Source organism: Scyliorhinus canicula, chromosome 7 (assembly GCF_902713615.1).
Source record: "Scyliorhinus canicula chromosome 7, sScyCan1.1, whole genome shotgun sequence".
NCBI lineage: Eukaryota > Metazoa > Chordata > Chondrichthyes > Carcharhiniformes > Scyliorhinidae > Scyliorhinus > Scyliorhinus canicula.
In genome coordinates, this window is record NC_052152.1 from 168421727 (window position 1) to 168484348 (window position 62622).

The 62622-nt window shown below is 44.9% G+C and overlaps 1 protein-coding gene and 1 long non-coding RNA gene across 6 annotated transcripts; one reads left to right on the forward strand and one right to left on the reverse strand.

Annotated features, from left to right (window-relative positions):
- Positions 1 to 18257: 18257 nt before the first annotated feature.
- Positions 18258 to 36402, reverse strand: LOC119969524. The gene is made up of 2 exons (XR_005461391.1): positions 36320 to 36402; positions 18258 to 18539 (listed from the first exon to the last, which is right to left on the reverse strand). It is a non-coding gene; the product is annotated as an uncharacterized LOC119969524 (long non-coding RNA).
- On the forward strand, positions 20802 to 51796 carry LOC119969523 (protein FAM110B-like). 5 transcript variants are annotated; one of them, XM_038803230.1, is made up of 3 exons: positions 35784 to 36069; positions 44511 to 44630; positions 49726 to 51796. In XM_038803230.1, exon 3 carries the CDS (start codon positions 49953 to 49955, stop codon positions 50961 to 50963), a length of 1011 nt encoding a protein of 336 aa, XP_038659158.1. In that variant the 5' UTR covers positions 35784 to 36069; positions 44511 to 44630; positions 49726 to 49952; the 3' UTR covers positions 50964 to 51796. The 5 variants fall into 5 exon arrangements, with proteins under 5 accessions (XP_038659161.1, XP_038659158.1, XP_038659160.1 ...); XM_038803232.1 differs by having other exon boundaries at positions 44511 to 44613; positions 49729 to 51796; XM_038803233.1 differs by lacking the exons at positions 35784 to 36069; positions 44511 to 44630 and adding an exon at positions 20802 to 20863.
- The last annotated feature ends 10826 nt before the right edge of the window (positions 51797 to 62622 follow it).

Sequence of the window (62622 nt, forward strand, 5' to 3'; positions counted from 1 at the left end):
GTGACTGTGTGGAGTTTGCACTTATTCCGTGTGTCTGCGTGGGTTTCTTTTGGGTGCTCCGGTTTCCTCCCACAGTCCAAAGATGTGCAGATTCAGTGGATTGGTCATGCTAAATTGCCCCTTTGTGTTCAAACGTTTAGGTGGGGTTACGGGGATGGCGGGGGGGGGGGGGGGGGGGGGGGGGGGGGATGGGCCTCTGTAGGGTGCTCTTCCCAAGGGCCGGTGCAGACTCGATGGGCCAAATGGCCTCCTTCTCCACTGTAAGGATTCTATGATTCTAATTATATGGCAAGTTCAGTTCTGTTTCTGGTCAATGGTTACAGCCAGAATTTTGGTACTGAGGTATCTAGTGATTGTAATGTCATTGAAAGTCAAGGGAAGGCGATTAGATTCTCTGTTGTTGGAGATAGTCATTATTTGGCATTTGTATAGTGTGAATTTTACTTGCCACTTATTAGCACAAGCCATTAGCATTAGCACAAGACCTGATGTCCAGGTCTTGTTGCATAAGGGCATGGGCTGCTTCAGTATCTGATAAGCTGCAAAAGTTGCTGAACAATGTGCAATCATCAGTGAGCATCATCACTTCTGACCCTGTGATGGAGAGAAGGTCATTGATGATGCAGCTGAATTTGGTTGCCTCAAGGGCACTATCTCGAGGAACTCCTGCAGTGATGTCCTGATACTGAGATAAGTGATCTCCAACACCTACAACTATCTTCCTTTGTGCTAGGTATGGAGAGTTGTCCCCTCGATTCTCATTTGTTTCAGTTTTGCTAAGGCCACTTAATGTCATGATCAGTTAAATGCTGCCTTGATGCCAAGGGCAGTTACTCCCACCTCACCCCTAGTTCAACTTTTTTGTTCATGTTTGGACCTGAGTGATCTGGGCCTGAGTGAAACTCGAATTGACACTAATGTACAGGTCACTGCTGTATACACGCCATTTGATAGCATTGTCGACAACACCTTCTATCACTTTACTGATGAGTGAGAGTAGTCTCATGGTACAGTATTTTTTTATGGACAGGATATATTTGACCAATTTTCCACATTACTGGTTTGATGCCATTGTTGTCACTGTACTGGAACAGTTTGGCTAGGAGCATTCTGTCAGTGCCAAAATGTTTATTTTAATAAAGGTCCTGGTGCCATTTACCTCAATATACCTGTTTTTCTGAATCAACAAAGATAAAGAAAAGCATTGAATACACCTATGTGTGAAGGTGATATGCAGGTGTTGTTCTCTTGAAGCAAAGAATTTCCTGGTTTTGTGCAGCCATGTAATCAAACTGGTTTCCCCATTCTGTTCAAGAAAACATTCAATTAGACTTTATCCAGTTTTATATGTGCAGAGCAACCAATAAAATAGGTGGAATTTTAGTTGCTGGTGAATAAATATACCAATAACAGTCTAATCAGTATCTTAGAATAGAACCCAAAAGGAGACCATTCAGCCTGTCCTGCCCATGCCAGCCCCTGCAAGAGCAACTCAGCTAGTCTCACTCCCCCACCCTTTCTCCATATCTCTGCAATTTGTTTTCTCGTCAGATCATGACCAAGTTATTTTGATAAGCCCTGATTGACAGTACCTAACCACAATCAGGCAGCGTATTTTAACCATGCATCATATGAAAATGTCTTTCCTCATGTTGAATTTGGTTCTTTTGCCATTCACCTGCAACTGGTGTTTCTTAGTTCCTGGCCTTGCTGCCAATGGGAACCGTGTCACCCTATCTGCTCTGTCCAGGCCCCTCAAGTTTTTGAACACTTATCTTAATCTCCTTCAAACCTTTGCCTTTCTAAGGAGAACATGCCCAGCTTCTCCAATCTAACCACGAACCCTTATCCCTGGAACCATTCTCCTAAATCTGTCCTGCACCCGTTCTAACGCCTTCACATCCTTCCTCAAATGTAATGCTTACAGTTGAACACAATACTCCAGTTAAGACCGAACCAAGGTTTTATAAAGGTTCGTCATGCCTTCCTGGCTTTGTACTCTGTGCCTCTATTTCTAATGCCCAGGATCCAATATATTTTATTAACCACATTTTTAACTATTAGTTGGTTAGCTGCCAGTGACTTCACGTGCTCTCTCTCTTTGGGTGATTTACCCACCCAGCTGCACACAGCATCAATCCCGTTCGGTGAATAGCAGAAAAGGCCAAAAACGAGATTGGCGCCATGTGCAAACCATTTTTCTATTCACCTGGCCTTCTCCTGTTGTCAAGATCTCACCCTAAAATGGCGAGAAGCTCATCAAAGGTTATTTGTATTCATTTCAATCTCATTAGCAATATTGAAGTTGAATGGAGCAGCTTTCCGGGAGTCACCCAACTCCCCAGTGAAAAGTCATACGAGCGTCGTTTAGTACTCATAGAACAGTACAGCACAGAACAGGCCCTTCAGCCCTCGATGTTGTGCCGAGCAATGATCACCCTACTTAAACCCACGTAATCCGTATACCCGTAACCCAACAATCCCCCCATTAACCTTACACTACGGGCAATTTAGCATGGCCAATCCACCTAACCCGCACATCTTTGGACTGTGGGAGGAAACCGGAGCACCCGGAGGAAACCCACGCACACACGGGGAGGACGTGCAGACTCCACACAGACAGTGACCCAGCCGGGAATCGAACCTGGGACCCTGGAGCTGTGAAGCATTGATGCTAACCACCATGCTACCGTGAGGCCCCAAAACTCCTCTACAAAAATGGGGACCTGAGTGCAATGGCTACTGAGGGGAAGTGAGGAGGTGATTAGCCCTCTCCATTTACTGGCATGCAACTCAAGGACACCAGAGCTTCTGCTCCAGTGCTCGGGAGGAGTGGGGGCTTCAGGCGGGTTGGGGGTGTTCAACGGTTTGGAGGGGTCCAGACCTGGGCTGGGTGAGGGTGGTAGGAGGGGTTTTGCATCAGTGTGGCCTTCAAACCTGACAGACAGCCTATGCCGCGATGACTATGTCTCAGCAGAGAGACAGTGCGGCACCTGGGCCATGCCCTCGTGGGACCTTGGGGAGGAGGAAAACATCCACGTCCGGTGGCATTGAATGTATCGCAGCTCTCAACTTCTATGCCACTGGGTTATTCCAGGACTTGAGCGGGGACCTGTGCGGTATATCCCAATCATCCACCATAGATGCATCTGGGAGGTGATGTATGCCCGGGTATCAGACTAAATCAACTTTGACCTGGACCAGTCCACCAAGTTCCTGGTGCTACAGGCTTTGCAACCATTGCCGGGATACCCCCAGGCCCAGGAGGCGGACAATGGCACACATGCCACCCTGCAAGGACCAGGGCATCAGGGGGTTGCCTCTATTAATAGGAAGTGGTTCCACTCCCTGAATGTTCAGATTGTATGCAACCACCGCCTTCAAATAATGCATGTGTATGCCCGCTACCCTTGGATCATGCATGACTGCTACATCCTGGGGCATGCTGAGATCCATGTTGTTTTTGATGACCACCCCAGGATAACAGGTTGGCTCATGATCGACAAGGGGTACGCGCTGAGGACATGGCTGATGACGCTGAGGTCTGAGACTGAGGCGGAGACCGGATAACAATGAGGCCCATGTTGCAACCCATGCTGTCATTGAATGGTGCACGGGTTGCTGAAAATGTGGTTCCGATGCCTTCCCCCGGAGGGTCTCCCACTTTGTTGTGATCTGCTGTGCCCTCCACAATTTGGCACAGCAGTGGGACGACATTCTGGAGGAGGAGAGGGAGATGTGCCCTCATCTGAGGAGGAGGAGACAGATCAGGAGGGGATAGAAGATGAGCCCAGGGTGGAGCTGGAGGATGGAGGTCAGACTGTGACAAGGTTCTGACACGCGAAGAGGACCAGGGAGGCCTTCATCATCTCTGGATTCTCCTAGTACAAGGCTGTGTCTGTCAGCTCAACAACCCCCCCCCAACCCCATTTTCTTCTCCCCCCCCATCTCCCTCCCTCCTCCACCCCCTCAATCTCCCTCCCACCGCCTCCCCTCATTTCCCCCCCCCAACTCCTCCCATTCACCCTCTTTAACATCACATCCTCCCGAATCACCCTGTTCCCTGCTCCAAAGGTCTGGGTAACATCACTCCAGGATGATGGCACTGTCAGCGGATCTCGATGCAAGGCAGGAGAGTGATGATCATTCGCTGTGAGGAAAGCACTGGTTCTCTTCAGTTTCTGCTAAAGTTTGACTCCTGTCTTTCTGCTGTCATTCTCACACCCATCTTCTGAACAGGTTCTGCATGGGGCTTTTGATCTTGGACCACTGTGCTCAGAGGACAGAGGGAGCAGAGGGAAACAAGGGGTAGGTGTGCGGATAGGCCGGCTGTAAAGATTAACGTGACAGAGACTTCACATGTATGAGGTGTGACATGTTTTAATAGTGAACATTTTATTCTGACAGATTTCCTTCCCCCCGCTACAGATTGTGATCCCATCAGTGCCCATTCAGTGCTCCTCACACTTCTTGATCTTTTGCGGTCTAGTGCTACATCTAGATGTGAGACGTTCAGGGTGTGTGTCGTTAGTCGCAGTGTATAGGAGCGACCGAATGGAGTGCCCAGGAAGCGCATCAGAGGAGGGGCCAGCCTGCTGCTTTCCATGCCCTGTGGCCTTTGAAACCCTTGTCAAACCTCCTCTGGAGGGCCTGGAGCCGGGGCCCCCCAGCCAACTTACCAGAGTCACCGGCACCCCGGTGTCACCCTGTTCTGCCTGCTGACCTTGAGATGCCCTGGTGTCAGGAGGACGGGTTTCAGAAGAACTGGAGGCTGCCATGGTCTCCTCAATGGGAAAACTCGATTAGCCTCCGCCAATTCCTCCTCCCTCAGCGGTGCCCACAGGGCCCTGGGGTCTCCATGGGACAGTGGGGCAACAGGAATGTGCTCCAGAGGCATCTGTGATGTCTGACGTTGCTAGTCCTGGAGGTCCCCCATTTTCTGCACCATTCTGTTGACGCCCTCAGCGATGGTCCTCAGTGACTGGGCCATGCTCTACAGTGCCTCGGCAATGTGCATCTGTGTCTGGGGCACGTCCCTCAGTGACTGGGGCATGATGTCAAGACCTTCAGCCATGGTTGTTACAGACTGAGTCATGCCTTGGACACCTCAATCAAGCCACGGGGGTTGTGCTCCAGGTTGCCATTGCAGTCGCTACCATTGCAGAGTTGGCCTCAGTGCCACGCATTGTCGGCACCACCACATGCGCCTGAAGGCTTTGTGACTCCTCCAGTCAACCATGCAGTCACTGGAATGTTGCTGACATCCCCTCCAAAATCTCACAGCTGTGTCCTAGCGTCTGCATCAGTTCTGGGAGAACCTTGTCCTGAGGCTCGGCATCTGGCTGGGACCTAGCTGTGTCCTGCATCTCACAATGCCCTCTCGCTGTCCCCACAAAGATGCCTTGTGGCAGTTGACGCATGATCAATTGCACAAAGACGACAATTGAACACAACTGAGGCTTTATTACACTAAGATGTGTGGCCTCCTCCAGCAGCTGGCGAATTGGCTGCTGTATGGGGAGCACACATATTTATACTCTGCCTAATGGGTGGAGCCAGCAGGCATGGACTACCCCCGTACCTGTAGTACAGGGCCTTACCATACATGCCCTAATATATACAGAAGTGGTTACTACCACATTCACCCCCTGTTAAAATTGAGTCCGGTGGGGGTGGTGGAGAACTATGTACAGCACAAGTTTAATATACAGAGAAATAAAATTTGAGTCCAGAACCAATTACAGGTTTAGCCAGTCCGGAGCCTTGATCTGACGTTGGGAGCGACGCAGTGATGGCGGCGATTCTTGCATCGGTCGAGTCCTTGGTGACTCCGGGAGTGTGCCGAGATCCTCTTCATCCTCGGGCATGGGCAGGGGGAGGGCGGATGGTCCTGGGGGGGATTGCTGCTGGGTGCGCCAGGGGAGGGGAGGGTTGGGCTGGGGGTGTGTGTGTGGAACCTGCTGGTGCCAGGTCCCTGAGAGAAACAGTATCTTGGCGGCCGTCGGGGTACGCTACGTAGGCATACTGGGGGCTGGCATGGAGAAACTGCACCATTTCCACCAATGGGTCTGCCTTGTGGAGTTGTATGTGCTTACAGAGGAGTACGGGTCCTGGAGCTGCGAGCCAAGTCGGGAGCGACACCCCGGAGGTGGACTTCCTGGGGAAGGCAAAGAGACGTTCATGCGTTAGTCGCAGTCTATAGGAGTGACCGAATGGAGTGCAGTGCATTGGAGAGGACCTCCTGCCAGCGGAAGGCTGGGAGATTTCTGGACCGTAGGGCCAGCTGGACGGCCCTCCAGACTGTCCCGTTCACCCTCTCCACCTGTCCGTTTCCCCGGGGGTTATAGCTGGTCGCCCTGCTCAAGGCGATACCCTTGTGGAGCAGGAACTGACGCAGCTCATCGCTCATGAATGAGGATCCCCTGTCATTGTGGACGTAGGCGGGGAAGCCGAACAGAGCGAAGATGGTGTTGCGGGCTTTGATGACCGTGGCAGATGTCATGTCGGGGCGTGGGATGACGAAGGGGAGTCTGGAGTACTCATCAACCACACAGAGGAAATACGTGTTCTGGTCGGTGGAGGGGAGGGGCCCTTTGAAGTCCACACTGAGGCGTTCAAAGGGGCGGGAGGCCTTCACCAGGCGCGCACGGTCCGGCTGGTAGAAGTGCGGTTTGCACTCCGCACAGACCTGGCAATCTCTGGTGATGGCCCTGACTTCCTCGACGGAGTAGGGCAGATAGCGGGCCTTAATGAAGTGGTACAACCGTGTGACCTCTGGGTGACAATGATTGTCGTGCAGAGTCCGGAGTCGGTCCACCTGTGCGCTGGCACATGTACCTCAGGATAGGTCATCGGGGGGCTCATTGAGCTTACCGGGGCGATACAAAATCTCGTAGTTGTAGGTGGAGAGCTCGATCCTCCACCTGAAGATTTTATCATTTTTGATCTTGCCCCGCTGTGTGTTGTTAAACATGAAAGCTACCGACCGTTGGTCAGTGAGGAGAGTGAATCTCCTGTCGGCCAGGTAATGCCTCCAATGCCGCACTGCTTCAACGATGGCCTGGGCCTCTTTTTCGACGGAGAAGTGCCGAATTTCAGAGGCATGAAGGGTTTGTGAAAAGAATGCCACGGGCCTGCCTGCCTGATTGAGGGTGGCGGCTAGAGCAACGTCTGACGCGTCGCTCTCCACTTGAAAGGGTAACGTCTCGTCGACTGCATGCATCACGGCCTTGGCGATATCGGCCCTAATACGGATGAAGGCCTGTTGAGCCTCGGCCGTCAGTGGGAAAACGGTGGACTGGATGAGTGGGTGGGCCTTGTCCGCATAATTTGGAACCCACTGGACGTAGTAAGAAAAGAACCCCAGGCAGCGTTTGAGGGCCTTGGGACAGTGGGGAAAGGGGAGTACCATGAGCGGGAGCATGCAGTTGGGGTCGGGCCCCAGAACTCCGTTCTGGACCACATAGCCAAGGATGGCTAAGCGGTTCGTGCTGAATACGCACTTCTCCTTGTTATAAGTGAGGTTTAGGAGAGTGGCGGTGCAGAGAAATTTAACAAGGTTGGCGTCGTGGTTCTGCTAGTCGTGGCCGCAGATGGTGACATTGTCGAGGTACGGGAAAATGGCCCGCAGCCCGTACCGGTCGACCATTCGGTCCATCCCGCTTTGGAAGACCGAGACCCCGTTGGTGATGCTGAAGGGATCCCTAAGAAAGTGATAGAGGCAGCCATCTGCCTCAACGTCAGTGTATGGGGGGTCCGCCTTATGGATGGGAGCTGGTGGTAGGCAGATTTTAGGTCTACAGTTTAGAAGACCCGGTACTGTGCAATCTGATTGACCATATCAGATATGCGTGGGAGGGGGTACGCGTCGAACTGCGTGTACCGATTGATGGTCTGGCTGTAGTCCACGACCATTCTGTGTTTCTCCCCCGTTTTCACGACTACCACTTGGGCTCTCCAGGGGCTGTTGCTGGCCTCGATGATGCCTTCCTGAAGCAGCCGCTGGACCCCGGACCTGATGAAGGTCCTGTCCTGGGTGCTGTTAAGTCTGCTCCTGGTGGCGACAGGTTTGCAATCCGGGGTTAGGTTTGTGAATAGGGAGGGTGGGTCGAGCTTTAGGGTCGCGAGGCCGCACACAGTAAGGGGTGGTAGGGGCCCGCTGAATTTCAATGTTAGGCTCTGGAGGTTACACTGAAAGTCCAGGTCAAGTAGCAGGGCAGCACAGAGATTGGGGAGGACGTAGAGGCGGAAGCCACTGAACTCTACGCCTTGGATAGTGAGCGTGGCTATGCAGCACCCCCGGATTGCCACAGAGTGGGACCCGGAGGCTAGGGAAATTCTCTGATTGGCGGGGTGTACCGCGAGGGAGCAGTGCCTTAGCGTATCAGAATGTATGAAGCTCTCGGTGCTCCCGGAGTCCAACAGACAGGACATCTCGTGCCCATCGATCTTCACGCTTGTGGAGGCACTTGCTAGATTGTGCGGGCGAGACTGGTCGAGGCGAGCCGCGGCTGGTCGTCGCTGGTGTCAGACAATGGAGTGCCCGGGGGGCATGAGTCCTGGAACGATGGTGGCACCCACGTGCTGTGGGGGAGACAAGATGGCGGCGCCTGATGATCCTGAGGAGGACAAGATGGCAACGCCCACGGGCCCCACGTGGCCCGCAGGGGGGAAGATGTCGGCGCCTCCTGTCCGTACGCGGCGGGGGTCGGAGCGATAGCGGCGACTGAGCGAGCCTGGCACACCACAGTGAAGTGCCCCTTTTTGCCACAGGCCTTGCAAAGGGCCAGGCAGCATTGGTGGTGGTGTTTTGGCTGCCCACAGAAGTAACATCTGGGGTCCCCGGGGTTGGCTGGTTGGCGCTTGGCACAGGCGTAGGGTTGGCTGAGTGGGTTCCCCAATGGGGCGGGCATCTGCGGGATCCACAATGCGTAGGAAGGGTGGGCCACGCGGCCGGGGGTGTAGGCCTCGATATTGCGCGAGGTGACCGTCATCAATAGCTCCAACTTTTTGGTTGCCGCGAGGTCGAGCGTGGCCCCCTCTAAAAGTCGCTGGCGGATGTGATCTCACGCAATGCCCATAACGAAAGCATCCCGCATGAGTAAATTCGAGTGTTACGTGGCCGTGACACCCTGACAGTCACAGTCTCTGACCAGGGGAATGCCAGAAATCTTCTATTGACTCACCAGGGAGTTGACTACGAGTTGAGAGGACGTGCCTGGCGTAAAGCGTGTTCATCCGCTGAGCGTAATTCTCTTTCAGTAGTGCTATGGCTTCATCGTAGGTTGGTGCGTCCTGGATAAGCGGAAAAATACTGGAGCTCAGCCGTGCGTAGAGGATCTGGATCTGCTGAGCTTCCGGAATTGGGGCTGATGCGGACCTGATGTAAGCTTCGAAACAAGCTAGCCAGTGTTCAAAGTCCTTTTTGGCCTTGCTTGATTGCGGATCCAGCTGCAGGCGATCTGGCTTGATGCGGAGGTCCATCTTCTGAAAACTTTAGGGCAGGGGTGGGCAAACTTTTCCGTGCAAGTGCCACATTCAGAAATTCACAATTTTAAAGGGCCGCATAGTATATTAAGTAAAATAATTACTTCACCCGGTTATGATTCTGGGCGCCTCATATAGAACATAGAACATAGAACAGTACAGCACAGAACAGGCACTTCGGCCCTCGATGTTGTGCCGAGCAATGATCACCCTACTCAAGTAAACGTATCCACCCTATACCAGTAAGTAACCCAACAGCCCCCCCCCCCCCCCCCTCCCCATTAACCTTAAAAAAAAATATACAGAGAATTTTTTTTAATGACTTGGTGGGCCGCATAAAGACCTTTGGCGGGCCGCATGCGGCCCGTGGGCCGTAGTTTGCCCACCCCTGTTTTAGGGTAATAAATTGATGCACGATCAATTGCACAAAGACGAGAGTTGAACACAACTGAGGCTTTATTACACTAAGATGTGTGGCCTCCTACAGCAGCCGGGGAGCACACATATTTATACTCCGCCTACCGGACGGAGCCAGCAGGAAGGGACTACCCCCGTACCTGTAGTACAGGGCCTTACCATACATACATTAATATAGACAGCCGTGGTTACTACCACAGCAGTCAGATGCCTCTGGCTGCTGTCTCTCTTGGAAGTTCCTGTATCCACCATATTGTGCCCCAGAGGCCTGCCATTATTGTCACCCACCGAGGTTTGTGCCTGTGCGCTGGTGGCAGATGCGGGTGATAACTATGATGCTTCGCCGGTGGTCTCCTTGGAGCACGATTCAAAGATGTTACGACTCCTGATGGCCCAGCCTCAACAAAACAAAGAACAAAGAAAAGTACAGCACAGGAACAGGCCCTTCGGCCCTCCAAGCCTGCGCCGACATGCTGCCTGTCTAAACTAAAATCTTCTACACTTCCGGGGTCCGTATCCCTCTATTCCCATCCTATTCATGTATTTGTCAAGATGCCCCTTCAACGTCACTATCATCCCTGCTTCCACCAGCTCCTCCGGCAGTGAGTTCCACTACCCTCTATGTAAAAAAACTTGCCTCGTAAGTCCCCTCTAAACCTTTCCTCTCACACCTTAAACCTGTACCCCTTAATTGACCCCTCTACCCTGGGAAAAAGTCTGACTATCCATCCTGTCTATGTCCCTCATAATTTTGCAGATCTCTATCAGGTCGCCCGTCAACCTCCATCGTTCCAGTGAGAACAACCGAGTTTATTCAACCTCTCCTCATAGCTAATACCTTCCATACCATCCTGGTAAATCTCTTCTGCACCCTCTCTAAAGCCTCCACCTCCTTCTGGTAGTGTGGCACCCAGAATTGAACACTATACTCGAAGTGTGGTCTAACTAAGGTTCTATACAGCTGCAACATGACTTGCCAATTATTATACTCAATGCCCTGGCCAAACAAGGCAAGCATGCCATATGCCTTCTTGACTACCATCTGCACCTGTGTTGCCCCATTCAGTGACCTGTGGACTGGTACACCAAGATCTCTCTGACTGCCAATACTCTTGAGGGTTCGACCATTCACTGTATATTCCCTACCTGTATTAGACCTTCCAAAATGCATTACCTCACATTTGTCTGAATTAAACTCCATCTGCCATCTCTCCGCGCATCTCCAGACAATCTAAATCCTGCTGTATCCTCTGACAATTCTGATCGCTATCCGCAATTCCACCAACCTTTTGTGTCATCCGCAAACAGATGGGGATCCTGTGAGACAATGGACATGTGGTCAGTGAGAGGGAAGGATTCATTTGTCTGACATGAATAACTCACTTGAGACAGGTAATCTGGGTCAACGGGCAGTCGATTCTCACTTCTCTGTTGCAAGCAAACCTCACTGTCGGTGACTGCTCTCTCCTCGGGCAGCCCATCAATTTCCAGTGCCTGTTACTCATAGGGGGTGAGGACTCGTGTCTCTGGGATTCCTCCCCCTGCCTTGGCTCTTTCTGGATTATTAAGAGCTATCTTCTCCTGTGGGGACAAAGAGAGGGCTTTGTGAGCTGCAAGCTTGGTGGATCGGGGGGGTGATAGTATGTGGTATGAGTGGGTACAGCACCTGGACATAAAGGAGTTGTGATAGTAGATGCCAAGGGGTTCTGAGGAACTAGCTTGAAGATCGGATGTGGGGGAGCGTGCGAGCTATCAGCCAGTGGATTTGCGGGGTGGGGTGGGGGGCGGGAACAGCGGTTTGGGAATTTGAGGGGTGGCAGGCGGAAGTGATGGCAGGAGTGAGGTGGTAACTTAGCCTTGCAGCTCATTGGAGGTTGTTGATCCTCTTCCGACATTGGAAGGCATTCCTCCTTGTCATGCTACCCGCATGGACAGCTGCTCCCACTACCTCCCAGGCGGCATTGTGCACCCTACTGTTGGTCTTCAGACACTCTCGAGGGAGCCTCTCATTTCTCCCCCCCCCCCCCCCCCCCCCAGCCCCCCACCCACTCCCCCTCCCGGTCATCTTCTCCCTTTCCCATTTCTTATTATGGGCTATCCTCCCCTCCGGGGGGGGGGGGGGGGGGGGGGTCTATAGCAGGTGGCATGTATGGTAAATGCACCTGGACATGAATTGGACCCTCTCCCAATTAATTATTTTACTCTAGATTGCTCTTTGTCTATTTCTAAGGCGAACCAAAACATTTGTATTTACAAATGAGAGGGGCCATATTTGTGGAGAGGACAGCGTGAAGCAGACTGATAAGCTTGAGGAGATACTTGTCAGGAAGGAAGATGTGTTGCGCGTTTTGAAAAACTTGAGGATAGACAAGTCCCCCGGGCCTGACGGGATATATCCAAGGATTCTATGGGAAGCAAGAAATGAAATTGCAGAGCCGTTGGCAATGATCTTTTCGTCCTCGCTGTCAACAGGGGTGGTACCAGAGGATTGGAGAGTGGCGAATGTCGTGCCCCTATTCAAAAAAGGGAATAGGGATAACCCTGGGAATTACAGGCCAGTTAGTCTTACTTCGGTGGTAGGCAAAGTAATGGAAAGGGTACTGAGGGATAGGATTTCTGAGCATCTGGAAAGGCATTGCTTGATTAGGGATAGTCAGCACGGATTTGTGAGGGGTAGGTCTTGCCTTACAAGTCTTATTGAATTCTTTGAGGAGGTGACCAAGCATGTGGATGAAGGTAAAGCAGTGGATGTAGTGTACATGGATTTTAGTAAGGCATTTGATAAGGTTCCCCATGGTAGGCTTGTGCAGAAAGTAAGGAGGCATGGGATAGTGGGAAATTTGGCCAGTTGGATAACAAACTGGCTAACCGATAGAAGACAGAGAGTTGTGGTGGATGGCAAATATTCAGCCTGGAGCCCAGTTATCAGTGGCGTACCGCAGGGATCAGTTCTGGGTCCTCTGCTGTTTGTGATTTTCATTAACGACTTGGATGAGGGAGTTGAAGGGTGGGTCAGTAAATTTGCAGATGATACGAAGATTGGTGGAGTTGTGGATAGTGAGGAGGGCTGTTGTCGGCTTCAAAGAGACATAGATAGAATGCAGAGCTGGGCTGAGAAGTGGCAGATGGAGTTTAACCCTGACAAGTGTGAGGTTGTCCATTTTGGAAGGACAAATCTGAATGCGGAATACAGGGTTAATAGTAGGGTTCTTGGCAATGTGGAGGAGCAGAGAGATCTTGGGGTCTATGTTCATTGTTCTTTGAAAGTTGCCACTCAAGTGGATAGAGCTGTGAAGAAGGCCTATGGTGTGCTAGCGTTCATTAGCAGAGGGATTGAATTTAAGAGCCGTGAGGTGATGATGCAGCTGTACAAAACCTTGGTCAGGCCACATTTGGAGTACTGTGTGCAGTTCTGGTCACCTCATTTTAGGAAGGATGTGGAAGCTTTGGAAAAGGTGCAGAGGAGATTTACCAGGATGTTGCCTGGAATGGAGAGTAGGTCATACGAGGAAAGGTTGAGGGTGCTAGGCCTTTTCTCATTGGAACGGAGAAGGATGAGGGGCGACTTGATAGAGGTTTATAAGATGATCAGGGGAATAGATAGAGTAGATAGTCAGAGACTTTTTCCCCGGGTGGAACAAACCATTACAAGGGGACATAAATTTAAGATAAATGGTGGAAAATATAGGGGGGATGTCAGAGGTAGGTTCTTTACCCAGAGAGTAGTGGGGGCATGGAATGCACTGCCTGTGGTAGTAGTTGAGTCGGAAAATTTATGGACCTTCAAACGGCTACTGGATAGGTACTTGGATTAGGGTAGAATAAGGGAAGTGTAGGTTAACTTCTTAAGGGCAGCACGGTAGCATTGTGGATAGCACAATTGCTTCACAGCTCCAGGGTCCCAAGTTCGATTTCGACTTGGGTCACTGTCTGTGTGGAGTCTGCACATCCTCCCCGTGACTGCGTGGGTTTCCTCCGGGTACTCCGGTTTCCTCCCACAGTCCAAAGATGTGCAGGTTGGGTGGATTGGCCATGACAAATTGTCCAAAATTCTATGATTAACCTAGGACAAAAGTTCGGCGCAACATCGTGGGCCGAAGGGCCTGTTCTGTGCTGTATTTCTCTATCTATCTCTATTACAATAATTCAAATCCCCCATTGTAGCTACTCTATACTCTTTGCACCTTGCAAATTTGTTCCTATATATCTTTCCCACTAATTGGCGGTGTATAGAATAAACCCACTAGTGTAATGGTACCTCTATTGTTTCTTCGCACTTAAGAAACAGATTCTGTCCTTCACATCCCCTCAACCCCAGGGCATCCTCTCTCTCCAGCATTGTAATATTCTCCTTAATCAATACTGACACCCTTCCTGCTTTCTTTCCTTCTCTATCTTTCCTGAACTCTTGTATCCAGAAATCTTTAATAGTCAATTCTTCCCTTTATTGAGTCAGGTCTCCACTGTCACTATAACATCATATTTCCAAGTGACTATCTGTACCTGCAGCACACCAACCTTATTAACCATGCCTGAGGTGTTCATATCCACAAACTATAAACCTAATTCAAACATTATCGCATTTCCTCTTACTTTAACGCTTTAATACCTTACTATTTATTACTATCAGTACTGTACTATCTGTCCCAACCCTTTGTTCACCTAATTTCCCCTTTCTACTGTTAAGACCATGTTCCCCCTGACCAGTTAGTTTAAACCTTCACCAATAATACATCAAAACACCCTTCAAGGACCAGTCCCTTTTGGATTGCAGCAGTAATAAATTTATCTATTTACATTCTCCAAAATGACCATTACTTGGTGGGCTCTACCTTTAAACACTTGTCATAGCTTGCATGATGTTTGAAACTGAGTTCTTTTTGATTGTCAGTGACTAAATGTAGGCAGTCTTTATCAGTTACACCCTTTATATGGTCATTTTTGGTATGTCCTAATCACAATCTCAGCTATCTTCATTGCTTTCTTTATATTTCAACTGCAGCAGATACTTGACCAATTCAAGCTATCAGTGGCATCATACACATATGAAATGAAATGAAATGAAAATCGCTTATTGTCACAAGTAGGCTTCAAATGAAGTTACTGTGAAAAGCCCCTAGTAGCCTGTTCGGGGTAGCCTATTTTGGGAGCCTATTTTGTTTCCCGTAGCCATTTCCGATTTTCACCTTGGGTCTTTTCAAATCAGACAGTCTTGTGGATGTTCTTTCTGTTTCTCCAGGCATATAATCACTTTAAGAGCTGCCAATTTCATCTTGGTCATTTGTTTATTAATGGGCTGTCCTTCCATTCCTTGATAGCATTTTACCTATTCCTTTGTCCCAAACCATGATCTGAAAATATTGATCTACATTGTGCTGACTTTGTTATTCGTGCATTTCAGCCAGACATTGCAGAGTCAACAGCTATCTTGATGCAGAAAATGTTGCTTACACCAGTTAAATGGGTCTCTAGCTATATGTGGCAGTTCTTTTGTTGGTACTTTTGGATTTAGTGTTGTTTTTAGCACAGTTTGATGAAACTGCCTAAACTTGCGAAGTTTTGCAATTGCTTAAAAAACAGAGAAGACAATTCCACTCCCATTTAACATACTGTCTGCAAGCTGAGACAGATTTAACATCCCTTTGTGAAGAGAGACAGTCATTCCTTCCAGTCAAACCATTAGTTGTATACCAGCCACTGAAAAAATATTTCAACTGCTATTAGTTCAGTCAGATTATTACTTATTGGATACTTTCCACATTGTTAATCTCCGCAATTTCACCATCCAATATCAGTGCAACAAATCTGATCTAATATGGCAGCCTTGTAGTTTTTGCCAAAATATGTTGCATTTCCCTCCTCACCGTTCTTCAAAGCGTTGGAGTTACTATCTACATGGATATAAATTAGAAAAATTGTTTTTGGTTATCTCATTATCTAAGAAGAAAATCTAAAGATAGGTTTGGCAGTATATGTACATTATTTTTAAAAACAGAAAAACTGGCAAAGGCAGAATAGATTTGCAAGTCTAATGCCATGTTTCAGAGGACCTAAAATATGGGACAGCATCACAAAAGGTGATAATGAGCATGCAAGCAAAAAGTGCCTTTTGTTCCATTATATTTGCATTAATCATTAAGGCGCATGCCAACTGCAAAGCTGGAGGGATATCTGAAAGCAGTGGATCTGCCCTTTCTCATTATCAACACAGCTGTTACTGTTGTTCTAAAACAAAAGATACATTTAACCCTTTGCTGAATAAAATGCTGGTGAACATTTCAGCTTAGCAAACATATATGGTGATATTCCATACCATTCCAATAACGGATCATATCAAAGATGAACATCAATATTTTTAAGGTTTGTGTGCAAATATATTGACTGTTTCCCAAATCTGCTTCTTTTTTATTACATTGACTTCACATTTTCCTTTGTCCAGTAAGATTTTTAAATTTAAATGTTAGAACCAGACCAATCAAAATGTGCTATTAATAATTCTACATTACCGCTCTGAAGTAGCTTAAAAACCATTTACAAAGTGAAATTGTGATCAACAATACTCATTTAGTTATGGTGAGGAGGAAAGGTAGGAAAAGAAAAGCATTAAATTTGCAAACGTTGAGTTGGTTTCAATAATTCTTAGTATATCTGCATCTCAATATGTTTTGAACAGCACAGATAGTTCTTCTTTTCTCAATATCATTCCTTTGTGTTTTACCGATACCTTTATCCATGTTTTATTCCCATGCTAACCTGGAAAGAATAATTTGATGCTGAAATTCTTTAAATCCTGTTTAAATGTAATATTACAAAAACGTTTAAACGTTTCCTAGCAAATATTATTGTTCAAAATGCGTCAAACGTGATTACACATTGCCAGTTACAGAATTAAGAAGGGTAAAAAGGGGCATGAGAAGTTAAATGAAAAAAGGACAGTGAAGCAAATTAGTTTCACTGGTATTGCAAGCGGTATCTTCAGAAGAAATAAAAATGTTGAGTTTATTAGGTGACGTTATCTTATTAATTTGCAGTCTATCACACTATTGCTGATTTAGCCTTTGTGCTTTTTGTTCTTACAAACTACTAACGTAAGCTATAGGTATTAAATGGCTTTGTGTAGCACAGCAGGAATTGATTGTATCCATGGACACTGATCCAAACCACATGAGAAGCATTAGCACAGGGAATATTGATAATATTGATATCCACAGTCTTCTATTTTCACATTCATAACAAATCAATTGCCCCAATGAATATATTATTTAATGAAATATACAGCTAGGTTCAATCCCCATGCCTTGGTTCTTATTTCCATCATGTTAGTGAGGCATGAAGGGCCCATGGGCGAGTGATCAGAGATCAAATCATGGTTAGCATCACCTCAGTTCTCCAACAGTTGTAGACCGAGTGAGGGAGTTTGGAGGCTGAGGGGATTGGGAAATGGCAGCAATGAAGGTGGGAGTGGAAGGTTTAGGTAGTGATGGTGAGTGAGGCGGATGGCAACCATTGGGTGGAACATGATGATCAGTGGGGTGGCGGGTGAGGGGGTGATAACAGATAATGTCCTGATCCTCCCAGCTTTATATTCAGGTGAATATACTTTTAAAATGTAAATTCTTAGTTACAGACGGTCCCTGAAAAAAGGGCATCACGGTAGCACACTGGTTAGCACCATTGTTTTGCAGCGCCAGGGTCCCAGGTTCGATTCCCGCTTGGGTCATTGTCTGTGTGGAGTCTGCAGGTTCTTCCTGTGTCTGCGTGGGTTTCCTCCGGGTGCTCTGGTTTCTCCCACAAGTCCCGAAAGGCATGCTGTTAGGTGAATTGGACATTCTGAATTCTCCCTCTGTGTAGCCAAACAGGTGCCAAAGTGTGGCTACTAGGGGATTTTCACTTCATTGCAGTGTTAATGTAAGCCTGCTTGTGACAATAATAAAGATTATTATTATGATGATGATGTTTCTGAAACATAGATACTGAAAGAGTTCAAATGCTGAGGAGCTTATTTATCAGACATGGTTGCTAAGCCAGTGTCAACAGCAATTGCACATAGTTACTGCTGCAACAACTGAACATCCTTTTAGGTTCCCTGGATTTTATGATGCTGTTGTTGGAAATTAAACTATTCGCCAGTCAAGGTTCTTCAATAGTACCGTTAAAATCTTTTGAAAGCCAGAATTAAACCATTGGTCCTATACATTGTGCACTAATGCCTGAAAGGAAAGCACCAAACTGTCCACGGCATGAGAAAATAGGAATGTTTAGTACTGGAAAATATTATTGTGAAGCACCACAGCATCTCCCAAGTTTTAAAAACACCAAATTTCAAAGACAAAATTGCAAGATAAATGCTTAAATGGTGACAGTAATCAATTTATTGAGCAATGCCACTCTAAATCTGCATGGACAAGAACAGTGGCTACCGCCTTCTGAATTAGGTGTCCTGGAGGGAGGGGTCCATCTTTCAGTTTCAGAATGCTCATGGAGATCCATCTTCATTTTCAGGCAATCTACCTTCTTTCTTCAATAACATAATCCGGAAGACACTACAAAGTTTGTCGCATTTCCACCTCAGATCTCCTCTTGGAAGAACATAAACTTTGAAGGTGAGATTCATGGTTGTTTTTCATCAACGTTATCTATTCACCAGCAAAAAAACATTAAAATGTAAAGCTAATTGTATTTGGAGCTTGATTTAAAAGGATTCAAGTTGATATAAAAAATGCTTTGATGATCTAATGGGTAAATATATTACCTGGGTTGATACTTACCCAAACAGGACAGAAATTCCCTGAATGATAGTACAATAGCTTTGTGCATACTGGGCAAGATCAGAATCAAGATCAACAATGAAAGCTGGCAGTCAAATATCAGACTACTGCAGTAACTAATTGTGCAAGAGAGATCAGGAAAGTCCCAAATTCTGCAACTCTTAATATTGTTTTATAAAGATTCACATGTAGAATTAATCATTAAATTCCCTGTGTGGTTGTCCATACAGAAGTGTATTTGTGAGTTTATTAATATTTTATATTTTATCTACCTGGACTAACTAAGGACCAGACAGACAGAATATATATCTGAACTGCTAAAAAAAAACTTTCCCAAATTATTACTGTAATAAACATAAGCCCCGCAATCAAATGTTTAAAATTCTAACTATATAGTAATTAATCAGTTATTGTAGAAAACGGTGGGACTAATCTACATCAGTTCAGCATTATGAGTAATGCGCTTTTTCATTATAAAACAGAGTTCTCCAGTGAAAAGGCAGACACATGAATAGTCTCAATGGGCGTGAACCTTTGCAAATCAACCCATGTACAAACAAAAGGTCTGGCACGTGTGCTGTGACCCAAAGGCTAGAGTGTCTGGTCTGTCTCAGCTCTAAAATTCTGCATTGCTAAACATATTGCACCTTTCTGGGGGGAGCTTTCATGGCAGCTGGCAGTCTGGAAATAAGCCAGACACGAGCCAGAGTACAGACTGAGTTTGAGAGGACCATTATCAACATGTATTAAAGTGCAGCTGTCAACAGACAAAAGGTAACTCCCTAGTTTATAATTACAATGACATCCGTAAATCTCCATCTGCCAGGGCTACAGCAGTCAATGGTCATCCAGTGCATAACCTAAATCTTGACCTCCAACCCAATGAGCATGCCTATTTCATATCAGCTGACAAGCGGAGAGGGTACTCTTTCTGAGGCAGTTACATGCTGAATGCAATAAAGCTGTTTAAATTTTCATGAGGCATATGACATAACATATGTTAGCACATGCTGTGATTGTATTGGGGCGTTGAGTTGTCTTTTCAAAATGGAAAATTAATGGCACAGGACAATATGTGTTAAGAATGGTTTTCTGAATTTATCACACATAAACTGATATTAAAACATAGTGGATTCATTTTGAAAACACTTCATTCTATGATAAGAACTACATTTTCATTGAAACTATTTAATAATTAAATCATCTTTCATAATACCCACAGAAAATCTTGCAATGCTTTAAGCATAGTTCTGTCTATAATACTACATTGTTCTTGCATTTATAAATAATGAATTCCATTGTTGGCATAGCCAAATGATAAATTAAATTAAATTAGCACAGAAACAAGAATTTTGTAAAACAATTTTGAAAGTAAGTAAAATGCTAAAGTATATATCCAGAATGATAGAGTGCAAGTCCACAGAATAGGATTTCAGAATTCATACTCCAATAACAATTATGCCTTGAAAATATACTGTACAAATAATAGATAGTAAACACAATAGCCCTATCTGAGCTAATAGTGAGAGTTCTGCCATGACATCTATACACTGTTCTAGAAAAGGATGATTGAAAAATGGGTTCTCTACATTTACAATTGTGCCTTCTGCAAAAGAAAGTCATGTAATACCAAACGTGGTGACCAGCTTTATGGATAAAAGTAGCTCAGTTCACTTTGTTCATTTGGAATTTTGATTAAATGCCCCACAAAAGGCTGCAATGCAAGATGGAATTCTGTAGGATAAGGAATTATTTGTGTTCTAATCGACAGGATGGTAATGATAGCAGCTCCACATGGAAACTGATTGATACAGATGGAGGGTAATGTTTAGTGCTGGTGTTAGATATCTGGAGGAGAAAAAAGGACTACAGTCTTATCCAGATGCAATAGAGAAATGGGCATGCCTCATCAGATTGTATAAATATAGTGCGATGCACATTGTTAGGGGGAATGCCAATCCTGTGTATACCATGTTGAGCTCTTCTCCAATGTCTGGTAAAATGTGTGTTAAAGTGTATTAATCTGAGGCAAGATTACTAAAAATATCAGGAGTAAAGCATCCTGTAGCATTATGTTGCAGGAACAGTTGCTAAATGATTCAATCCTATCTGTCATTTCCAGCCATCGAAACACCAAATGGCAAGATGAATACAGTTGCTTTTAGTTTCTAAATCCACTCTACAGTCAACAAGTAAGTAAAACCTATTTCAACACATTCTTTTTTTAATTATCAAATGGGTCTGTTCATCACCAGTCTTATGAAACTTGTGTTGAAAAACTGCCTGGTACCCACTCTACCTCCATTGATGAAAAAAGGCCAGAGGGTAAACTGTGCAATCTAATATCAGTTGTAGTTAAACTGCCAGAATCAATGGTTCAAAATCAAATTGGTAAACATTATGAAAATACATAAGGTCCGAAGTCAGTTAGGACAGATTTGCTAAAGGCCAGAAATGTTTAACATAAAAACCATGGTGACAGTGCAGTGTAGATTCAGTAGCATGATGCAAGGGATAAGAAACTATAGTTACAATAAGAGACTTGGGGCGTGATTAAAAGGCCTCGTCTCACCTGATTTGGTGTTGGGACGAGGCCGTTGAATCTCACAAGATCCTCTTGCGAGATTTGTGACGCTCGAATCGTGACCCAGATCTGCATATTTTAATGAGTTATTAGGCTCATTTAAATATGTGTTCACGGGATTCTCCCGGTGCCTGGGAGACCTCGCCAGGGTGCCATTTAGTATTGGTTTCCACAAGTGTGGACCAGTCGTAATGGCACCTGGAGGGATCTCCTAGGCCATTAGATAGTCCTGGGTGGTCGGGGACAGGGCAAGGTAGCAGTCTGGCACTCGCTCTGGCACCCGGGAGTCTTAGCACTGCCAGCCTAACACCCTGGCAGTGACACCCGGGCACCCTGGCCGTGCTACAATGGCATTTCCAGGGTGCAAGGGTGGGACTTTCACGTGGCTAGGGGCACCGTCAGGGTGACAGGATGGCAGTGTCAGCGTGCCCACATAACAGGCTTGCACTACCAGGGATAGGGCATAGGTGCCATCCCAGGTGGAGGGGGCGTGAAGATGTGGTTCCGGGGCTCACCCTGAGGTTGGGGGGTTCGAAAAGGAGAGTGAAGGAGAGGTGGGGGGGGGGGGGGGGGGGGGGAAGAGAAATATCGGGTACGGGATTCTTCGAAATCCTGGCCAAGTGTTGACTCCGGCATAAACACCGGAGTGGTGTACGCCGGCTTCAAAGGGCCTCCTGGCCCAGCAATTCAGCGGTCTTCAGGGGGCCAGCACAGCGCCGGAGTGCTGCGCACTGCTCTGGTGCTGAAAAGCGGCCCTGTACGGCCGGCGCGGGTCCGCGCATGCGCGCGACGGCCATATCTGGGCCGGCGCATGCACGTGGTTGCCGTCTCCGCGCCGGCGCTGAGCAACATCTCAGAGACCTACAGTGGGCCCGCGCGGAAGGATGTAGGCTCCCTCCAGATCGCGGGTGCCCACCAATTGGAAACCTCCGATCATGGGCCTGGACCCTGCATAGACCCCCCACCGGAGTCAGAACCCCCGCACCAGGACGTCCACCGCGGCCGCGGGTCTGAGCTCCAGTAGATGGTACCAATTGGAACCACGCTTGCGGGACTTGGTGGATCTCGGCGGGGAGTTCGGCCGGCCGCCCGCGGAGAATTGCCGTGGGTGCCTCTTTCAGCGGCCCCCGACCGGCGCCGCGGTTACCGCGCAGGCGTGATTGCCGCCGATTCTCCAGTCGCCAGAGAATCGCATGACGGGAATTTCCCGCATCCCGGCATTTCTCCAACCCGGCATGGGCTTGGAGAATCCCGCCCCGGGGCTCTCTGATCTGTGAGAAGCCTTTCCTGTGGCATCGGCGGAGAGGAACTCTCCAAGGCCAAAAAAACACAAAGTTCCGTTGAATAGCAGGATGTTTCTCGGTGCTGCTGTCGAGAAATGCCCCGGGGCAGCAGGGTAGCATGGTGGTTAGCATAAATGCTTCGCAGCTCCAGGGTCCCAGGTTCGATTCCCGGCTGGGTCACTGTCTGTGTGGAGTCTGCACATCCTCCCCCTGTGTGCGTGGGTTTCCTCCGGGTGCTCCGGTTTCCTCCCACAGTCCAAAGATGTGCGGGTTAGGTGGATTGGCCATGCTAAATTGCCCGTAGTGTCCTAATTAAAGTAAGGTTAAGGGGGGGGTTGTTGGGTTACGGGTATAGGGTGGATACGTGGGTTTGAGTAGGGTGATCATGGCTCGGCACAACATTGAGGGCCGAAGGGCCTGTTCTGTGCTGTACTGTTCTATGTTCTATGTTCTAAACACGCCCAAAATCGGACATAGATTTTTTTCCATTCAATCGTGCCCTTGGAGTATTGGGATTATCTCCTTTGAAACTGAAGAAGAAATTTGATTGAGTTTTATGAAAGGTTTTGGTTGAATGAATAAGGAAAAAAAAGTATTTCCTCTAATTGGATGCCAAGGTGAATTATCAATTTAAAATATCATGACAGGAATGAGGAATGAAGTTCAGAGAGATTTATTCACACACAGCACTTTTAGAGCATAGAATGCTTTGTCAAAACAGCGAAAACCTGATAAATATTGAAGCCGAGGAAAGCACAACTGAATCTGGAGACAGTAGGTAGGTAGGATTATTTTTGGTTTGCTCTGGTAAACAGCCAGCGCAAAGCTAAGATTGACGGTCTTCCTCTACACTCTGAACTCTAACATTACATTCCTTTGCAAATCGTAAAATTATGAGAATTTTTTTCAACACTTGTGATGCACACTAGAATTTTGAACACAAAATTGTGGGGGCGATTCTCCAGCCTCATTACACCAGATGCAAATCCCGCTATGTCGGCACAATACAGGATCTGCGCCGGGTGCCAAACCATCCATGATACTCTCGGCCCACTGCAGCTGGCATAATCCGTTTCAGCTCAGCACATACTTAAACCATCATTAAAATATTTAAACCATCAGGCACGATCCTCCCAAAGGGGAACAAAGTTCCAGAGCGAACGCGTTTAGCCGTGTGTTTCACGGCACTCGCAGTGCCAAGAAAAACATGGCTATACAACGCGACTAGCTGTGAATAAGTAGCCCAAACGAAGAATACGCAGCCGAGGCCACACATAAACTCCGGCCTCGCCCCAGCCCGAATGCAACATGGGAGTGGCCCCAACCCACCAACACCCATACAGGGCAACCCCAGCCCTATTATGCGCACACAGAAAATGCCAGCTTGGCACCTTAGCAGTGCCAACCTGGCAACTTGGCAGTACCAGTATGCCAGGCTGGCTCTTCCAGGGTTCCCAGGTGGCATCAGCAGTGCCAGAGCACCACCCTGCCCACAGGGCATACAGATGGGGGGGGGGGGGGGTGGCGCCAAGCCCCTTCCCCGCTGTCTGGCGGGGCGCAAACAATCCGAGGCGGGCCTAGCCCCTGAAGGTGCGGAGGATTCTGCACCTTTGGGGCGGCCCGACGTGGGAGTGGCTCACGCCATTCTTTGGTGCCAGGACCCCCCCGCCCCGCCGGGTAGGGGAGAATCCCACCCAGGGGTCTCAGATCCCCTTGGAGAACTCCATGAGTGCTGTTTCATCTGTTCCCAATTGTGGGGACCAGCAGCAAACGGCATTTGCCTGAAGTCCCTCAGATGAACGGGTTGAATCCCAAGGGTTCAGGAACCTTGGGAATCTGCACATTAGAGTAATGCGCATGCCAGCTGTCGATGCCACCTGGGCACCTTGGCAGTGCCAGGCTGGCACCCAGGTGGCACTGCCAGGGTACCAAACTGACACTGCTGAGGTGCCAGGCTGACACTGCCAAGGTGCCCAGGTGTCACTCGCAGTGCCAGGGCACCAGCCTGCTAAAGGGTATGCAACGGGGGCTTCCATTCCCTGGGAGACCCCCACTAGTGCCGTTCATGAGGGTCCCCGTTTGTGGCCCCCATTTGTGACCAGTACAAAATAGCGTTCGCCCGAGATCTCCGAGGCAAAGAGGGTGAATCCCAAAGCCTCAGGTGCCTTAGGAACCTCCATATTAGAGTGAGATTAGCTGTCCCACTCTAATATGTAGATTTTCCAAAAAGTGATCCACCCACAATGGGCGGGATTTATATCGCAATGCCCCACGAGATTGTATTGGATCTTGCGAGGCATTGCGAGCTGGGTATATCCCGGGCGCAGGGTCAATCGGCTTCTATTGGCCACGCTGCCCCGCGGGCTGCTTTTCGGGCGCAGCATGGCCATTGGATCACGCTGGAAGTCTAAATCAGGGGTAACGAGCATGAATGTGAATACATGGAGTGTGGTTAATCCGATTGATGATTTACAGGCACAAACTGACAAGTAGAAATTTGATGTTGTGGCTAGACCTGCTCAATGAAGAGTTAAATATTCCTGGATACAAGGGGCTGGATTCTCCATCCCCCCATTGGAGAATCCCCGGGGGCAAAGTGAATCCCGCCCTGCCGCTCCGACGCCGGCTGCCGGGATTCCCGCCGCCGGTTGGTGCGGTCCTCGTGGGGGGCGCGGGGGGATCTGGCCCCAGGGGGTTGGCCTGGCCCGCGATCGGGGCCCACCCACAGCAGGCCTGTGCCGTGGGGGCACTCCTCCTTCCTTCCGCGCCGGCTTCTGCAGGGCTCCACCAGCGCAGAGAAGAAACCCCCAGCGCATGCGCAAGAACACGCTGGCGGTTCTGCGCATGCGCGAGACCACTCCGGCCCTTTGGCACCGGTTGCCGCGGCGCCAACCCCTCCGCCGGCGGCTTAGCCCCCGGAAGTGCGGAGGATTCCGCAACTTCCGGGTGGCCCAACACCAGAGTTGTTCGCACCATTCTTGGCGCCGGTGTCGGGCCATCCTGCCGATTGCGGGAGAATCCCGCCCAAGGTTTTCATGAAAGATAGGAAAGGAAGAAAAGGGGCAGGAATGGCAGTACTGATTAAGATGTGGAGATGCCGGCGTTGGACTGGGGTGAGCACAGTAAGAAGTCTTACAACACCAGGTTAAAGTCCAACAGGTTTGTTTCAAACACGAGCTTTCGGAGCACGGCTCCTTCTTCAGGTGAGGGGGGGAGGGGGGCGTGAGGGGGGGAGGGGGGCGTGAGGGGGGGGGGGGGGCGTGAGGGGGGCGTGAGGGGGGGGAGGGGGCGTGAGGGGGGGAGGGGGCGTGAGGGGGGGAGGGGGCGTGAGGGGGGGACGGGGGGGGAGGGGGCGTGAGGGGGGGAGGGGGTGTGAGGGGGGGACGGGGGGAGGGGGCGTGAGGGGGGGACGGGGGGGAAGGGGAACATTGTTGGAGAGAGAAAGAAAGAAAGAAAGGATCCAGAGGGGTTGAGAGCAGATTCTATGAAACAAGAGTTAAGGAACAGAAAGGTGTAATTACCTTGCTCGGTGTAGTCTATAGGCTACCAACTAATGGAATGGATGTAGAAGAACAAATTTGAAATAAGAAAATACAAAGATAGCAGCAAGAATTGTAGGGTAATTATAATGGGGGATGATAATTATCCAAACCTAGACTGGGACAGAAATAATGTGAAGGTTAGAGAGGGGAGAGAGTTCCTGTATTGTGTTCACAAACATTTCCTAAAGCAGTGTGTTTCCAGTCCAACAGGAGGGAAGGCACAGCTAGACCTGGTTCTTTGGAATGAGGTGGGCCAAGTGGATCAAATATCAGTGGGAGAACATTTAGGGAACAGAGATTGTTGTATCATAAGCTTTGGTTGGCTCTGGAAAAAGGCAAAGAACAATAGAGTAAGAATAATTAACTGGGGATAGCCAACTTAATAGGGTAAAAATGGACATGGGCAGAATTAATTGAAATCAATAATTGGGAGGAAAAACGATAGCATTACATTGGGGGAAGTGAAAGATGCAAAAAAGGGAACTAAAAGGGAGTATGAAAAGAGACTGGCCGCTAAAATAAATGGGAATCCCAAAGTCTTCTATTGGGACATTAATAGTAAAAAGGTGGTAAAGGAGGAGTAGGGTCTGTGAGGGACCGAAAGAGGGTGTATGCATGGAGGCAGGGGTAATTGCTAAGAAACTAAATAATAATTTGCAACTCTCTTTACCAAGGAAATAGATGCAACCCAGGCCACAATGATAGAGAAGACAATTAATACACTACAAGAATTTAAACTGGATCAGAAAGACATAGTCTATCTGCACCTAAAGTCAATTAAGTACCTTGGACTTGGGTGGTGCTAGAAGATAGAAGAATTGAAAACCTTGTATCTTGGTCAAAATAAATAAGCCCAGCAACTACAGGTCAGTTAGTTAAACATTTGTAGTTGGGTAACTTCCTGAAACAATAATTTGGGATAAAATTAATAGTCACATGGACAAATATGGATTAGTTAAGTAAAGCCCAACACAGATTTGTTAAGGGAAAATCATATTTGACCCAACTTTCTGGAGCTTTTGAAGCGATAACAGGGACGGTTGATGAAGGCAATGTTGTTGATGTGGTGTGTAGGGACTTCCGAAAGGAATTTGATACAGCGCCACACAACAGACATGAGCAAAGCTAAAACTCATTAAGTAAAAAGGAAAGTAGCAACATTGGTGCAATATTGGCTGAGTGACAGGAAACAGAATAGTGATTAATTGCTTCTCAGACCAGAGGAAGGTTTGTAGTGGAGTTCCCCGGGGATCAACCTTGGCAGCTTCCTTTTCCTGATATATATTGATGGCATAGATCTCAATGTACAGGTCACAATTGCATAATTTGCCGATGATGCAAAATTTGGAAGCAACTGTGAGGAAGACAGAGTAGAATTTCAAAAAGGACAGGACGAGTTGGGGAATGGCTAGACAAGTGGCAGGAATCAATGACACATAGAAAAATACCCGAAGTCTTTGGCCCTTGGCTGCCTAATAATTACCAAGTTTGAAAGTTGAAACACAATTACTGATTATTTTTAACAAGAATAATTATGAAATACACAGCAGATACAGTTGGTTAGATATTACCTGCTACTTTAACTTGCATACCAAACAGACAACACAGAGGAGTGGAAAAGGGGGAAAAACAAAAGTGGAACAGAAAAGAGTCATTGTTTCAGATGATGGTTCTAGCATGCTTACAGATTGCAGTCTTAGTGTTGCAGCCCATACTGGTTTTCCTGCAGTTTTTAAAAACATCGTACTTTCCTGAAGAGGCAGAAACTTTGTTTCCTCAAACCTTGCCTTCAGTTTGTGTTTTGTCTTCAAGCCTTTGTTGTGTAGAAAAAGTAGCACTCACAGGCAGTGTCTTGTTGGAGAGACACTTTATTCCGCATCAAACTTGGCCTTCAGCTCAAAGTTTGCATTCAGGCCTCTATCTCCCTGTAGAGAGGGTTAGTGGGTACTGCCTTTGCCATTCAGGAGAGAGATGTACTATATCTGGATTCTATCTGCACACAGAGTCATCCAGGCACTCTGCCAGTTCAGAAACACAGCCATTCTGGAGACAAACAGTGAGAAGCTCTCTAAGCAGCCAGGAGTAAAACTGAAACCAAACTGAAAACATTCCAGTGGGATCAGTTCCAATCACCACTTGTTACCGGGACGAGCACAGCCTTTTGGGCTATTTCATTGGCCATCAGCCAAATCAATCAAACCAAGAACCAGTCAATCTCTGTCATAGGTGCCAGTGAATCAACAACTCCAGTCCAAACCAGTGCAGTCTTCTATTTGAATTAAAGGCACAGGCCACTTGCCTTAAAGGCACATGCCCATTAATCATCCATGAATCAAAAAAGTAACAGCAAAAAATAAAAGAAAAGGGAAATAAGGGAATAAACTGGAAATAAGAGAATTACACTAGGCCTTATTAATAGAAGTAAGAGCAAGAATGTTATGTTGAGCTTGTATGCGATATTAGTTCGGCCTCCGTGTCCTGTTCTGCGCACCAGACTTTGGAAAATGTGTGAAGGCATTTGAGATAGTGAAGAAAATATTCACAAGAATCGTACCAGGGATAAGGAACTTCAGTTACGAAGATAAATGGTAGACTTTGGGACTGTTTTCCTTGGAAAAGAGGAGGCTGAGTGGAGATGTGATAGAGGTATTCAGAAGCATGAAGGAACTGGAAAATGTAGATAGGGTCAGAGAGAAACTGTTATCACATGTGCAAAAATCAAGGACGAGAGGACACAGCAGCATCCTGGTAAATCTCCTTTGCACCCTTTCTAATGATTCCACATCCTTCCTATAATGAGGTGACCAGAACAGCACACAATACTCCAAATGTGGTCTCACCAGGGTCATGTATAGTTGCAGCATAACCCCGCAGCTCTTAAACTCAAGCCCCCTGTTAATAAACGCTAACTCACTATAAGCCTTCTTCATGGCTCTATCCACTTGAGTGGCAACCTTCAGAGATCTGTGGACATGAACTCCAAGATCTCTCTGTTCCTCCACATTCCTCAGAACCCTGCTGTTGACCCTGTAATCCACATTCAAATTTTTTCTACCAAAATGAATCACCTTGCACTTATCAGGGTTAAACTCCATCTGCCATTTTTCGGCCCAGCTCTGCATCCTATGATTAATAAAAATGTTGAAGAAGTGATCAAGATCTGAAAGCTAAATTAGGCTATCTGTAAAAATGGGATCCAGAAAATAGTATGGATATGGGGAGAAACATTAATATGATGGGAAAAATAGAGATGAGTGGCATGAGATGGGGCAAAATGCGTTCAGGTACTGGTTGAAGGTTGAGTATGAGGAGTTGTACATTGCAGAAATTGTGTAAGGGTGGAAAGGACAAGACTTTGGTGAGGAATGTATTTCCTTTTTAATCAGTGTCTTTTTAATAAGTGGTTAGGAGTAATTTAACTCCGTCATCTCTATGCATAAACTGCATGTACCAGCCTGTTCAAAGTTGGTAAAGTCAACATGCTGGCACAAATCGACATCAAGGCCCTGTAATCTAGGTTTGTTTTATTTAAATAGGCCCTTCCCAGGCAGATTTTCGTTGCAGTGAGGGACACAAAGAATGTATTTTGCTCCATTTGCATTGCCTAGATATGTTTACACAGTAATTAAAACCGTGAATGAAATGAAAAAACAAATGCTAATGAGATCATGTTTCAGATGAATAGATTGGTGAATCAAGCTGCATTACTCTTGCCCTACAGCAAAACATTGTTTATATTCTGCTTAGAAATATCAATCTGCGCATGGTCCCTTATTAACTCCTTTGGAATTTACTGCTTTATATTTTAGCTTGGAAATAGCTGTGAACAATATTGTGCATTTAGGTTACTAGTTTTGGTTATATTTCTCCACTATTTATATCAGGAAATATATTACTTGTTTGTTCTGAGAGTTATCATCTTCATGAAAATAACAGTAACTATTTGTACAGTAATGTCACTCAGTCATTTCCAAACATTCATGATGAGATTTAGTGAGCTATCTCCTTCCCAAAGTCCTGAGGGTTTTGGCAAAGGTTGGTATGATGACCGGTACAGGCTTGGAGGGCTGAAGTGCCTGTTCCTGTGCTGTATTGTTCTTTGTTCTTTGTTCTCCTTTATTCAAATATCTATACATTTTTAAATCTGGGTCATTTGTCGCCTTTCAATGTTTCATTATATAACTATTGAACACCCTACCACCATGAGATGATTATAAAATGTTATTGGCTTGTTACAATAATGTAGTGTATTAGGTGCCAGAGATTCTTACAGAAAATCTATTATTTTGGTATATTTACATTTGAATTTGCCCTTACCGTCACTAATGACAGAGAATTATTTATTTAGCTGGCACTGGAGAGCGAAATGTCCCTAGATCATGACGGGTGGACCTGCAAATCAGATCTGGTCTCTGGTCTTCAGTGCACCACCTTCTCCTTCTACTTTGCTTTCAACATCCACTCCTCTGCATTTCAAAGCCTACCTTCTGCCAGCTACTCTAATCTCTTCTTACACATTGTCAGCAGGTCAGAAGCTGCAAATTCTGCAGCGACTAACCCATCTCTTGTCCATCATCTACAAGGCACAAGTCAGGAGTTTGATTGAATGCTCTCTAATAGCCTGAATGAGTGCAGCTCAAACAACATTCAAGAAGTTTGATAACATCCAGGACAAAACAATCCACTTGATTGACCCCCCCACCCCCATCCACCACCTTAAACATCCACTCCTTCCACAACCAACACACAATACCAGCAGTGTGTACCATATACAAGATGCACTGCGGAAACTCATCAAGGCTCCTGCAACAGCACCTTCCAAACTCACGACCTAGAAGTGCAAGAGCAATGGATGCATGGGAAAAGCACCACCTCCAAGTTTCCCTCCATGCCACACACCCATCTGACCTGGAACTATATCGCCATTCCTTCACTGTTGTTGGGTCAATATCCTGAAACTACCTCCCTAAAAGCATTGTGGATGTACCCTCACCACATGGACTGCAGTAGTTTAAGAAAGCAGCTCAAGGACAGTTAGGGATGTGCAATAAATGCTAGCCTAGCCGGCAACACCCATGTCCCGTGGAAGAATATTTTTTTAAATGTCTGATCATTTGTGAAGTGCTATGGGGCATTTTTCTATGCATTCCAATTATTCTGTTGGAATAATTTGAGTGGCAAAGGCAGGTCACCTCTGGAATAAATTCGACTTCCTTGTGCTAACAAAAATAACTCATGGGATCTGAATTTATATCCGCAGTGCCTACCTTGAGAACATTGCCAATGATTCCCATTTTGAGGTCACAAGAAAGTATTTCTTGAAAACTTGTTTTTTTTTACATTGATTCATTTTACATTACCTGGTGCACTCATTTTTGTTTTATTCAATGTGATTTACTGCCCCTTTTGGGCATGCCAGTCCCCATTTGTGAATTATCTCACAGAATAGAGCTACACACCCAGTCAATATCACTTGGGCTATTATACAATGGTTAGGAAATAGAGATTTACATTTGTATTTGTGGAATAAGTTATAGCTTTAAGTTTAAGCCTAAATCCTTTTCAGTTTTAGTTTCATTTTTAAAAGTTGCCTACAGTTTTTAGGTTGCATTGTAATGAGCTTTCACGGACCTAAAGCAAACAGAGGGTATAAAAAACTGGGCTGTTGCCTAATAACAGAGAGACCACAGGGGAACAGAAAGCAGTTTGAGTTCAGTTGAAAGAATATTACCCAGATTTAAGGAGCTTTTCACAGAATCTGCTGGGACACGACATGAAGGAAGCCTGTAGAGACCAGGTCCCAAACTAAAGAACAGTCACAGAAACCAGGGAATGGGATAGAAGAGAGTTCCAGGAAGATGGTGAAGTCAAGGAACAAGGACAGGGACCGAAAACAGGTACTGTTCAGTGAAGATTTGAGTGAAGAGCAGGGGGAGACTCCAAGTTAAAAAGGGCAAAGCTGCAGAAAGCAGAAGGAAAGTGAAGTGGGCTTCCAAGAAGCTGGAGATCTAAGGTGATCAGAAGGATATTGACTCTTTAATATAGACTGAGAAGCAGAGGTGCCCCGTTGGCACAGCTGGGTATCTGAGAGATTGTGTGGAAGACACAGCTTGAGTACACATGGTGATCCAGAAGAGAGGAATATTGGAAGGAAAGGTTGAACCCCTCAAGGTGGATCCTTGATGAAGACCTCCAAGATAAAGTGTTGTTTGGGAGTAGATTCCAAGGCATGTTCTTCAAGAATGTGGATTGTAAACCACCCTATGAAAGACAGAGCTTAAGTGAGACCAATCTGTTCACAGTGTAACAAGCGCCTGAGGGGTGGAATTAATGAGAAATCTGTAGAAACTGTTCTGCCACTTGGTTACAGAGTGAGCCTAACCTGACCACAGTTGCCTATTGGTTTACATGGACAGTGTACTGACTGAGATTATTAGAGTATAAAATAGATTGTGTAACTTGTGTTATCCTCACAAATCTATACATATCTGTGAAGGTATAGTTGGGGGTGTAGGATTGGGGAAGTTGTTAATCTTTTCTTGTTTAATAAACGTTTTACTCTTTTGTTAAAAGTTCATCAGCTGACTCCTGTGACTCTGTTCAGTAGCCTCCGTCCATATATAAAAACAAAAATAAAAGTTAGGATCTATCAAGCTCTGTTCCACCCTACAATCTGACTTGTCCGATAGTAACATCAGCGGGGATCATAACATAATCAAATTGGATGTAACTGAAGGAAATTGTAACAAGAACAATGTATGATGAACCTGTCTCTGGTAATTGTTGGGAATACAGAAAGGATATGAGGCCCTTTCCCTTTGCTGCTCTAATTAAATCAGAAATAGTTTAGCCTTAATGATAATACATAGAACATAGAACAGTACAGCACAGAACAGGCCCTTCGGCCCTCAATGTTGTGCCGAGCCATGATCACCCTACTCAAACCCACGTATCCACCCTATACCCGTAACCCAACAACCCCCCCTTAACCTTACTTTTATTAGGACACTAAGGGGCAATTTAGCACGGCCAATCCACCTAACCCGCACACCTTTGGACTGTGGGAGGAAACCGGAGCACCCGGAGGAAACCCACGCACACAGGGGGAGGACGTGCAGACTCCACACAGACAGTGACCCAGCCGGGAATCGAACCTGGGACCCTGGAGCTGTGAAGCATTTATGCTAACCACCATGCTACCCTGCTGATACACTTCACCATGATACACTTCACCAATTATGTTCTTACCCATCATTACTCTAGGGGGAGGTGGTGGCATTATGGTATTGCCAATTGAATAGTAATCCAGAGACCTAGGGCAATGATCTGGAGATTCTAGTTTGAATCCCACCATGGCACATATGGGAAATTTGAGTTCAATAAAAATCTGGAATTATAATGATAACTAATGTCCGTTAGGGAAGGATATCTGTCATTCTTACCTGGTCTGGCGAACATGTGACTCCTGATCCATAGCAATGTCATTGACCCTTAAATACCCATTCAAATAGAGGATAATTAAAAATAAATGCTGGCCCAGCCAGTTATACTCACATCCTGTGAATGAATTAAAAAAAACTTAACACACCAATTGAGAAGATTTAATCTGTTTGCAGCAATTGTATTCGGCAGTTTTTACATAATATCAGGCACTAAACCACCTCCATGGAGGGCAGGAAAAAAAGCACTCCTCGCAATGCTCCAGTGATAGTTGGTGAAATCTGCCTGGAACTGAACAAGGGCAATCTCACTTAGTGGCACGATGGAGGGGCAATGTTATAGGAACCTGATATGGTCAACAGCATGAAAGGCCGGAGAGATGGCGAGAAGGATGATGAGGGACAGTGCACTGTGTTCACAGTCACACAATGTTATTTACAACTTAATGGGATGTGTTAATATGGCGATTGGAGAGATTCGTGCAGAAAGTTACAGGAAAGCTTTGTATATACTTGGCAGGCAACAACACCTCCAAGAACTTCAAAGTTTGCTGAGGGATCATGGGTGTTATTTTTGAGGCGGCATTTTGAAAAGGAGGAGGGTATTGCCTGAGGAGTGGCATTTATTACATTGGTTAGCATGGGCAGCAAGAAGAGAAGAATTATGATCAGTTTAGTGAATTGGGGTCAAGAAAGTGGAAGGTGGGTCTTAGATGGTCTCAATCTTAATAACAAAGAAATCCTTATTAGCGGTGAGGCGAGAGAGAGAATGAGACTGAAAGGAATTAAAAACACAATTGATGGTGAAGAAAATGAGCCCGGGGTTATCTCTGCTGTCCAAGATGACCCTGGCATAATGACCAGTTTTTCAGAAGAGAGTAGGGGCTTGAGATGCTCCAGTGGTGATGTGTACAGGTACAGTGAAGTAAGTGCCTTTAGTAATTGAGGAAACAAAGATGGAGTCCACATCAAAGGAAATGGGGGCCAGGCTGAGACAGAACGTAAGAGAAAATGCTGGAAAATCTCAGCTAGTCTGGCAGCATCTGTAGAGAGAGAAAAGAGCTAATATTTCGAGCCGATGACTCTTTGTCAAATAATGTGTTTTATTGGGGACAAGGGCACCAAAAGTGGAGGTGGACGACTGTGCAGAACCAATGAAAAGTATGTCACTGATATGATGATGACCAGGTTGTTAATACTCCTTTGACAGTAAAGCTGTCAGTTTACTGCACTAGAATAATGTACATTTGGAAGCATTTCACTAGGTACATTGAATTATTTTCCCACAGCCTAATGTATCCACCCTCCACCCTAGTTCAATAAGTAATGGTTCAATTTACATGAACTGTGACGTTGCCTTGCAAATTGCTCTGGATTCTGGTTGTGGGCAGGTATTCAGGTGCAGATGTGACAGCTGCTCCGCTTTTGTGCTGCTGCCCTGTTTATTCTGTATTTCATAATTTGCATTTAGATCATCAGCCTCCAGGCACATCCTATTCGGCCCCTCTCATAATGCGGAAAAGGGATGAGTTGTCCCTGTGGCTTGGCCGACACCCATGCATTGTGTCAATCGGACCACAAGCGGATCACTAACCTCCCTAAAATAACAGAACAAGGCTCAGATGTGTTTTTTTGGGGCTCTCTGTCTTCTTTGAGGCGAAGTACACACAATCTCGATCCTCTTCCCCTTAACTAATTTGGCGTATTTTCATGGTGATGTTAGTGGGATAATTATTGAGGTTCCTGGCCCGGATGTGTGTGTGTGTTCCTTGGGTTTCTGAGGTTTGGGGAGCAGCTTCCCCGCAATCCGGCACAATTGAAGTTGGATTGGACAATCGGCAGCTCCTACAACGTGAGGGCGGCCCCTGGGGTTGAGGAACGCCTTGCTCATGTTGGCTTCGAGACGCTGTGATTGAACCCAAGCACCCCATGCTAACATGTACTGTTCAATTAAAATCTCATAAAAGTACTTTTCAGAGCTCGACCTCCCCAGTTTGAAATGGAATGGGAAAAAGGCGGGAAGGGAGGGATTGTATCAAGTGCACACACAAGAAATAGCCTAATAAAGGTCTGGGACGAAGAGATTGAAAGAAAACCAGAAGGGAAGTAGATGGGGTGAAGGGGAGGGATTGAATGAAGGGACTCCGCGGTGTATTATTCCTGCATCATAATAACACTGATCCCATTGACAACCGTTCTGTTTTTGTCTTTCACATTTTGAATGGTGGGGTGGGGTGGGCTGCGATGGGCCGGGTGTGCCCATGCAAATATTTTGCAACTTATCTCGTACGTTTGAACGCTGCAGATTCCAAGCTGGAGGCTGTGAGCCTCTGCGAGCGTGAAAGGGTTAACCTTTGTTGCTGTCCCGCCCACGGAATTACAGGAAATGAGTTCTTTGTCAGACGAGTGCAAATGAAACCAGTCCAGACAAGGTGACAGGGCTGGAGAAGTGGCTGGCGAGAAGGGTGAGGTGATCCTTCGCTTCAAGTTTGTACAACCAAGACCACGTTCTCACTGCTCCGCAGACAGCAGAAAGAGAGCCATTCGCAGGTAGGTTTACGTGTAACAAACTGCAGGCTTTCGCCCTGTTTTGTACCTATCGGACTGGAGGACCGAAGGTAAGTTTGGGAACTGTTTAAATTCAAACGTTGACGCTGCACAAAAGTGTTACATTTGAAGTTACTTTTTAACCTCGTCTTTCGGTTTTTTTGCCCCCCCCCCCCCCCCCCATTACTATGAGGGATGCGGAAGGGGAAACTTGGATAGGGACATTTCCAGAGGCACCCTTTCGCTTTCTCACCCAGATCCTTGTTCTTTCCTGGACAGTGAGGCTATTGAACTACAGGAACCACCAAACCCAACCGCTCTCTCATTCGGGCAGATTCCTTCCGTGTGCTGGGTGTATACGCGATTGTAAACGCCTTCTTTTTAAATGCATTCGGAATTATACCGATCCAGTGCACAGATAAAACATTTCCCTCCGCTGTCTGCTGAAAACTCTCCGTGACCCCTGAGCGATTTTCTGCAATTGAACTGAGCTCTCTCTGCGAATCCTCCCGCGGCAAGAAATAAATGTGTTTGCTTCTGGCTGTGACTTGTTACAAGTAGGTGGATACGTGGTTTGCTTCAAGTGATTACAATTTATAATTTCTCCAGGTCTTTATTTAGTCCACCATGCTAATTCAGGCAATCAGGAGATAGCCCTTCTCCATTATCGCCACCATCCATAGGGCAACATCTTATCTTGGTTTTCAGATTCCACTCTGTACTCTGAAATAGACAACTTGTACCTTTTTTTTATTCTTTCAGGGGATTTGAGCATCAGTGGCTGGATCAGCATTTATTGCCCATCCCTAATTGCCCTTCAGAAGGTGGCGTGGAGCTATCATTGTGAACTTCTGCAGTCTGTGCGTTGTAGGAATACCCCCAGTGCTGTTAGGAAGGGAATCCCAGGATTTTGACCCTGGGGTAGTGAGTAGTTCCAACTCACGATGGTGAGTGAGTGGCTTGCAGAGGAACTTACAGATGGTGCTGTTCCCATCTGTCTGTTGCCCTTCTACCTCTGGTTGGTAGAGAGCACAGTTTTAGAGGATGCTGCTGAAAGGGGCTTACCAATATGGTACGTGCATCTTGGATTTGGATTTGTTTTATTGTCACGTATACTGAGGTACAATGAAAAGTATTGTTCTGCAGACAGTCCAGACTGATTGTTCCATACATGAAAAAAATCCATAGGACATGTATAAATACACAATGTAAATACATAGGCACAGGCATATAGATGGTACATCAGAGATGGAGGGAACAAATGTTTAAGATGGTGGATGGGATGCCAATCAAGTGGGCTGCTTTGTCCTGGGTAGTATCGAGCTCCTTGTATTGTTGGAGATGCACTTTTGCAGGCAAGCAGAGTGTTCCATTACGCTTTTGAAGTGTGCCCTATTGATAGTGGACAGGATTTGAGGAGTCAGGAGGGGAGTAACTCGCCACAGAATTCTGTCTCTGACTTACTCTTGTAACCACAGTATTTATATGACCAGTCTAGTTCAGGTTCTGGTTCACGATAAACCCCAGGATGTTGATGGTGAGGGATTCAGTGATGGTAATGCCATTAATTATCAAGGGAAGTGGTTAGATTCTCCCTTGTTGGAGATGGTCACTGCCTGGTGTTTGTGTAGTGCGAGTATTACTTGGAACCTATTAGCCTAGCCTGAATGTTGTCCAGGTTTTTCTGTGTATGGACATAGACTGCTTCAGTATTTGAGGAACCACAAATTATACTGAACATTTTACAATCAACAGCAAATATTCCCACTTCTGCCTTTCTGATGGAAGGAAGGTTATTAATGAAGCAACTGAAGATGGTTGGACCGAGGACACTACCCTGAGGAACTGCAACGTCTTGAGACTGAGATGATTGGCCTCCAACAAACACAATAATCTTTCTTTGTACTAGGAATGACTGGAACTGGTGGATATATTTCTCCCCGATTCCCATTGACTTCAGTTTTAACAGAGTTCCTTGATGCTACAGCGATTTGGCATGATTGTAGTCCTGTGATGTAACTTCACCAGGATGACACCTAATTTTTAGGTATCCCTGGTAATGTTCCTTGTTTCCGCTCTTGTACTCTTCATTGAACCAAGATTGATCCCTCAACTTGATAGTAATAGTAGAGTAGGAATATGCCATGCCATGAGGTTACTGATTGTGGTTGTATACAATTCTGTTAATGCCAATGGCCCACAGTGCCTCATGGACGTCTGTTTTTTAGTTGTTGGAACTGCACTGAATCTTTGCCATTTAGCATGGTAGTTAGCCATACAGCACAAATGGAGGTTATCCTCAATGTTAACACAGGGGTTCATCTTCACAAAGACTTGTGGTGGTCACTCCTACAAATCCTGTCATCGACAGCTGCATCTGTGAGAAATAGATTGGTGAGTACGAGGTTGATGATTTTGACAGAGAGCTAAACAATAATGTTTTGTAAGTAGATGGGAGTGGTTAAGCAAAGCATACTGGGGAAATTATTTTCCAGTATCTAAGTCTAAACCATAGAGATCCAGCAGAAAGTTTCAAGGACAGAGTAAGAAATAAAAAGGAAAAGTACTTCCAGATGAATAAAGCATGCCCAAAGGCAAGAAAATAACTGCAGTTATCTGAGAAGTTTTGCCTATGATGCTTGAGTTAGCAGCGCATGTAACAGCAGGAAATACTGTAGTAATAAGATGCCCCATATCAAAATATGGAAATGAATTTTATTTGCAATCTATACGATTTTTCTGGAACATAAATAAAACAGCAGAGAGTTGCTTCACATGTTCATACCCAAAGGACAGTTGAACAATAAATCTAGTTTCAGTTAACAGGCAGAAGACCGGATTAACAATAAGAGGACCATTTTCGAGTTTTGGCCTCGTATTTGTATTACTCAGCAAGTTAGGGGTACCAAACGCATGCCCCGGTGCAGCTCTTCAATTTTAGAATGCTGGAAATTGATATTTGTAGGCAGAGGGGAGCTAATTCTGGATGAGCCTTTTTGGACAGTGAGCTGGCGGAGGCAAAGACTCCACAAGAGGCCAGGCTGACAGGGTACAACTAACTCTCTTTATTCCACACTGGTCACAACAATCACTCCTCTCCACTCCACTCCCTGCAGAGTAACCTTCCCCGAACTGCTTCCAGGTCAGACTTGATATTGTGTGGGAAGCTCCTCCAATTGGGCGGAAGTTCTGCCCCCTAGTCACCTGGGTAGCTCATACACTGAGGTGTGGGAGGCTAATCTGATGTTATATAAGTTCCGTCCCTGTAGGGGGTCATAACAGTAGATATTGTGTGGGACCTGCTGCATCCAATTACCCCTTATACTCTCCTATGTCCTTTCTCAGTACTGCTGTTTTACCTTTTGATCCTTAGTCTTTGCAAAAGATCTCCCTCAACTTATTTTATTAAATAGGTTTATTCATAGCTCACTCCCTTTGTGTGCATACTAAATTATTCCCTTAAAGCATTCTATTCGATATGACTGACGATTTATGTGGTTCAATGGGTTTTGTTGATAACCAGAATTATGAAAAATGGGTACTTTATTAACATGCGTACTTGGCATTGAACAAAATGTAGATTGGTTAACATCCTTTTCATATTCCTATTGTTTCCTGTGTATTCAAATACTTATTTTAAAAATAAATTTAGAGTACCCAATTCATTTTTTCCAATTAAGGGGCAATTTAGCATGGCCAATCCATGTAGCCTGCACATTTTTGGGTTGTGGGGGCGAAACCCACGCAAACACGGGGAGAATGTGCAAACTCCACACGGACAGTGACCCAGAGCCGGGATCGAACCTGGGACCTCAGCGCCGTGAGGCAGCAGGACTAACCCACTGCGCCACCTTGCTGCTCCCAAATACTTATAAAATAGGTAAAATATTAAAATAATTTCACTGATTTTATGCTCCCTTTAGAAACTGCGACTCAGTGAGAGTATTTGGTTGCGTGGAAATAAGATAACATTTCACCTCTTCTGCAGTAACCTTTTTATATATTGTAATGTAGTAGGTAAGGCATTTTTGCTTATCAAAACATTCATGTTATAGTTGTTTAAGGGAAATTTATTGGAAATGGTTTTCTTTCATTAAGAGTCACCTTGCTAAATTGTGACATTACAGACTATTATCAAGTAAGCCAAACATTAGCAGACTATAGTGTCATTTTATTAGGCAGAATTTATAATTTCTATGCAACTCTTAATTCGGGATCCATTTTTCATCTCCTATTGTGAGCTTTTACTTTGCTCTTTCCTTCAGTTCCTTTCTCTTTCCTTGTGCTCATTGAATTTAAAGATCAAAAGTGGCTTCAACTTTCACTTTTACAACTTTTGCTTTTCATATTTGATCTTCAAACAATGGACACGGAACAAACATTTCCTTCTTCTGCTTCATTAATTCTGTCCTCAAGAGTTGCTGAAATGGCTATTGGGAGATTTGATTTGAAGCAATCAAATTGTGTCAGACTCAACAGGTTGTCTGGTTTTGAATTCATATCAGTCATTGCACAACATCGCGCCCCCCCCCCCCCCCCCCCCCCCCCCCCCAACCCCGCTGTGATTCCTTCCATGATCAGGAAAAGCGCCTTTTGTATTAGTAATAGAATAGCTTCAATGTTTTAATTTTAACAATCAATTGCGAATATATGTGTAAGGACATTAAAGGTGTAGAGCACCATGCATATCACTACATGGCTTGTGATACCAACTTAATATTGCAAACTATTGCACAAGTTGTTCATATGGAATTGTAGCAAGGCGGAATTTGTTTGCAGCGGAGTCTCATCTGCTGACTGGAGAACCAGAGAGAGCCCTGCGTGCCTCTGTTGAGGAAGGCTGCACCAGAATTATGTGCTCGTCAGGCAGATAAGTGGTCAGTGTCAGGCCGTCACTGGGATTAAGGCCCTCAGGTATGGAAATTCCCCTACCCCTGCTGAGAGCTGCTGGCAAAATAGAGGCTGACAGCTCTCCATTGCTGTTTGTGACATTGGCAGCTGTGGTAGCTGCTTGTACTGCACCCTCCAGAGGCCCAGGCTTAACGATGGACCTTAGGCTAAAGATGAGTGAGGGCGGAATGGGCTGAGGGTGGCTTTCAATGGGTCCCACCTTCCTGGTGCCAGGTCTCTTGATCAGGCACTGAGTGCCTTTGAATGAGAGATTCGATCAACAGCCCTTCAGGCTCCCCCTGTGTTGAATCCCTCACCTGTTTCTGGTTGAATACCAGCGCCAGCAGAATGAGTTCCTTAAGTGGGCATTAATGAACATCTGGATGGGGAAGCCATCCACATGCCCTCCTTCAGCTAATCGGGTGGGGGCAGTGGGTTTCCCATCCCTTACAATTTAATTAACTGCCCCACCCCATCTCCTCCACCAACCCGCTCCTCCAAATTCATTACCAGAGAGGCATTAAATTCCACTGAAGAATCATTTCCATTTGCTTGCTTCTGCTGTTCAATTTCAGATGCTGGTTATGCACTAACATTTGTTATTAATCAAGTTTCAGTCCTTAACATATTGAGCTTGAACTTTGCAAAGAATTCCACACAAATATCCCTAGATTTAATTATGAATATTTTGATCCATTATCGTATTCATTAATGAATATCTTTCCTGGAATATACATGGAAAAACATACATTTTTAGCTTGCTTTTAGCCCCTAATAGTTTTCAATCAGACTAATTGAGAACAGTAACACATAAAACGGATCAGTTTGAATTATGAAGACAGGCTGCATCGATTAGGCTTGTTTCTCCACGGGTATCAAAATTTAGGAGGCAATATAATTGAGGTGGTTCAGATAATTACAAGATTTGATAGGCTAGGTCAAGAGTAACTGTTTCCTCTGGTGAGTTTAGAACAAGAAGGCATATCTTTTTTTAGAAATCTGATCCAAACCATTCGGGAATGGGGGAACGGGGGTGGAAGGAATGTCAGGAAGCAATTTTTCTCACCGAGGAGTAAAAATCTGAAATCAAGTCCGAAAAATTTAGTTAAATGCAGATCAACCTTGATCTAATTGAATAGCGAAACCGACTCAAGGCCTACTTCCCTTCCTCTGAAACTGACCAAGGAAACATGCCCATTAGCAACTATATGCAATCCAATGAATGAAATGCAATTATTGGAATAATTGTGTTTAGTATCTATCTGTTATAGTCTAAGATCCGTCTGCTGTAGTCATCACTTAAAACTGGATTTAGTTATTACCGTAAAGGATTCAACAGAAAGCTTTGAATAATGGAGACTACCATCCATCTGCTACAGTCTAATATCCATTTGCTTTTGTTATCTTCTCTGAAGATATTGCCTGGACACGAGCCTGAACTCTAGATTCATGCATCAGTACCTACTGTTTTAATAGCGTACTTTTGTTGGGTGTGAGGAGGTGAACAACCAGTCACATAGTATCAACCTTAACCCTGCTGTTGTGACTGCATTGTTAATATAAGTGCTCCATTTTATCTTCTGGTCAACAAAAGCACTATAGTGCTGATGATGGAACACTTCTCAACAGTAGTGTCATTTGAATTTCCAGAGGAGGTGGTTAGCTTCTCTTGTTCAAAATGTTGTAAATCTATGGAATGCCTTGCCCAGTGAAGCAGTTGAGGCTCCTTCATTAAATGTTTTTAAGATAAAGATAGATAGTTTTTTGAAGAATAAAGGGATTAAGGGTTATGGTGTTCGGATCGGAAAGTGGAGCGGAGTCCAAAAAAGATCAGCCATGATCCCATTGAATGGCGGAGCAGGCTCGAGGGGCCAGATGGCCTACTCCTGCTCCTAGTTCTTATGTTCTTCTGTTCTAAAATGGTCTCTACTCATTTGTATGGCGTGGATGTTATCTGCCACTTGTCTTCCAAAGCATGGATGTTATTTGTTGTATGCTGTTATGAGCTGCTTTCTTATTGGAATAATTATGGCTGGAGCTAAGCATTATAATCCACAATGAGCAGGCTCATTCATGGCTTATGATGGAGGGAAGATCAACACTGAATCAGACTTAATATGGTTTTGGCGAGGAGACTTTCCTCAGGAACTCTTGGAATGATGTCATTCTGTAACATCCTCAAAAGTAAGTCCAGGATGGGTGTTCGACAGAATTTAGCACTTTAATTCATGATCATTGCATGACTCTTGGATCAGTGATCAGCACTCCCACCGCTGAGCCACAAGGTTGTGGGTTCAAGCTCCATTCCATATGGTTGAACACATAATTTGGCACATCAGTGCAGTACTGAGGAAGTGCTGCACTGTCAGAGGTGCTGTCTTTAAAGTGTCAAAGCCTTCTCTACCCTTTTAGGTTGGATGTAAAAGAAACACCAGTACTATTCAAAAATAGGTTCTCCTGGTGTCATGGCCAACATTTACCTGTCAGTCAGCGCTCAAACACAGATGATCTGGGCATTGACTTCTTTGTGAGGGCTGGCTGTGCACAAACTAACTGATACATCCCTACAACAGTGCTAACACCTTTAAAAGTACTTTATTGGCTTTAATTTACAGTGCTTTAGGAAGGTCTGAGTAGTAGACGGTGTCGTGCGTGATTGAACGGCCATGCGGCGCCCGAAAAGGGTCTTGCCGTGGAACAGCATAGCCAATAAGAGACCGGACTCTGCTTGCAAAGCGCGATCTCATGAGCTGTTGCGAAGTTAAATTGCCCATTGTGGGTGGGATCACTTTTATTAGCAAATCTGCATATTAAAGCGAGACAGCTAGTCTCTCTTTAATGTGCAGGTTCCTGAGTTACCCGAGGCGTCGGATTAATCTCCTTCGCCTCAGTGAGTGCCATTCAGCACTAGTCTACACAAGCAGCGACCAGACAGAGCAGCACTCATTGGGTCTCCCAGGGATCAGAGGCCCCCAGATGCATGCCCTTTGGGCAGAGTAGTATCTGATATTGCTGGTGCCAGCCTGGCACTGCCAGGTTGGCACAGCCAAGGTGCCAAGCTGGCATTTTGTGAGTGGGTACGATCGGGCTGAGGCTGCCCTATGTTGGTGTTGGAAGGGGTGAGGGGGGACTGGGTACCCTCTCCTCCCATAGTGCTTTGGGGATCAGGGTTGCTTTGGGGGCCTCGGAGATCGGGATGTCATTAAAAATGAGGAGCACCTCCGTGTACAAAAACGGGGCTATGTGCGGCCTTGGCCACGCGTTACCAGTTGAGGCCCCTTATCAAACGTGGATTGCGTTGTATAGCCTTCTGTTTCTCGATGCTACGAGCGCCAGGAAACACGCGGCTAAATATACTCACTATTGCACTTGGTTTCCATTTAGTTAAATCGTGCCTATCATATAAATGCAAGTTTTTTTTTCTTTCTCAGTTAGTGCTACAGAAATATTATTTGCTCCAGCCTATCTCTTAACATTAATTCCATTATTCTCTATCCTTTTGGGTTACTAGAGCTAAAGTTGCCTGGCTAAGATTTGTCTCTTTTGAATTATAGACACCACACTTGCCTGTCTTCTAATCTGAAACCTCACAAGTTGATGAGCGTTTTGGGGATTGGAAGACTTTTTCTAGTAGGATTCCACAGAGCTCAGTATGAGGTCCGCTGCTTTTTATGGTATATATTGTCATGTGAGAATACCTTTAAGAAATGGGTGTTTACAGTGATGTCAGAGTGGGTGGAGCTGGGCTGTCTGTCAGCTTTTTACTTTTGTTTTATGCAAGTGTGTTTTAGTTTCATTTTCAATGCTGGAGCTAAAGCCAGGCAAAGCAGGTGTACTGTTAATCTCTCTGCTATGAAAAAACTATCTCTTGTTCATTTCGTGAATTCAGATTTATGATGTGCTTCTGTTGAAAGGTGTTGCTTTTGTCTTCTGGATGTTGTTTGGGAAGTTATTAAGGATTATTGAGTGTCGTATTCCTTGGGGGTTGTATTTGAATTGATGGTTGCTAAGATGTTTACTGTATGTTTTAAAAAGATTAACTTGAGTTCATAGAATAAACGTTGTTTTGCTTTTTAAAAAAAAAAAGACTTTCGATTTCTGCTGTACCACACCTGTAGTGTGCACTGTGTGCTCCCCATCCCACAATTTATAAAAAGTTGTGGGTCAGGTGAACTCCATGATACACTTTGGGGTTCTCTAAACCCTGGCCCATAACAATATAAATGATTTGGATTTAAATGTAGGGGCATGTTTCAAAAAGTTTGCAGATGACAAGACAAATAACTGCTGTATATTTTTCTACATTTTCTAAATATCTGAAAAGGAAGATGTGGGAAAAGAGCAGGGGTGTGACAGTACATGAATTACTCCTCAGAAGAGCCAGCACAAGCATGAGTGGCCAAGTGGCCACCTTCTGTGTGGTAACAATTTTATGCTTCTATACTATAAGTGCCCAAGGATTTCTCCCTGCCAATAAGTACTAAAGTAAGCAAGTAGAATTTGAGGACATATAAGATTAAAGTAGAAATCAGAAAAATGCAGTGCTCTCTAATCAGAAAAATGCACTGCTCTCTAATTAAATGGATTCAATCTCCTCGGGGCTGTATTTCATAATCCTGAATTCTGCCCTGCTCTGTCAGGGTGGGGAGCGGGGGTGGCGTCTGTCTGTCTCTTTGCCTTGTGTCTCTCCCATTGTCTCTGTTTCTTTGTGTCTTTCTTTGTTTACCTCTCTGCTTACCAAATGACTGTGACATTCATATTAATATAATTACTATTGTAAGTTTTACATTGAGCAGAGATTTTTAAGTCTAAGTATCTTTTGTTTAATGTTACATTAGAAAGCATTTATTTAATTTCTGAGTACTGGAACTAACTTGTTCAGTCTTGACAAGCATATACATTATGTGACTTTAAAGGTATAAAACCATGTTCTGGGCACATTGGAGATTTTCTATTTAATTCTAAAAGGATTACTTCAGCTTTGGTTCTGCAAGAACATATGAAGCTAATAATTAAAGTGCATTTAGGGTTTCATATTAATTTATTAATTGTTATGACACCTGGGGCCAGGGCATGGTCAGTTCCAGCCTCCCTTGACCCAGAGTCACAACACGCTTGAACTAACCAATAATTCTTAGAAAAATACCTAAAGTCTTTGGCCCTTGGTTGCCCAATGATTACCATCACCAGGTTTGTAAATGTTATATATAGTTTTATATTCAAACCATTTCCAGTCTGTCCTAGTTTTCACTGGAGATTCATTCAGGTCTCTGCAGTTTCAGAAATACAGCAGCTCATTGTACTTCTGGAGAGAGGAGAGAGAGCAAGTCCTTTTTCTCTGTAGTCCAGGTCTACTTTCCTTGGGTCTCCAGAAATCTTCACACCCAGGCAGGATCCAATCACCACCTGTTACCGGGGGAATAAGGCCTTTTGAGCAATCCATTGGCCAGCAGCCAACCAATCGAACTGATTCCCATCCCATCTCTAGGATACCAAAAATATGAGTTCTGTTGTCCAAAGCTAGTAGAGTGTTTTTTTTTAAAAACCCATTTTACCCTGCTTGACTTTACGATATATGTCTATTAAGCATCCATGGATCTAAATGATAACAGCAAAAAATAAACAAAAGGGGGGGGGGGGAGGCAATCAGCAGGAAGGGCCTTCACATGATATGCTAAAGGAAACTTTCTAAACATGCCACTGTCTCTGCTGCACAGTGGGTAGCACTGTTGCTTCACAGCGCCAGGGCTCCCAGGTTCAATTCCCGGCTTGGGTCACTGTCTGTGTGGAGTCTGCACGTTCTCCACGTGTCTGCGTGGGTTTCCTCCAGGTACTCCGGCTTCCTCCCACAAGTCCCGAAAGATGTGCTGTTAGGTAATTTGGCCATTCTGAATTCTATCTCCGTGTACCCAAACAGCCACCGGAGTGTGGCGACTAGGGGCTTTTCACAGTAACTTCATTGCATTGTAAGCCTACTTGTGACAATAAATATTATTATTATTATTATTATTATTATTATTATTGTTATTATTATTACTAAATGTCTTAAGTTGAGAAAGAAATACGTACAGGCTTCTGTCATTTGTGTTCTGGAAAATAGCAAAGTTATTCTGTAGAGGAAAGTGGTCATTTCCTTCCATTGGGAGAACTTGGAGCTTGCTTCATCTTCCATGCAGTAGCCCCAGGGAGCAACTGTAAGCCAACACGAAGGAAATCCTGCAGGGACTGTGACAATGCCTCCACCCTGCCTGATCCCACACCCATCATCTGTTTGCAGCAGACAAGCAAACAGCAGCAGTCCTGGTGGAGCCAGGGCTCAAGAAAAATCTGATCATGATATTGAAGCAGTAGTAGGGTTCACCACCCTGAGTTTGCATTAATCCTCCACTGTGGAGGAGAGTCCTGGCTATGGTGCCACTTATCGTTTTGCTGAAAGCATTCTACAAGAAGTGAATAGGATATGAATGTTTTGTTGGCCCAATTTCCCAGTTACTGTGTAAGAGTTGCTGACATTCAGACGGGATGCCTCTTCATACGCTCAATGGAAGAGTCCTGGGGTAAATTGATGTACAGAGAGATCTGGGAGTTCAGGTCCATTGTACCCTGAAGGTGGCAACGCAGGTCGATAGAGTGGTCAAGAAGGCATACAGCATGCTTGCCTTCATCGGACGGGGTATTGAGTACAAGAGTAGGCAGGCCATGTTACAGTTGTATAGGACTTTGGTTAGGCCACATTTGGAATCCTGCGTGCAGTTCTGGTCGCCACATTACCAGAAGGATGTGGATGCTTTAGAGAGGGTGCAGAGGAGGTTCACCAGGATGTTGCCTGGTATGGAGGGTGCTAGCTATGAAGAAAGGTTGAGTAGATTAGGATTGTTTTCATTGGAAAGACGGAGATTGAGGGGGGGACCTGATTGAGGTCTACAAAATTATGAAAGGTATGGACAGGGTGGATAGCAACAAGCTTTTCCAAGAGTGGGGGTGTCAATTACAAGGGGTCATGATTTCAAGGCGAGAGGGGGAAAGGTTAAGGGAGATGTGCGTGGAAAGTTTTTTATGCAGAATGTGGTGGGTGCCTGGAACGTTTTTCCAGCGGAGGTGGTAGAGGCGGGCACGATAGCATCATTTAAGATGCAGCTAGACAGATATATGAACGGGCGGGGAACAGAGGGAAGTAGATCCTTGGAAAACAGGCGACAAGTTTAGATAAAGGATCTGGATCGGTGCAGGCTGGGAGGGCCGAAGGGCCTGTTCCTGTGCTGTAATTTTCTTTGTTCTTTGTTCATGTTTGATGAGAATTCCTTAATCCCAAAATGATTTTTTTTACCCAGTCCCAATAGAAAATGGGATGCTATCACAGGTGCCCCATCTTGACATGGTAAACTGAGGCCAAGCCTGCCCTCACAGGAGAAATATTCTGGGATTGTGTTTAAGAAGTACAGGGAAGCGTGCTGTGCTACCCTGCCCAGTGTCTGCTCCTCAGTTCACATCACTAAACTGATTATCTGGCCATTTGTCTTGGAGCTGTTTGTTAGACCTTGCTGTGTGCAATTTACTGCCATGTTTCCTACATCACAACACTGACGACACTTCAAAAGTACTTCATAGGTTGTAAAATGCTTTGGAACACCCTGACGTTGTGAATTCTAAATTTAATTCAAATGTTATTGTCCATTCAGAAATTCATTGTGGGGACACTGTTTCGTTCATTTTTTAAAAATCACATCAATAAATAATTAACAAGAAAAAGAAAAATTGCACCTCAGAAATCTAACTGATTAAATGCATGTTTAAAACTATTTTGTTGCATTTAAAATAATCAATGAGGCAATTAAGGCGTAAGTATCACATACATAGAACATAGAACAGTACAGCACAGAACAGGCCCTTCGGCCCTCGATGTTGTGCCGAGCAATGATCACCCTACTCAAACCCACGTATCCACCCTATACCCGTAACCCAACAACCCTCCCCCCCCTTAACCTTACTTTTTAGGACACTACGGGCAATTTAGCATGGGCAATCCACCTAACCCGCACATTTTTGGACTGTGGGAGGAAACCGGAGCACCCGGAGGAAACCCACGCACACACGGGGAGGACGTGCAGACTCCGTACATTAATAAAAGTTCTTTCGTTTACACTTTTATTGCTTTTGCAAACTCGTCACTTCCCCGTCTTTGTCTTTCACTGGGTTACCCCGGTAACTAAAATCTGTGATGGGTTAGGGGCTTGGTGGAAAGAACTGCATTCAGAAATGTTCATATCACAACAGGCGTTGGGGTAATTTAAGTATGAGTGATTTTGCCACTTCACTGGATCATTTTGTATTTTCTATCAGTACTTGTTCTGCCAGAGTTACTGCACTGTTTCAATATTTGAAATGGCCGCTCACTAACTTTGGATATTTTCAGTTACCCAGTGTACCAGGTTAGTAGGTTGGCCAACTTCCTGTTGGATCTATTTCTGGACTTGGGAAGACCAGTCATTTGCAAGTCCAAGCTACAAATGTTCAGTCAAGAGGTCCTCTCCAACTGCTGGCACGTTCTAGATTTTCAATATTTACTTATCATGGAACAGATTAATAAAGTGGGTTTGATTCAGTTGAACAGCGGATGTGATCAACTGACGAGGTAGGTTCAGTGGACAACTTGTGGAATTTGTTTAAACTTATATAGGATTTAACTGAACAACCAGCGAGTATTTTTTGTTGAGGTTTTCAGATTTATAAAAATTGAAGCTTGACGATAATATTCTTTGTCTCTTTCAGAAGACTGGAGACATCCACAAGACTGTAAATAAGAAGCAAGTTAAAGCAGAAATCTTGAATCCGACCAAGTGATTAGGACACTTGAATGAAATTCTGCTGGGATTTTCACTGAGGCATTCAGCTGTTTGGATCGGAGAAATGAGTCTTGCGCCCCAATAACACTGAGTAAATGTGAATACTGAGTCCAGGTCACTGGTTACAGCAAGCAGAAAGTGATAAAAAAGGAAATGCTAAAACAAGCCTCTGGTCCCCCTACTTTAACTTCGGCAATTCCTTTCCGGATCCTGAATAAAGGACCTGATTATTTCCGAAAGCAGATGGAGAGCAGTCGGCGAAAGCAGATGGAGAGCAGTCGCCAGAAGCAGAGTGCAGTGGAGCGTCTGGAAGCTGATAAATTAAAATACGTGAAGAGTCAGCAGGTAGCAAGTACCCGACAAGAGCCAGTGAAGGCAACTGAACTTGTTCTGTCTCCTGCTATCAGGCGGATCCACCACAGCCCCAGGAAAGCCCCCAGTGCTGTGACCTGCAGGACAGAGAATGCTGATTGGAGAGGAGCGTTGAACCTAGAAAGTCTCAGAAATCTAATCAATGATAATCCAAACCTACCAGCGAGCCAGCCAAGCTCTGCGGAACAGGCCACCGATTCCAACTCTGGAAACTTGCAGAGCCACAGACTCGTGGAACCTGGGAACAGCCTCAGGCCTGAGCTACATAGCAGCATCTTTGTGCCGGCTCATAATGCTGCAGTGAGGCGTGTGGATGTGCGTCCCAATGTTAGCAGGTGTGTCCGGAGGCCACAATGCCCATCTGTGGCCAGATCGAGGCTTTCATCTGTCACCAGCTCCAGGGGCTCACCCAGGAAAGCCTGTCCCGAGCTGGCAGCCCGGCAACAGCTCTCCCTGCACCGCTCCAAGTCTGACCTGAGTGACCGCTACTCCCGCGTCAGTGCCAACTTGGAACGATTCTTCAACTACTGCGGCCTGGACCCTGAGGAGTTGGAGAGCATGGGAATGGAATGCTTGGCCCGGGCCAGCTCTGATATAATATCCCTCAAGCTCTATAGTGCTAGCAACCTCAGCTCTGAGTACAACCGTTCCCAATACAGCAACGTGGTTGAGGAGAGGCCAAGTGAGCGCATCCCCTATGGGATCTCCATTATTGAGCGCAATGCCAGGGTCATTAAGTGGCTGTATAGCTGCAGGGAAGCCAAGGAGCCACAGAGGGTGTCACCAGTATAAGTGAAGAGATCCTGGGACAATGGTGAAGACTGCATGATCTTGCCTCTGACATTGAACTCATGATTTAATTGTGACATTGGAACTCCAACGTATTGCTCATTACTGCCACCTACTACGTTTAGGGGTATGTGTTTTAAAGGGCTGTCCTGTTGATGGACAGTGTAAACTGTGAATATAGGACTCAACAAATTGAAAATTTCTAATTTTCGTGCGTGTTTCAGCTTGCAGGATATTAACTGAATTGAACTGGATTGTTCATGTGATTTAGTTCAAAAGCATGAAACTCGTCCACTGAATGTGTGAACAGATGTACCACTAAACCAAAAAAATAATACCTAGTTTTTCTTTAATCCAGAATTTTAAATAGTTGAACTAGACAAACTTATTCAAAGAATGTGTACAAATCTACATCTATCTGGTAAGTTTTTTTTTAAAAGCTTAAGAATAGTAAATGAAATAGCATGTGCTGACGTCTAGGCGAATAGTTAGTTTAAGCCTTAGGTACAAATACCTCTGTGTCTACCCCAAACATCTCATCATTCCTCTTTCAGGTATTCATAGACTTGCTGCATCTCCGATTCCAAACACTAGGATGTTATCTTCCTATGTGGTATTAGTAAATGTTGAACTTATTGAGCGTAAAACACAACACTAGAAATCCCTTCCTGTCAATTCTGCTGTATATAGGCATCTCACATGAGAGGCTAACTTTGTTACTTCTGTATCATTGTGAATTTTGTATATTATTTAAAGATTGTAATTTGATATTTTGCTACTGTTTTTAATTAAATGTCAATAAATGTGGGTTTGAGTGTTCAATATTTTGAATTTAATCTTTGCAGTGTATACTTGATATTCTGTGTAAAGCAATTTGAGTATCTGAACTTGAACGCCATACACTATCTGTCCAGTTAGACTCAGCCTCCCAGTTCGAAACAGCTTTGTATTGGCCAATAAATTGATACTGATGTATTTAAGTATCTAATCCTATGGACTGGATTTTCACAGATTCAGGAAGACTCCATGCACTTTTAAAAATTATAGATAGGTCCTGGATGCAGAAGTTCCATCTCCATTCCCAACAGTTCCCGTTTTAGTCATCAAGGGAAAGGGGCAGAATGTGATTCATGCAGGTGGGAAACTTGAACGCAGTTGGGTCATTTGAACTTAGTGCTGGGTTTAAACAGACACAATTTTGGTTGGTCCAAGGACCTTAATTCGCACTGTGGGAGTCACAGATTGATACAGTAGATCTAAACAATCTTGAAAGGGGGATGGATTCTGTGTGACTGTCATTATTTCAGGTTTTTTTTAAATCCATAGCTCTTGAAACATGAATGTCAGGTGAGAGTTTTAAAAACCTGCTAGACTCATTTGATGGACCATCTGACATAGGTTAGAAAAAATAATACCAATTGTTCATGCAGTTTCAGCAAAGATCATTATTTACATTTCCCAAACCCAAGGGCTATTATTTTGTCATTACGAATGGATGGGTTGAGATTCAAAAGCAATAGTTGTCTCAGCAGGGAGTTCTGAGATAATAGTTCGACAGTTTAAAGAGGCTATTAAAGCATTAGTTGTCTTTGAGAGGACTAAAAATAAGTTTGTTTTATTAGAGATTAACCACTTGAGATCTGAGAAAAATGCTTGAATGGGTGGGGGGTTTTTTTGCAATTAAGTTTGTAATGCAAGTGTTGTATTAGATTATTTTTTTTCGTCTCCACATGGCTACTGAGGTCTGCTTATGGTGGATATTGAGTGAGTGACTATAAAGATAAGATGCAGGGGCATGAATTGGCATGGGAAGTGGATGAGGGCACAAGGTAGCATTGGAATATGTGGGGCATTGGGCATGGGGGCATATGTTGGCATGGAAGTGTTTGCAGGTGGGTGGTGGGGTGAGGGCTAGAGCATATAACAGTGTCCAAAACTGGGACAATTTGCACACAGCAAACTCCCACAAAACAGCAATGCGATAAAGACCAGATAAATATGTTTTTAATGATCGTCAATTTTTGGGGATAAATGTATGCCATGACACTAGGGATAACTCCACTGCTGTTCTTCAAAATAGAGCCAAGAAATTATTTCAAGATGTCTGGTGGTCATCAAAAAGCTCTATATAAATGCATATTCTTTTTCTTCAGTCAACCACCATATTTGACTCTTTGCTGCACTGAGTGACCTGGTGACCCACAGTAGTTGTTGAAGAAGGTTACAACCACCACCTCTGGCCAACTGGGGCAATAAATGTGGACTTTCCAGTGACATTCAAATTCTAAGAATATATAAAATGTTATCCTGAGATAGGCGCCGAAAAGTAAAATGTAAACTAGGTCACAACATTAGTTGGACAGGTTACAGTTCAATTTTCCAGTTTTGAACCTAAAGAACTAATATTTTATATGGAAGCTTTCACACTGTCAGGATGTTCCAAAGTGCTTCACAGGTGATTAATAGCGCAGATACGATTGGAAAATGTGGCAGCAAATATGAGCACAGCAATGTCCCATTAGCAGCAATGCAATATGTTCCAGAACACCAGGAGAATTCCCCTGCTCTTTCAATCGTCCCATGGGATACTTTTCCACGGGATACTTTTCAATCCCCCGAGTTAACAGGTGTGGAGCTTCAGTTTCCATAGAATCACTAGAGTGCAGAAGGAGAGCATTCCATTTAGGTCCACTTCCCCGCCCTATCCCCAAAACTATGTGCATTAATTATGGCCAATGCACCTAACCTGTGTACCTTTGAACTGTGGGTGGGAGCTGGAACACCTGGAGGAAATCCACGCAGACACTGGGTGAACACGCAAACTCCACACAGCAAGTCACCCAATTTCGGAATTGAACATAGGTCCCTAGTGTTGTGAGGCAGCAGTGCCAACCACTGTGCTACCATGCTGCCAATTTAGCACCTTATCTGAACGAGAACACCTCCGACAATACAACACTTCCTCGGTGATTGATTAAAAACTAGACTCTGCTCAAGTCCCCGGCAGTTCAATCTATGTCCTAACTCAGGTGAGTGCCACCAAGTGCTAAGGCTGAAATTTAAACTTCAGTGTCCCAAATTTAAAAATAAAACACACCACTTTCTTCCCTACCACCACTTTCCCTTCTCTGCCATATAGCTGCCTAATCTTGTCTTGAATATGCTGACACTGTCGGCCTCCCTGATAACTTCCATTTATTCATTGTCCTACGTCGCAAGTAATTGAATTTAAACTGTTCACCTTCCTTATCAGAGCTGAGCCTATCCGTTTGCACAATTAAGTTTGATAATTATGGGGCTTTGCTTATCTGAACTATTGAATGGCTCTTTAAGTTCTTCCCTGAGCCATTTTAAATATTGCCACTATGTATCGTCCAGAGGTTTGATAGGCTAAAAAGACAACCACATAAAATGAGGGAGAGAATTAGGTTAAAATTAGAGTTCAGGACAACTGTGATTTATTAAATGTAAACTTAATCAGGACTCCTGGCATAACTTCAGGAGCAGTTACAATAGAGATTAAATAAAATATTGGGTAGAGTGAATGTTCATAGTCCAGTGTTCTCAAGATATGATCATGAACTGTAATCCCTTGGGTACAGAATTTCACATGGAACATTGAAACCAAATGCTTATGTTGCTTCTTATTCTGAACATCCAAATCTAGCAACTAGAAAAGAATTTTGAGATAAACTGTTTCTCATGCACATAGTTCTTTGAAGAATGGAATTTTAAAGATAATATCAAGGAAAGCCTTGGGCATCCTAGGTATATCAGTCTGAATACAGAATCACTGTTGCATTTGAGGAAAATTAGTGCAATTTTTCTTTTTTGTTCTGCCAGTTGTCTGAAGCACATGGAAACCTAACTCTTCTGTTTGTAACACTCTCACCTGAGTCAGAAGGTTGTGTTCAAGTTTTCCTCCAGGGTGCAAACACAAAAATCAAAGCTGACACTCCAGTGCAGTACCGGCGTGGGGTGGGGTTGCTGCACTTCCTTCAGATGAAACATCAAACCTATCAGCTAGATATAAAAGGCCTCACAGCATCATTTTGACTAGTAGGGAAGTTATTCCTCCTATTCTGTCTGATATTTATTCCTCTTATCAAAATCATAACAGCAGATCATTTGATCATTTTCATATTGGTGTGTGGAAGCTTGCTGTGTTTCTTATATCATAACAGTAACCATACTTCAGAAGTGCTAAAGAGCATTTGGTTATTAAAAGGTCTATATAAATGCACATCTTTTTGTTTTAAGCCCAAATTTGGAATGCATGCTTTCTCTCTGCAGGACGACAATTAACTGAGTACCAACAGATTAGTTAGCCACAAAACAATATACTGGGCGATTGCAGCAGGTCTGACCGCATCTGTGGAGAGAGAAGAGATTAGTTAGTTAATGAGGAGGAGCAAAAGTGCCATACACTGGGCTGGTGCACATGCCAGAATACAAAGTTTTTCACAGAGGGTGTACCTCACCTCCAGGTTAGTCTCCTGTCTTGAATTGGTAGCCATTCCCCCCCCCACCACACACACACACACACACACAACACAAACTTCACTGTTGTAAGCCATTGAAAGCTAGCAGGTTTGCCTTTTAATCTCTTGTATGCGCTTAATGCAGCGATGCAGACCCTGTGGAAGAAGCAAAGCACTCTGCCAATTCACAAATCAGGCTGGGTTTTACATTGTTCAGCAGAGCGAAAGGAACAGGAATAGAGTGGTCCGCTTGCTCCTGACCCTCGCCTCAGCCCGTCCAATCAAACGTCGGATGGCCATCTGGCGGGTCAGAGCTAATTAGAAGTGCAAAGTGGGGGTAGCTTCACACCCAATCGGGATGACAAGTCGGGGCTTCATGTGGCAGAGGGGTAATGCTGCAAACACAAAGTTGAACCTGATTTACAAGTTACTGTCTGAATCTTTCTGAATTTCCTATATGGCCAGTTCCATAAAGAGAAAGAGATGTAAAAAAAAGCATACAGACACTGCCACCTTCAACTACAAAATTTTCTGCCACACTTAACCATGATCCCAATGTCAGGTCTTTTCTTCCACCCATGTGCCTCCTCATTGGTTGCATGGTAGCACAGTGGTTAGCACTGTTGTTTCACAGCGGCAGGGACCCGGGTTCAATTTCTGCCTTGGGTCACTGCGTGGAGTCTGCACGTTGTCCCCATGTCTATGGGTTTCTTCCGGGCGCTCCGGTTTCCTCACACAAGTCCTGAAATACGTGCTCATTAGGTGAATTGGACATTCTGAATTCTCCTTCTATACCTGAACAGGCACCGTAGTGTAGCGAGTAGGGGATTTCCACAGTAACTTCATTGCAGTGTTAATGTAAACCTACTTGTGAAACTAATAAAAATTATTATTTTTACACCTACTGTAAAGCACTCCCACAAACTTTTTTTCACTTCTGCTGCTCAAAAATGCAGTGGGAAATGAATAAATGCAAATGATTGGGTCTATATAAACACGGTAACTTTATTTTTCATGGCTTATTGACAGTCTGAAACATACAGGAGTGGGAAACCAATTTTGTTAGTGATTATCAATGGCTTGTTTGATAAAAGTCTTTATTGTCACAAGTAGGCTTACATTAACACTGCAATGAAGTTACTGTTAAAAGCCCCTAGTCGCTACAGTCCGGTATCTGTTCAAGTACACTGATGGAGAATTCGGAATGTCCAAATCACCTAACAGCACGTCTTTCGGGACATGTGGGAGGAAACTGGAGCACCTGGAGGAAACCCACGCAGACACGGGGCGAACGTGCATACTCGGCACAGACAGTGACCCAAGCCGGGAATCGAACCTGGGATCCTGCTGCTGTGAAGCAGTAGTGCTAACTACAGTGCCATCCATTGATGCTTCGGTTAAGCAAGTTTTGCACTTATAGTCACTAAGAAAAGTTTTTAAAAATTGTATAGTTTAGAAGCCTGCTCACCTGTAATTTCGGAGAGAGTGATGATATTGTATTACTGACCCAATGGCACCGTGCCCCTTTTTTTAACCTTCATACTTGATTCGCGGCGCAATAATTAAATCCAGCTCACAGAGTTAGCAGAAGACTCTGATTCAATTAATGTGACACCCAATATATTCAGCCTTCAACAGATTTCTTGCACTGCAGTTCATTTCAGATTGCAACTCAGAAAGCTAGTATAAAGTCACTCTATACTGCACAATTTCATAGACAGTTCCACTATCCTTCCTTGATCCTTGATTAAAGTCCCATTATGCAAATTAATTTCTTCATCAAAGTTACGAAAGGGTACAACTGCCAAAAATAACTACTGGTTGTTAGATTTTGAATGGAAATTTATTTCCTTAGAATCTGGTTGGGAGTAAACTATACAATTTTATTTTACTTTCATGAGTTATTCATATATTTCTTAAGCAAGGCATTAAACAAGTTGTTCACAATCATTAATGAAATATTGCAATGTTTTTTTACGACTGTCCATGGTTTCAGACTGTGAATAATGCTAGAAAAAATAAAGCAACAAAATGTCAAATCTAATTTTGCTCACCAGTTTAACCATTCAGGATATTAATATCCAGAACATAATTGAATCACTGAACTGTTTGATTAGATGTATTTATATAAATTCTCCTCTGTTCTACTTGAATTGGTATCAATACTGTTCAGATTCACAAACATTATCTGAAAACACAGTTTTAATTTCTACATGTATGCTAACGACACCGTACTCTACCTCACCACCATCTCTTTAAAGCCCTCCACTGTCTCTATGTCGTCAGACTGCTTATTCAAATCTAATACTAGAGAAGCAGAATTTTCCTCCAACTAAATAACAGGAAGACTGAAACGATTATATTCTGTCTCTGCCACAGGTTACAATCCCTTATCCCGAACTCTCTCCTTCCCTGGCAACTTTGTCTGTGTTTGGGTCTCAACTGACATTTTCTGGATTCTAGTGCTCAAACATTGTTGGCTTCTTTAGCTGCTAATTCTCTTTTTCGGACAGCTTTGCTTCTGAACCCACGCCTCTAATGGTGTCATTAGGACATCTCCAAATTCACAGGATGGGATTCTCCATGGGATTCAGGCCATGCCCCCGCCAGCAGCGTTATTTTCCGTCCCACCAACCAGCTAATGGAGTTTCCCATTGTCGGCAGCACACCCACAGCATCGGGAAATCTGCAGGCGTGGGTGCACTGCCGGCGCAATGGAGAATCCCGCCAATGGAGAATCCAGCTGACAATATTCAGCTAATTTCTTCAACGTAGTTACAAACTGTGTGATTGAGTCACCTTCTTGATGGTTACATTTATAGAACATGAACCTCACGACGATGACTAAAGGTTTAGCTGAGAGGTAGCCCTGCAATATCTCCACAATCTCCTCAGAGGTTCTCAAGCCTGGTTTTTCTGGCTGATTAGACTTTGCAGGAGGATGAATGTGTCCTGCCATCACCCCGCCCCATCATACTCCATAAAGGTGGAACCCAAAAAAAAGTTTAGGGGAGTGTTTTACGGCAGGTGTAAAAATAATAATCTTTATTAGTCTCACAAGTAGGCTTATAGTAACACTGCAATTAAGTTACTGTGAAAATCCCCGAGTCGCTACACTACGGCGCCTGTTCAGGTACATTGAGGGAGAATTCAGAATGTCCAATTAACCTAATAAGCACGTCTTTCTGGCCCTCTATGGCCTCACCGCTCTCTCCATCTTCTCCAGCCCTCTATACTTCTGAGTTATTAGCACTCCTCTGATTCTAATGCTCCACCATTGGCAGCTGAGTCTTCAACTGCCTTAGCCTTTCTTCTTTAAGATGCTCCTTAAAACCTATTTCTTTGGCGATGCATTTGCCCATCTGCCATTATCTCTTATGTGAATCAATGGAAAAGTCTGTTTCATAATGTTCCTGTAAACCACATTGGGATATTTAATTAGGTTAAAGCCACAATGAATATGTCATTTTTGATTTCGCAATTGCTGAGAAAGTAGGTAGGAGAATTTTCATTTGCCCAGCTTCAAACGACATCTGGAAAATGGGACAAGGCAGACAGGAATTATTGGGGTCCTGGCATCAAGAGCATATAGGGACCATTCACGCCCTCACACAATATCTCGTGATCCATTAAAGCACAAATGTGCAGTAAAATGTGTGAAAAAATAGCTCATTGAACATTTACTCACCGCATTAATAATAAATCTTCGTATATTAGTTGTCTTTTTATTTTTATATTTGGTTACATATTAATAGCATGAAAACGTACATCATACCTTAAGGTAAGTGTCAATATTTACACCGAAACAAATTTGTCTATGCTGTCTTGTTCCCTTCTGAATGGAGTTTTAAATGATGGACTGTTCTGATCCAATGGTTGCATGCGTCAAGCTGAGTGATATCAGCGAGCCCATGTTTGCGAGAAACCCCTGTTTAAGGCTCCATATTTGATTAGATCATAGGCCCATAGCCTAGGCTACTGAATTAATCCTCTCCCTGGTTTCACTTCTACATTCCCAGACCATTATAGGAGAAAATAGCCCAGGAATCCCATCAGCAGCTTGGGTTCAACTTTTATATTGCAGCCAGCATGGCCCTCAAGGCCACATCTTTCTTTGTCTCATTGATCGCTTCAAGAAAAACTTAAATATTCTTCCTTTCAGACAAGAACCAGAATCTTCAGCAGTTCCTGGATCCTCACACAATCGATGCTTTTTAATCACATTTGTTCTCTTTCTGCTCACCCCATCTCCCAACTTCTAGCCTCACCCAGAAGCTCAGTTTGGCAATATTTTACCATCTTCACAGCTTTCCTTTATCTGACTGATTTTTTTTTCCACCTCAAAGGTTTTTTTCCCTTTCCATGTTCTCACTATAAGAAAACTTCAAATTCAACATGATGCGGAGCACTTCCATCAACTTTGCCTTGAGGAGGGCAGCACGGCGGCGCAGTGGATTAGCCCTGCTGCCTCATGGCGCCGAGGTCCCAGGTTCGATCCCGGCTCTGGGTCACTGTCCGTGTGGAGTTTGCACATTCTCCCCGTGTTTGTGTTCGTTTCGTCCCCACAACCCAAAGATGTGCAGGATAGGTGGATTGAACACGCTAAATTGCCCCTTAATTGGAAAAAAAATGAATTGGGTACACTAAATTTATTTTACAAAAAGAAAAAAAAACTTGAGGAACCGCACCTCATCTTTCAATATGCACTTCGCAAATCAGGCCTAAACACTAAATTCAAAAACGTTGTATCATAAATACCACTTCCATGTTCTCAGTCAGCTTGTGCTGGTAATGATTCTACTTGCAGCATTTACTCCTTTTGTCTAACTTTTGTCCCTATAAGTCCCTTTGCCAGTCAATCTTTCCTCACACAATCAATGCTTTTTCCATTTAATCACTCCTTTCTTTTTTCCTGTCACAGATCTTTCCTTAGTTCTTGCCTACGCACCCCTTTTCCCTCATTTTGTATATCCTTATAAACTGTTAAATCTCTAACTTCTTTCAATTTTGATGTGAGATCGTCGACCTGAAACATTAACTGTCCGGCCTTGTTGAGTATTTCTAGTCTTTTTAACCTTTTCTTCAGATTTACAAAATCTGCAGCATATTTGCATTTGCTTCCAACTATTTTGATTAAGAAGATGTAACAAACCCCAATGTCCCCAGCTCTTGGACATTTTCCTCTGGCTCTGTCTCTCCTCTCAATCTTATAATTTAAAACTGCTGCTGCAATATCAGCCATTTTGACTATTCCCATTCCTCTTATTATAATCTATTTGCCTCTGATGCTGTTGTATTGCCTCGGTCTCAACTCTGACATTATCTCAAACCTACTTACACTGTGGGTGTTATTGTAATACAGCAGATGGACTGCCATCTGGCTGAGATCAAATGTCAATTATCTGATTCCTCTTATTTCCCTGTGGACATCAAACCCAATACTAAATATTGAACCATAATTCCCTCGTGTCATCGCTACGTGAAGTTTTTCATTTGACCCACCCAACCCTATCGTTCTCTTCACTATTCTATCTCTTAGGTCAGAAATCTTTCCACAGTTCCCAATCGCACATAGCTCATGCCTGGATCCTCCTCAAAATACTGTACATAGACAGAACTATCCTAGCAACCGTATTGGCCCCAATTTTAATTCCTTCTGCCTGTTCCAAATTGGACAGGGGGTCAATTAAAATGAGGCCTACCATTCAACCCCTCTGATAACGCTGTCTTTCTGCCATGTTCCGATCTTACCTGCTTTCGTCAATCAGCAAACAGGGCCCTCTTTTAAATATACATATCTGTTCAATTATGTCAATTTTACTTGGAGGCTGAAGTGGGGGAGAGGTATTGCCTTCATCATCAGACCATACCTGTTGGGAGCCACAACGTGGTCAGAAGAGGTTTAGGAATATAACACGGGTTTATTTGGCCAACTCCTCCATGTTGCCAAAGCATATCTTAAGCTTCCCATTCCTCTCCTGGCTCTCACAACAATGACAAGGTCCCATTGCCCTCATCTCCCATTCCTCTGAGAGGAAAGATTAGCTGGTGCTATTTCTGCTACTTACAGCATCAGCAAATCACAATGATATATTTTCTAATCCAGTCTGCTTTCTCGGAATTCCCATTCCGAACACCTTTGTATGTTCTTCCATTGCCTTGATGTTGTTTGCTGACACTTTCATGGACAACACTAGCTGGTATTCCTGTTCATTCGGCATATCCGAACACTACCTCCAACTGCATTTTATGTATACATCCTCCAATCAAATATTGTGGGATTCAATGCCACTCTATAATCTTGACTACAGTTAATGTGTGTGATATACCTTCAATTCACAGTAAGGCACAGAGCGCGAGTGAACAGTAGTCTTTATTAGTCATGAACTTGCCTAGCCAGAGTCAATAGTACAGATGAATGCCGCCGGCCGGCCTATATATGGCCCTGGTGTGGGCGGAGCCAGAGGCGGAGCCATACCGGGATTACAGTACCGTACCTGGAAGCAGTTCATATCACCACTTCCAGGTCATAGGTCACAGGTTACAGTATCATGCATGCATTATGGTGAATACATTCACCACATTCACCCCGTTAAAAAAATCAAGTCCAGCGGGGGTGATGTGGGGTCATTACATATTCAGTCTATCTGGAGGCCGGATCGTTCTCTTTGACCTCCGCAGCTCTGGCGGTGCGGCGGGCACAGTTGTCGCAGGTGGTGACTCCAGGGGCGTTGTCTGGAGCTTGAGCCTCAGTCTGGGGTGTTGGAGACGGTTGGAGTGCGGGGGTAGGGAGGGGGGTGATGGGTGGTGGCAGTGTCGGCGCGGGACAATACGGGCACCCACCACCCATAACCCACACTGACTGCCGAGGCATCTGACCATGCGTGTGTAGGCTATTGCTAATAGGAAATTGGCAATCGTGGTTATGTGAAAACTTCACACAACTCAAGTGGATTCCCATGGGTGGGTTGGCCATGTCGCAAGTGGGAGTCATTGCCCAGCATCTCAATCAGACTGCGAAGCCTGGACGCTGTGCCTGACCACTGTGAGAGGCAACATCACACATGCACCAGCCAACCCCCAAACACCCATGGGATGGGACACAGGTCCGGGGATGTGTTCACGGCTGGAGGGTGGGTGAGTGCCAAGGCCCTGGTCCCCAGTGCCACTCCCATTCTCCC

Bases quoted from the DNA above. Each gene is read 5' to 3' on its own strand.
- LOC119969523 (XM_038803233.1), top strand. From the start codon at position 49,953: ATGCTAAAACAAGCCTCTGGTCCCCCTACTTTAACTTCGGCAATTCCT.